At 45.0% G+C, this 71,756-nt stretch overlaps 3 protein-coding genes and 2 pseudogenes across 3 annotated transcripts in view; all 5 read right to left on the bottom strand.

Annotated features, from left to right (window-relative positions):
• Positions 1-20,997: 20,997 nt before the first annotated feature.
• On the bottom strand, positions 20,998-21,965 carry LOC103305008 (retrotransposon Gag-like protein 8). Its single transcript, XM_028139118.2, has one exon. The coding sequence runs from the start codon at positions 21,923-21,925 to the stop codon at positions 21,584-21,586; it is 342 nt and encodes a 113-aa protein (XP_027994919.2). The 5' UTR covers positions 21,926-21,965; the 3' UTR covers positions 20,998-21,583.
• Positions 21,966-41,537: 19,572 nt separating this feature from the next.
• LOC103304522 (small integral membrane protein 10-like protein 2A) lies at positions 41,538-45,109 on the bottom strand. Its single transcript, XM_028138763.2, has 3 exons — positions 44,362-45,109; positions 43,393-43,549; positions 41,538-42,774 (listed from the first exon to the last, which is right to left on the bottom strand). Exon 1 carries the CDS (start codon positions 44,980-44,982, stop codon positions 44,746-44,748), a length of 237 nt encoding a protein of 78 aa, XP_027994564.1. The 5' UTR covers positions 44,983-45,109; the 3' UTR covers positions 41,538-42,774; positions 43,393-43,549; positions 44,362-44,745.
• Positions 45,110-53,471: 8,362 nt separating this feature from the next.
• Positions 53,472-53,897, bottom strand: LOC103304519 (ubiquitin-like protein 5; annotated as a pseudogene).
• Positions 53,898-55,491: 1,594 nt separating this feature from the next.
• On the bottom strand, positions 55,492-55,812 carry LOC103304523 (cAMP-responsive element modulator-like; annotated as a pseudogene).
• Positions 55,813-60,418: 4,606 nt separating this feature from the next.
• Positions 60,419-71,756, bottom strand: part of ZNF449 (zinc finger protein 449) — a 16,052-nt gene continuing 4,714 nt past the window's right edge. Inside the window, exons 3-4 of the mRNA XM_008161391.3 lie at positions 63,681-63,794; positions 60,419-63,489 (exon numbers count right to left, since the gene is read on the bottom strand). Coding sequence (XP_008159613.1) covers positions 62,606-63,489; positions 63,681-63,794 — 998 coding nt within the window. The 3' untranslated portion in view covers positions 60,419-62,605. The remainder of the gene's footprint in view (positions 63,490-63,680; positions 63,795-71,756) is intronic.

The raw sequence follows: 71,756 nt of genomic DNA, 5'->3' as shown, positions 1-71,756 counted from the left end.
TGTGTAGAAAGCAGAGCATTATTCTTCATCTTTGGTCTGATATTCAGTTGGAGATCAGGGGCAAGTGTTCATCTCTGCATCTGGATTTTTCTCAGCACCACCGCCAGACACACACCTTTCATCGGGCCAGTTGGAATAGACACAAAACTCCTGATGGCAATTTTCTGCTGTGGATCAGTCCTTTTTGATATATATATATATATATATATATATATATATATATATATATATATATATAATTGATTTCAGAGAGCAAGGGAGAGAGAGAGGTAAAAACATCAATGATGGGAGAGAACCATTGATCAGCTGCCTCCTGAACGCCCCACACTGGGGATCCAGCCTGCAACCTCCTGTCGCGAAATTGAACCGTGACCTCCTGGTGCATAGATTGATGCTCAACCACTGAGCCATGCCAACCGGGCCTGACATATTTTTGATTCACCGGTGGGCCTCTTCCACAGATGAACTTCTCTCCTGGCCTAACAACGCTTGCCCTACCCCTGTGATATTGGAAGCTCAAAAGGTAGCCCTATCCCCATCTCATTAGTTCCAGAACAAGCCTAGGTCTCAGTTCTTTCCCCACTAGGCTGGATCAGACAGAGAGCTGGGATCTCTAGTGGATGGTAGGGTCATGTAGGACTGGTCTGCCACTCTCCCAGTGCCTGCCTAGTAGGAAACAGGAGTGATAGCACTCTTTAGGAAAAGAACAAAAGAGCTTTTGTGCCCCCCAGCAGGCTTGTTCACACTACCCTTGGGCTTGACTCTGAGCTCTGACCCTGGAGCCTTCTCCTTGGACACGGGATGTCCTGGGCTTCTGGACACATCAGTGCTACCCCTACATAAATGCTTGCTCTGGACCCAACCCTATACCGTCCCACATTCCCAGCAGTCCCAGCAGGCTTCCCCCAGCTCCTCCCAGGAAGAAGATCAGAATGGGCAAGTAGGACCAAGGCAATGGAAAGAGAGCCCTGAGGGGACCAAAGTCACTCCACGGGACATTCCAGCTATTACCTGGATGTAGAGCAGCGATTGAGTCGCTCCAGCAGGGTGATCAGATCCTCAGGAAACACTGGGTCTGGCCTCTACAGCCCAGAGTCCTGCTTAAGTACAGGTTTCACCAACCCAGAGGTTGATGTTTCTGTGATCAGAAGAGGGTGCTACTGGCCTAGCCCTGCCTCCACAGGCCCTACACCTCAGGCCCTTACTTTTGGTTGGCCATGATGCACCAGGTTTTTCCTGGCATCTGGGTGTTTGGCACACAGTCTTAGGACCTCAGCCCTCGGGGCCTGCACCCCCAAAGGATGCCTAGGTGCTGCTCTCCCTGGCTGTCTCCTGGCTCGGCCCACCCTTACAGCAGGATCAAGGTCCGTCTCCTCAGACCTCACCCCAGCATCTGCACCCATCCATCCTTCTATGAGCAGCCCCCAGCCCCAAAAGAGCAGGCTGCCATCTGCTGTCCCTCCCTCAGCCTCATCCTCTGGTCTCAACCTGGCCTCTTCCACTGCCTAACGCCTCCTCCTGCCTCCTGCTCTGCTCCCAAATTTCCACAACCCTGAGCCCAGGGCTCACTCAACATCCCAGCATCTGGACCCAGAGGCAGTCTCTTTCCTCCCGTCTAGTGTTTCCGGTGCCTCTAGGCCTCCTGCTTGGCACCCACATTTGTCCTGGACCTGAGGCTGCTTGCGAGTCTGCGCAATGAACACCACTCAGCTCCCTGTTCCCTGAGACCTCTTCCCCAGCCCACCATGGAGGCCCATTCTGGTCCCTTGGCTGCCCTTCCCACCCACCCAGTCAGAAACAGGATGCCTACACAGTGTCTTCCCATAGAGGCCAGCAGAGCAGGTCCCTCTCTCTCTGGCCAGACAGCTCACGGAGGCCCACGACTGAGTTGTTTAATCTCCCCAAACAGCAGGCCGCCATGGCCCACGGCCTGCCCAAGGCAGTGAGACTACCAGTCAGAAGTCCCCAGGCTTGCTTCCCGCCCCCACCCTCACCCCACACACAGGCATAATGCACCAGATTGGCTGCCTGGCTGACAAGGGCAGATGCCCCTGACCGCACACCAGTCACTGTTGCCATCTCTAGGCTCTGTCCCACCTAGGCCACCTGCACCTGGAACCATGTTGGACCTGGGGCCCTCTCCCACTTCTGCAGAGCAGTCCCCAAGGCCACACCAGTCCCTTTTCCCTTGTCCTGCCACCGCCCTTTCTCAGAAGCCGCCCTCTGTGACCACAAGGACAACCCTCCCTGACTCTGGTCGCCACAGAGTCCAGCTACAACAACCGCTACTGCTCTTCCACCAACAACACTCCCTTCCACAGAAACCAGGAGTCTAGCCCATAAACCCCACCTTCCCCTCCCCCGCTCCCGCTTCCCCATGTACCAATGCATGCCATAGTCCCTCGGTGGCTCATTAAAGTTTAAACGGGATCCATGCTCCCAGGAAAGGCCTTCAGGACACCGTACAAATAGCTCACTGTGACAACCACAGGGCCTCAGTGGAGGCAAAGATCCTTGGCTGTTCACTTGGTAACATACATTTCCTGGACACCTCTCCATGCCCGACCCATGGTGGGCCCTGGGCACAGACCCCCCCCCCCCAACCCCAGTGGACCAGTTAGAGAATCCTACAGAGAATATGTGAGTGCTCAGCAGTTTCGAGGATTGTATGAGGGCTCAGCCAGGAGGAATGTATCCCCCAAACCCAGGAAGTAACCTGGGGTGTGGGTTAACTCAGAACAACCAAACTGCCCAAAATAACACAATCAGAAGTAGACTTTACAGTTCCCAGAGACTGGCACCCAGAGAATCTTTTAAAAATTGTGTTATTAAAAAAAAATAAAGGCAGGGGGTGAGGTTGGGAAATGTGACAAGAATGCCAATGGATGCACCTGACACAATGGGAAGGTAATTCCATTGAAATTCCAAAAGTGCATTCAGTGCAACTTTTCTGGAAGGCCTTTTCTAAATAAAGCACTTCCCAGGTGAAGCCCATAGCCGATCTAAGCGCTTTGTAAAGCACATTTTATTCCAATGTGATGCAAGATCTTGATCCAGAGCCTGTGTGGTGTTTCCATCCTCCACTTCCTACTTCCCTCTATGGCAGGTTCTTTCCCCCAGGAGTGCAGAGGGCAGAGTGCCAGTCTGAGAGTTCCAGCTCCATGGCTCACCGGCTATGGGGACGTGGGCGTGTCACGGCCATCCTCTGCACCTGTTTCCCCATGTGCCCCACAGACACAGTGATGCAGGCCCCAGGGGAGTAACGTCACAGTCGAGGCAATGTTTTGAGAAGAGTAGACTCATTTCTCTTCTATTTCTAGGTTCTCATGTTCTATGACCCCACCATCACAGCAAGTCTCCATATACATGCCACCTGTGAGTTACTGCAGTTCAAACATGTGCTGCTGGGCCAGCTTTTCCCCAATGTCAAATTTAATTTTAAAAAAATCAGACCATATCACCCCGAGAATCAAATGAAATTGCTAAAGCAGAGGCTCTACAACCACACGCTGACTTCACTCCCCCACTCTCTTCCTATGCCCAAGGACCTTCCTTCTCTTTCCTCTCTTCCCTTTACCAACACCTGCTGTGCCCAGGTGACTGGGGCTCTGAACTGTAGCCTTAGCTACACCCACCTGGGCTTTCTGATGTAGTTCAAGGGAACAGCCAGTAAGTGGCGACGCTCCACTGGCTGAAGCCAGACTGGGCCTGTGGGAAGGGGCCTTTCACCCCTCTTAGACAGTCAGCTTCCTGTAAGTGATCGAAGCACGAGAAGGAGAGATACACGTTTTCAAAAGTTATACGTGGTGCGAGCTCTTGAACAAATAAGAACCTCTCACCTGAGTATGTGTTTCTGATTTCTACGCACGTTACAGCAGTGATTTGCGGATACAACCTGGGAGAAGGGCCCCTCCATAAGTCAGGGTCCTTTCAGAACACCAGTAGTACTGGGAGATGGTCAGTCCCATCTTTCAACTTGGAAAGATGCGGTTTCAGCGGACTTGGGAGAGGGAAAGAGCTGTGGTTGAACCCTGGCTCTCCAGGTCATGAGCAGGGTGACTATGGCCAGGTCCCACAGACAGTCTGAGCTTCACTTTCGTCACGTGCAGAATGATTAGTACTTGAGAGGTCCTGTGAGGAATCGGTGAAATAGTGCACATCGCTCAGTGAACACTGAGCTCGGTGCCTGACACGCGGGAGGTGTCAGTGAAGGAGGACTAGTCTTTGTGAGCTATTAGCCTTATTCATCATCGGAGCTGTTCAGTCTCAGGGACATCCAAAGACAGCACTGAGTCCGTGTCAAGGGTCAAGGGCACAAACATCGTCGTTAGACACAGCAGCTCTACCACCTGACAAGGACTGTGGGAGCACCCCTTGGCCTCTCTGAGCCCTAGCTTCCTGGCTGGTAAAATTAGCTTGTGCACCTCAAGGGACATCATGGCAATCAAATGCCACTCTGTGTGTGTGTGGAAGTGCTTGGCACTTGGAAGGGCTCCATAGGTGGCAGCTGCTGAGGCACTCTGCCAAACAGGAACACCAACAGCCCGAGCTCCCCACTCCCACCCACCCCCACCCACCCCGTGGAAACCACTCATTCCTTCCGCCTTCACCTTCTCTGAGCCTTAATAATCTGTTTCTCACAAGCTCTCACCCTCAGTCGCACCCGCAGATATTGGGCGGTGGCTGGGAGGGGGGGGGGAGGCGGGGGGAGGGGGCGGGACAGTGACATAAAACAGGACATTCTATCCGTCAACATTTTTCTCAATTTGGAAAAGACAGTCACTCCATGACTTTGGTGATTGTACTACAGCTTAAATCCACACTGAGCCTCCCCGAAGCTCCCAGCCTTCCTCTGCTGGCCCCCAGCTTTGCTGGAAACACACAGCCTCTTAGTGTGCCTGAACCTTTGGCCTCCCGCAGCCACAGAGCAAGCTTCTTGGTACTGACTCTCCAGGAGGGTGCCTCTGGGAAGAAAAGTGAAGGACAAGAGCCAGGCTACATTCCTGCCCCTCACTCTATAGTGTTTTCTGCCTCCACCCACTTCTCCCTGTGCTTTTCCATCACTTGTGTCTTCCAAGGAGCATAAGGATTTGCTCAGCCTCTCAGGCCACAGAGGGCTTAAACTGCAAAGTCGGCCACATTTTCTCCCCCTCTGGAACCCACACTATTCTGAGTCACCTGGGGCTCCTGAGGTCTTTGTGTCTCCACTACCCTGTTAAAATACACCTATCCTGGGATCCCTTTCCTTTAAGAATACCGTCTGCTTTCTAATTCATATTAGTGGTTTATTTTGACCACTATAGTTCTCAGTCATGAAAGTTGATTGGCACTCTAGTTTGTAGCTCAGTTTCTGGTGAGTTTGCCTCAATTCTTGACTTTTGCAAGAATGAGTTTTTTACCTTGCAAGGCCGAGGTATAGCCCTTCAACATGGTAACCAAGCAGGTTTCCATCATCGATCTAACTGCCTATGGCACTCTCAAATGTTCAAACTTGAAATGTTCCAAGTTGAACTTGCCTTTTTTAAAAACCAAAAAAAAAAAAAAAAATACCCTTCTTTTCTTCCTTGGTTCCCTACCTTGGGTGGAGTCCCCTGCCCTTCCAAAATCAGGCGTCATCTCTGAGACTGCTGTGTCCTTCTCTCCCACGTTGTATCCAGTTAGTAACACTCCACTTCCTGTGGTTTCTGGAATCCATCCCCTGCTTTCCATACCCACCAGCCTTGCCTTGGTTTAAATACAAATGGTTTTGGTGGGGGGCAGGAAGGGTTGGGAGGGGGAGGGGTAAAGGGAGGGGAAATGGGAGATATCTGTAATACTGTCAACAATAAAACATATATTTTAAAATGAAAAAAATATATACAAATGGTTTTCCCCTTGGCTCTTCTCTACAAGATTCCTGTCACTGTCTATCTGTTCCCAGGTTTTCAGCCCCGCCCCCCACCAATGCCAAATTCACCCTCCTCATTGGGATAATGTGATCTATGGAAAACATAGATATGGCCAGAACACTCACCTCCCAAACATCTTCCAACAAATCTCAAAGTTTAGGATTGGGCCACATCTCCAGAGCCTCTGACCCTTTTCCCCTGAACCCAGTTTCCAATGCGCAGTGTGTACTGTGAGGCTTGTGTTTTCCTGCCCTCCAGAGAATCACAAGCTTCATGTTCAGGAGGACCTGAATTTGCGGTTGCTCTCCGAGGCAGATTGCCTTTCACAAACATCATGGAAACATTCAAAAGCATGGAAAGGAATAAGTCATGCAGAGACACTGCATGCCCCATCATGCATCTACATTGAGTATCTACCCATAGTTCAATTGGGCTTGATTTCTGCCCCCTCGTCTTCCCTACGACCACGGGATTATTTTAAAATCAATCCCATACATGCTATATGAGTATGTATAGGACATTGTGTTCAAAAGGAAGACCAGAAAGCCTTACAAATGGCTCTCAGATATGTTGTATTCATCCATTTTGTTGGCTTGTAAAATACTTCAGGCATCCCCAAAGCCAGGACTGGGCTGCTGGGGTGGCTGATGCGGGGATAATTTTTTGAGTTTCTAGGTATGTGAAAGGTATCCAGCCCTATGGGAGAAGAAACCTTTGCAGGTGACTCCAGGTGTGAGGCAAGGAAGTGTACCAGGCAGTGTGATGCCCTGCAGTGCATATCAGGTCACTGTATGCAGCCTATGGCAAGTCACAAGATGAGCCTCTTCCAGATGTATACTAGTGTGCTAGAGGAAGCCCATACTCTCTTCACCTTTTCACCACCTCCCTTGGATATTCAATACTAGGCCCTGCTACTTGGAGACTGGATGCCCCATCATGAGATACCAGGTCCCCCAAGCTGCCCTCCCCAACTGGTGATTCCTGAGGTTTAACCCTTTGTTAAGGAAGGAAAGGGAATCGGTAAATAAATACCTCCCTATGAGAAGTGACACCTTGTGCCACTACATGAAAGCCACAGATACACCTTTGAGGGTTGTAGGTGTGTTCAGGGAAACCTCCTGACCCTGCTAAGGGTAAAGCAGAGGTAGGGTGGCTGGTATGGTCTTACAGAAGACCGCCTGAGTCCAGGACCAGAACTGGAAACAGTGGGCACATGGCTAAATCCTGTTTAAACTGATATCAGAAACTTAGTCCCTTAACTCTTATGTTTCTCATTATATCACAGTGCCTGGTTTTATAAAATCTTTGTAAGGCAGAATCAAAATAGGTACGTCAGCCCTGGCCAGGTGGCTCGGTTGGTTGGAGCATCATCTCATATACCAAAAGTTTGTAGGTTCCATCCCAGGTAGGGCACATACCTAGGTTGCCGGAGCCCATACCAGAGGCAACCAATCCATGTTTCTCTCTCTCTCTCTCTCTCTCTCTCTCTCTCTCTCTCTCTCTCTGCCTCTCTCTCTCTCTCTCTCTCTCTCTCTCTCTCTCTCTCTCTCTCTCTCTCTCCTCCCTCTCTTCCAAACCAATACACATACCATAGGGTGAGGGTAAAAATCAAATAGGTAAGTCACAGGGCTACTTCCGACATGGCAATGAGCAGAGCTTCATAGACCCACTCCTACTCCCGAGTGAAACTGACGAAAATTATCTCGAAATCAGCCATTTAAAATCTCCCTAATGATGCTGAGGGAGCAAATAGAGTGAGCAAAAAAACATTTAGAAAGAAAGCCTACGCTGAAGAGCAATTTTAAAAATCTACCGAAATAAAACTCAGCCTTTGTATGACCCCCCGCCCCCCCCCCCAAAAAAAAAGTCTACTAAAACACAAGTTCTCGATGGATTTGACCTGATTTGCCTTTGGAGGGCTGTGACTTTGGGTTTGTCTTTGCCTTTTGGTTGTTTTCCTTGTTTACAATGTGTGCATTTGTGCTTACACAAAGGTCTTGGAATCTTATATGCGGAAAGATATGAAAACATATATGTCCTGTATTTGTATCCTACAGGGTGAAGGCAGTAGTCACAGGCTGACTGGTTTGTCTAGCAGGCGCCTTTTCTCTGAGAACTTGCCACTGCACTGACACCCTTCTCTTGCTTGTGTGACTGAGTCCCCTGCTTTAGCTACTTGGTTTGATACTTGTGGCTTCACCCTAGTTGAGCCAATATTAGTCTTTGTTCTATTAATTTTTGAGTATTGAACTAGACCCCAAGACTGATTGGTTTCCTGCTAAATCTCTTTAAAGCTATTGCTTTAGGTAATTTTACTTGAGAGACCTGCTGTTGATTTCACCCTTGTTCCTGCCCTGTGACACTTGTTTGTTGCTTTGGTTTCTAGGATTTTGTAAAGTACTAGTGGTCTTGTAATCAAATTTGCTTGTTGGAGAAGCTCCCACTTGCAGATTTTTATTATTTTCCTGTATACAAGTGTAATCAAGGAAGCTGGCGGTTCTGCCATCAAGGGTGTACCAGGGCGGAGCTCTGAACTCTGTAATCTGGGGCATTGATGTCAGGGGCTTGGTGGCAGGTGAGTGATCGCCGGGCCTGGATTGAAGATCTTCCCCTGCTAAGGTAAGAAAAGTAGGAGATAGTCTAATACTTTCCTATGTAAACGATCCTTTTGGCCACTACATGAAGATGACAAATACATACCTGGATATTGTGATGGGGCATCTCCTGTTCCTGCTAGAGTAAGACCAGCATGGTTCTGCAGAACATCTTTCCAGAAGTCATGAGGAGCAAAACTGAAAGCAGTGAGCATGCAGTTAATTCCTAGTCAAGCCTGCATTAGAGTCTTGGTCCCTTAAGTCTGAAGTGTTTCTCATTGTACAACACTTCCTGGTCTTATAAAGCATTAGTAAGGGAAGAATCCAGAAAGGCAGGCCAGTGAACGATTATTTGTCGCATTGTCCCTTAAACGTATCTATACAGTAGGCCTAAAAAACAAAACAAAACAAAAGATTCTATAAAAACAAAATACAGTAGGTCTTATCCACAGGGGATATGTTCCATGACCCTCAGTGGATGCCTAAAATATATATAATCTCCCCACACACATATATGCACTTTATAACTTCTCTTTGGCATATCCGAATTGCCAGCATCTTGCTCTTTGGGGCCATTATTAAGTAAAATTAAGGTTTCTTGAACACAAGCACTGTGATACCCTGATAGTTGGTCTGATAACTGAGAGGGCTACTAAGTGACTAATGGTGTGGGGAAGTGTAGCATTTCCAGTGTAGATAGGCTAGACAAAGGGATGATTCATATCCTGGGAGGGATGGAGTGGGACATGAATTATTTATTTCTGGAATTTAACATGTTTCATTTAACATGTTCAGACCACAGTTGACCGTGGAAAACTGAAATGGCAGAAAGGGAGACCACAAATAAAGGTGGACTACTGTACATTTTCCACTACTTGTATAAAATTTCCAATTAACTAAAATTGTAGACCTCTGTACAGCTTAGCATGGTTTAAACACACATCAAATGAGCTTATCATGGTGGTCATGAAAACCTCCCCCCTGAGAAATGAGAAAAATATTGTGATAGTCTGTCCTGCCTGAAGGTGGGCCACGCTGGGTGGTTGGGCATGCGTCTCTCCCTGGGATTTCATGAAGATCCTGGGCCGCAGGTGTCAGCAACTCCGTTGTTGCCATTCAGTATAGAGGGGCCCAAGTTTAGAGGGTTTCCTCAGCATGCAGAGTTCAAAGCATAGCAGTTGGAACTTTATCTATATCCCTATTATTAAGCTCTGTGTGTTAAGAATTAGTCGCCATTAGGCCACGAGCTACTCCCACCCAGCTATATAGCTCACCCTACCACCCAACCAGTATACTGTCCCCTCAGTGTGTGTCCCTCTCTCCAGTGATTGTCAGAAATGCTGTTCTGGGTGCTGAGCAGTTTGTAAGGGACTGGAGAGTTAGATGAGCAGACGGTCAGTGACATTTAGGGTATTATTACTAACCAGACTGTATTTCAGCACTGGCACAGTCACAGGTGTCAACAGATGGTCTTCCTAAGCTTGTGATTAGAATCCAGTAATGAATCTTTGTCACAACTCAGATGTGACTTGGATGCCTGGCTCCACTGGCTGCCCAGCCAAGTGTATGGTGTCTTCCCTCAGCTGTTGTAGATTCTCTGGGCTGTCACCATCCACAAGCCAGGGGGTACTTAGGGCTGCTTTACCTGCCACCCTAATGCCCCCAGAGAGATTCTGAGTAGCGGCCTGGATAGAGGGTTCTGGGGAAAGAGACATTATGGGGTTGTGTGTATGTGCGTGGGGGTGGGGCGGGGGGGAGGGGTGTTAAACACCCTCAAAGGAAAGGTAGGACCTGCAGGGCAAGAACTGAGAGAAAGCCTTGGGAGACTCAGGGGACTCCCATCTGTTTTCTGATTTGGGATCAGCAAGTACAAACACACCAACACACATATATGAACATACAAACAAGCAAGTAAAACAGGGAGGTTGGATGTTGGCTCGTGACAGTAAGCTGAGACAATCATAGGGGTCACCTCATGTGTGTTTGTTTTCCTTCACTCTTAAGGAACACTACCCTGACTGCTTGGTGTCCAATGTCAGAAAACTGTTGTTTCCATATATGTTGAATGTTTTGTTGAACTTGTGAATAATTCAGGTAGGTGCACAAGAGATATTTTGCACTTGAAAGGTCATGGGGACACCAGGCACTGTTGCAACTCAAGGAAGTGGAGGCAAATTTGCTGTCACCCTATTGGTATGGGGCAGAAGCTGGCTCTGTAGCTCGTCTAACTCTAGCTGAATCTCCTCCATCAGCTTCTCCAACTCAGGAGGAAGCGTGTGCACCCCCTGGGGCAGCGCCTCCATCCATACCTCCTCTATGTACCCACAGAGGGGAAATGAGCATCTTTAAGATGCTGTGCCATCCTATCTCAGACCTGTGTATGCATTTCTGTTTGCGCGAGTCTTCTTTAGCATTGAAAATGTTTTTTTAAGCGGCTTTCACAGTTTTTCAAATATATTCCTATTTCTTTTTACTTGCTTTTCTGAGTTGAGTCATTAACACCATTATCTATTATAACTGGTTATTTTCTGCATATATAAAAGGTTGTGAAGGATTTGTATTAATTTTGTACTCAGCCAACAAATGAATTCAGATATAACCTTTAATAGTTAGATTCCCCTCCTTCAATTGGTCAGTTTCCTAGTCGTTCCTTATTCTTCAATATGGAAATGAATAATGTCATGGTTGGAAAGCATCCAACAGCTCTTACTTTTGACTTTCCGTTTCTATACTGATAATCCTGTCGAGTCCAAGGAAGAAGATACCCACTAAGAAGGGCTCCTGGTGGCTAACTGGGCTCAAATTAAAAACAAAAACAAAAACAGAGACTAGCAGCCATTTCTACACAGGGGCCTGTCAGGAAAACTGCACTTCAGGGAGAAACCTACACTGAACTGCCAGCTTGCACTGTGTTCCTGCCATCTGAGCCAACCCTTATAAAGTAGTTCTGGAATTGTATTTCAACCAATAGGACTGAGACTTTCCCCATCTAATCCGGAGCTGCCGCAGCTATATCCCTCATCAGCATCTTCACCAACCAATCAGTGGTTCCATTAGGACCCATCACGACAGTGCTTTCTGGACCAATCAAACTGGGAGGATTTGGCATCCTCATTTGCCTGAGGACAGACTAATTGGGGACCAGGGGTGGGGACTTCTGTCTATATAAGTCAGTCCCCTCTGTCTGGGAGAGCGAACTTTCCTTTTTGACTGAACATTTGGTGTTTCCCTGGCTGCAGGTGAAACACCAAAGATGAAACACAAAAGACAGAGCAGGGCAGGGCAGGGCAGGGCAGGGCAGGGCAGGGCAGGGCAGAGCAGAGCAGTTTAGCTGGAGAGGGGCTTTGCCCCAGGGCCTCCTCATAGCCCTGCTGTTTCCATAATTGAGCTGTAATACTACTGAGCTACTCCACAGCCCTGGTGTTGTCACGGCCATGTTGTATCACAGTTGAGCTGTTTGCACTGAATAAATTTTCCTTCTTCAGCGCACCCCAGATTGGGGATTCCTGTTGGTGTTGAATTGGTGCCAAGGACCATTGGTTGACAATCCTCTTTTGGCCTCTTAATATAGCACATTAAGAGATTTCTTATGATTTAACCCTCTTTACATTAATTGGTCATGGTGCATTATTGTCATATCCTGCTCTGGATTATGTTGGCCAACATTTGGGGCTTTTCAATTTTGGTGCAAGGCCACCACATCTACAACCAGCAGTGCAATACTTCTCTGGCTGAAAGAGACATCCATAAGCAGGGAAATGTGTTCACAGAGTCCAAGGTCAGCAAAGGATATGCTGGGGCTGAGGGACTGAAGGGGTGAAAAGGCAGGACTCCATCCCTCTCCTCCTCCTCCCCCTGGCCCTGCCCACGCTGCCAGCCCAGTCTCTCAGGCCTCCTTGTAGGCGGAGCCCGCGCATGCGCCTTGTGCGACCCGTGCTCCCGCCCACCGCGGGCCTGGGCCCGCCTCTGCACAGTGGCACTTCCCTGCCCGCCTCCCCGCCCACCTCCGCCCAGCCCCGCCCAGCGCAGACAAGCCAGCAGCGGTGCTGCGATGGACGGCCGAGTGCAGCTGATTAAGGCCCTCCTGGCCCTGCCCATCAGGCCCCAGACGCGTCGGTGGAGGAACCCGATCCCCTTCCCTGAGACGTTTGACGGCGACACCGACCGGCTCCCGGAGTTTATCGTGCAGACGGGCGCCTACATGTTGGTGGACGACACCCTGTTCTCCAGCGATGCCCTGAAGGTGACGTTCCTCATCACCCGCCTCACGGGGCCTGCCCTGCAGTGGGTGATCCCCTACATCAGGAAGGAGAGCCCCCTGCTCAATGATTACCGGGGCTTCCTGGCCGAGATGAAGCGGGTCTTTGGATGGGTGGAGGACGAGGACTTCTAGGCCAGGAGACCCTCGGGCCTGGGGACAGGTGCTCTCGGGGGAGGGTCCCCGCGCCGGTGGCTGCCGCCCAGATCGCCGCAGGCGTCCTCCCACCGCGCCTCCCCATCCCTGTGTTCCAGTGGCGGTGATCTCCCCCGCGCTCCTGTTCCCTCCCGCGTAGTGCTTGCCTTTGTTCCAGGAATAGCGCCCCAGGTTCCTGCTGCAGCTGGGCCTGGCTCTGGAGCGCGCCGCCGCCCTCTCCCGCCAGCCCGGCCCCTCCCATGCGGACTTGGACTCTGTCCTGGGCTCCAGCTGCGAGCTGGGCTCCCGTTACACACTGGACAGACCCCCGCGCAGACCAGCCGTTACCAACCTCTCCCTGCCAGGCTAGCAGGCCTGCATAGATGTGCCCAGAGACCAGCGCTGCGGCTGCCATCACCATCCACCACCTCCCACCGACAGACTGCAGCCTCCAGCGATCTCGTCTCACCCAGGAGGTATCTGAGCTGGCCACAGCCCCTGGACAATGATTCCAACAGCTCGCCAACCCCTTGGAGGGGCCGGCCAGCCTTTCACCTTCAGGGGGCCCATTCCCTCCCTACTCCCAGAGACACCTTCTATTCCTGCCAGGTGGCTGCCAGGTCCCAGGGGTGCCCAGCAGCCAAATCGAGTCACTCGTTTTCTCCTGTGGACCTGTTGGTTTTGCCCAGCACCCAGTTCTCTTCTGAGTTTGCAGCTGTCTCTCTGATGTGTGCCTTTTGTTCAACACAGTGACCCCTGCACTCTGCCCGGCTTTCTACACTACCTAGGCAACAGTCTTTTCCTTATTTTCAATAAATGTCAGATGCTATTAAAAAAAGAAATTGAGTCTCAATTAATGTGGGGCCTCTCCCTCCCTGGTCCAGTACATGGGGTCCATGTCTTGTTCAGCAGGTATGCCCCCTGCCATTCTGTGGCTGACATCGAATCTAGCCTTATAAAATAGCAGTGGTAGTCCTCTGGTGGTCCTGGAGGTGGAGACCCCGCTGCTGATCATGCAATCCCAGATGCTGACTCTTCCAAACCAGTCAGTTCCCTGCCCCTTAGGAAGTGGGCCTTGATCTGATTTTGGCCAAGGTGATGTAAGGAGAAGTCAGCTAGGAGGCTTTTCAGAGAAGGTCTCTTGCCAAAAAGCTGCTTGAAAGCACAACACCTGATTGTTACAAACCATGAGTCCCACACATTTGTTGGTGAACACCCATCAAAGTGTTATTTGACCCATTATTCAGGGAAGCAGTAGAATGACAGAGGTGCTTAGAAAATGCATTGACATTTTTGGAGCCTTGATCTTCTAAGGCTCCAAAAATGTCTGCAGAACTGCCCTTAATTTAGGTACAAACCTGGTTGATGATCTGCAGGACCATAAAATTATAACTTTTTCTAACAGGCGGAAAATTAAAAACAAAAACAAAAAACCACGCATTACCCTCTGCATGCTAACTTCTTATGTCCACAGTGCTTGCTGATAAAAAGCCTCTGCTACCTCATGTGTGGCTGGGAAAACTTGTATCCCAATAGTCAGATAAAGGTGGGCTTGTAAGACAACACTCAATCAACTCTGCCTCATTTCTAATTTAGGTGATTTTTCCGGAACATATGAAAGAATAATCAACCACAGCAGTGATTTTTATTGTCTTTCCTCTCTCCTTATGAACAGGTAAATCGTTGCCCTTCGTGTTTAGTTGTTCATAAGGCTGTACATGGGTCTAGACGTGCATTATGTTTGTTATGTATCTGACAATGCTTTATTCCCAGAAATAGTGGAAACATTAACTTACAATTTGGCATGTAATAGATCAAACTCTTCTTGAAATTAGAGGGAACATTGTGGTTGTTATGGCTCACAGGTTTCTTAAGACAATTGAAAGCAGCTAAGTATATTGTTCTAGGTGGTCCTGGAGGTGCAGACTGCTGGCAGTCTGCCTTCCTGGATGAGGTGGAAGGATGGTCGTGTTAAGCATAATCACTGTTTGGTTTTAAACATAGATTCTGTTAAAGTGGTTTGAAAATTGTTTAGAAGCAGTTTACTTAGTGAGTAGGTCCAGAATATTCCCTATGACCCGTGTCCACCTGGCTCTAGAGGTTGGTAGAATGGGTATCCTTTGAACAATGTCGGTAACACCCTACCTCGCTCAACAAAAATACCCCTGCGAGTTTCTTCCTCCTGCCAGAATGGCTCTCTTAGGGATTGTTCCTTGGACTACACTGATTGTATCATACCAACTCATCTTTCATGCTGAAAATATCTTTGGAGACTTGATCGTGTAAGTAGTGGGGTAAGGAATGCAGAACTTTGGTTAAGTGGGGTACAAACCTGTTTGATGACATGCAGGACCATACAATTATAACTTTCTCAGGCAGAAAAGGAAAAAAAAATCAAGACTCCTTACAGGGACAAAGGAATGACATTTGCTAGTGAGAAGGGAGTTTCTTTCTCACCATTTTGCAAGCTCACCCCTTCCAATTGTCATGTTTGGCTTGTTTCCCTCACCTTATTCTAGCAGTCTACTCAATACCCAATCAAGAAGCCTTAGCTCAGAAGAAGGAAGAAATATAAAGACTGACAAAAAGGAAGATGGATGTGAGAGGGACATAGAAAAATTCAGTTAACCTTCTAAACATAATATGTTGTAGACTTTCAGGTTTTTTCCACTTTTTTTGGTAATTATTCATTGTATGTTATAGATATCCACATACAAGTTTTTGTGAGGATGTATATTTTCAGTTACCTTGAATATATACCTAGGAGTGGAATTACTGGGTGAGTGATATGATAACTCTATACTACAAATGAATATTTTGAGGAACTGCCAGACTGTTTTACACAGTACTTGCACCATTTTACTAGCAATGTATGAGGTCTTTAATGTCTCCACATCCTCACAACAGTTTTTACTTTTTTAATATTGACCTTCTATTCAGTAAAATTGTAAAATTTTATTTAGTATTTCTAATTGCTTTTAGATTTGTTTGGATTTTGTAGGCACACAGTCATATCTTCAAATAATGGCTTTTATTTCTTTTCCAATCTTAATATCCTTCATTTCATTTTATTTGCTAGTTGTGCTGGCTAAGACCTCTACAACATTGTGAATTAAAATGATGATAGTGGCCCTAGCCAGTTTGTCTCAGTGGATAGAGCATCAGCCTGTAGACTGAAGTGTTCAATTCCAGACAAGGGCACATACCTCAGTTGCAGGCTCCTCCCTGGCCCAGGCCCTGGTTAAGGTGCATGCAGGAGACAACCAATTGATGTGTTTCTCTCACATGAATGTTTCTCTCTGTCTTTCCCTCTCTCTTCCATTCTCTCTAAAATCAATGGGAAAATATCCTTGGGTGAGGATTATAAATAAATAAATAAATAAATAAATAAATAAATAAATAAATAAAATGGTGATGGTGGACAATTCTGTCTAGTTCATGACCTCAAAGGAAAGCATTTGATATTTAACCACTAAATATTATCATAGTTGTAGTTTTTTTCTAGAAATACTTTATCATTCTCAAGAGATTACTGTCAAATAATTCATAAAAATTATATTTACATAGTAATATATGTGTGTAAATGTTTATATCTCTATATATAAAAGCCTAAGTGACCAAACAACTGACCAGTGGACCGGTCGCTATGATGCGCACTGACCACCAGGGAGCAGATGCTGAATGCAGGAGCTTCCTCCTGGTGGTCAGTGCACTCCCGCAGCCAACCTCTCGGGCCAGCCAACCTCCCACAATCTCTCCCCCCACACCCACCCCCGCCAGCCAACCTCCCGTGGCCCCGATTGCCCTGATTGCTGGCCAGGCTGAGGGACCCCACCTGTGCATGAATTCATGCACTGGGCCTCTAATGTGTATATAATGATGGATATGACTCAGAAAATATGCCTATGTGTATCTTATCAGTAAATAAATAAGTAGATAGGGAGAGAAATAGCAAATGTGGTAAAGTACGATGGGAGTTGCATGAACTATTTTTGTAACTTTTCTAAAATTTAAAATTATTTTTTACATTTTCAAAGGTGGACAAAAATGCCCTGGCTGGTATGGCTCAATTGGTTGAGCATTGTCCCATACATTGAAAGATCACCAGTTTGATTACATGTCAGGGAGCGTACCCTGGTTTTGGGTTCGGTTCCTCGGTTCCGGGTTGGGGTGCATGGGGAAGGCAAACAATTGATGTCTCTCTCTCTCTCTCTCTCTCTCTCTCTCTCTCTCTCTCTCTCTTTTCTCTCTCTCTTCCTCTCTCAAATCAATTTAAAAAAATAAAAAGAGGACAAAACAAATGTATATACCCATGTGTATGCATTTTTCTACCGATAATACATAGGTTGTTTCCAATTTGCATTTACTACAAACAGGACTGATGCTTATGTTCTAGAATCTAGGTTATTCACTTATGAAGTGGCCCTTTCTAAGCAATTACTCAGGCTACAATCCACCCCACCCAGCCCACCAAGCCAAACAATGGAACTGCATCCACACTTATTAAGGGTTGGTGTTTTTTTTTGTTGTTGTGTTTGTTTGTTTTTTGCATAATAATACTATCTGCTGCCAGGCTATGCACAGATGAAGCTGCTTTCACCACAAGGGTCACCTTTTGTTAATCTAGACAAAGGTGCCATACAGTTCAGAGGTTCTAATCAAAAACACTTTTTTTTAATGCTGTAGTTAACATCCTTATTGAATTTGCTCATTTGTAGGATATGTATGTCTTATTGAGGCATTGTCACATTCATTTTTGTACAATTCCAATTTTGCTGTACACTATCATAAGTAGCATAAGAAAATTCTCATTTCCCCATATCCATTCTACATTTGATATTGTCATTATTTTTACATTTGCCAATCTAATAGTTTTGAAATAGGATCCCATTTTTTGTTGTTCTATTTAAAAATTTCTCTGATTACTAATGTGATTGTGCATCTCTTCAAATTTTCCTCACTTGAAATTGATTGTTCATATTTCTTTTCTATATCTTCCATGCCCTTTTTAACCACTATCCACTCTCTTGCACCCTGATCTGTGCCCAGGAGGCTGACCTTTATGGATTGCATAAATGGTTCCCTTGCTCTCTGGCTTCTGGTTGAGTTTGGCCAACCACATCTACCAGATTGAGAAGTGACTGTGGCTGAGTTCTTCTACCAAAGGTTGCAAATCCTGTCCAGGTTTCTCTTCTATAGTTCTTGTATTCTAGTAACCATTCATTTCCCTTACCACTTAAAGTTGTGGTTGGAGGTAATAGATCCCCACTATTGCCAGCCAAGGATATAACAAAATCCTTTGTTGGTTTCAGTATTAGTCAGCTATCGATACCATAATGCTTCATAAGAAATTTCCCCAAAACTTATAACAGTAATTTTTTCTCCATGCTCACATGCTCTGGGCCATCTGGGGCTATTTTGCTTAAGGATACAGTTAGGGTAGGCTTGTCTCTAGGATACAGATTGTGTTTAAATCTGCTCCAGGTAAGTCACTGGGTACTCTAATATGAAGGATCAACAATTATGTGGGGCATGCTCTTCTCATGACAATCACAGGAGACCAAAAAGACTATCAAAAGCACCCAAGCATATTGACATCTTTCATGCACTTCATGTCTGCTCATATATTCAATTAAACAAAAACAAGTTTATGACCGAGCCTAGATTCAGAGGAACAGGTATGTACACTCCATCCAAAGAGTCAGAGAAAGTGGGGAGTGAATGACCTGCAACTGCTGAAGAATGAAGCAAAAGTGCTATATCTATACAATGGAATACTATTCAACCATAAAAAGTAATGAAGGATTGACACATGCTACCTCATGGATGAACATAGAAAACATAATAGGAAGTGAAAGAAGCCAGGCACAAAGACCATATATTGTATGCTTCTATATGAAGTGTTCAGAATAAGCAAAAATATCGATGCAGAGACTCAATTTGTGGTTGGCGGAGCTTGGGGGAGGGGAGGAAAGGGAGGCACAGGTTTTCCTTTGGGGGGGGTAATGAAAATTTGTGTAATGGTATCTTAATTATAGATTTAAAGTCATTCTGGGTCCCCAGCACCAAAAAAAAAAGGGTTAATTGAATTTTTCTATGTCCCTCTTACATCCATCTTCCTTTTTGTCAGTCTTTATATTTCTTCCTTCTTCTGAGCTAAGGCTTCTTGATTGGGTATTGAGTAGACTGCTAGAATAAGGTGAGGGAAACAAGCCAAACATGACAATTGGAAGGGGTGAGCTTGCAAAATGGTGAGAAAGAAACTCCCTTCTCACTAGCAAATGTCATTCCTTTGTCCCTGTAAGGAGTCTTGATTTTTTTTTCCTTTTCTGCCTGAGAAAGTTATAATTGTATGGTCCTGCATGTCATCAAACAGGTTTGTACCCCACTTAACCAAAGTTCTGCATTCCTTACCCCACTACTTACACGATCAAGTCTCCAAAGATATTTTCAGCATGAAAGATGAGTTGGTATGATACAATCAGTGTAGTCCAAGGAACAATCCCTAAGAGAGCCATTCTGGCAGGAGGAAGAAACTCGCAGGGGTATTTTTGTTGAGCGAGGTAGGGTGTTACCGACATTGTTCAAAGGATACCCATTCTACCAACCTCTAGAGCCAGGTGGACACGGGTCATAGGGAATATTCTGGACCTACTCACTAAGTAAACTGCTTCTAAACAATTTTCAAACCACTTTAACAGAATCTATGTTTAAAACCAAACAGTGATTATGCTTAACACGACCATCCTTCCACCTCATCCAGGAAGGCAGACTGCCAGCAGTCTGCACCTCCAGGACCACCTAGAACAATATACTTAGCTGCTTTCAATTGTCTTAAGAAACCTGTGAGCCATAACAACCACAATGTTCCCTCTAATTTCAAGAAGAGTTTGATCTATTACATGCCAAATTGTAAGTTAATGTTTCCACTATTTCTGGGAATAAAGCATTGTCAGATACATAACAAACATAATGCACGTCTAGACCCATGTACAGCCTTATGAACAACTAAACACGAAGGGCAACGATTTACCTGTTCATAAGGAGAGAGGAAAGACAATAAAAATCACTGCTGTGGTTGATTATTCTTTCATATGTTCCGGAAAAATCACCTAAATTAGAAATGAGGCAGAGTTGATTGAGTGTTGTCTTACAAGCCCACCTTTATCTGACTATTGGGATACAAGTTTTCCCAGCCACACATGAGGTAGCAGAGGCTTTTTATCAGCAAGCACTGTGGACATAAGAAGTTAGCATGCAGAGGGTAATGCGTGGTTTTTTGTTTTTGTTTTTAATTTTCCGCCTGTTAGAAAAAGTTATAATTTTATGGTCCTGCAGATCATCAACCAGGTTTGTACCTAAATTAAGGGCAGTTCTGCAGACATTTTTGGAGCCTTAGAAGATCAAGGCTCCAAAAATGTCAATGCATTTTCTAAGCACCTCTGTCATTCTACTGCTTCCCTGAATAATGGGTCAAATAACACTTTGATGGGTGTTCACCAACAAATGTGTGGGACTCATGGTTTGTAACAATCAGGTGTTGTGCTTTCAAGCAGCTTTTTGGAAAGAGACCTTCTCTGAAAAGCCTCCTAGCTGACTTCTCCTTACATCACCTTGGCCAAAATCAGATCAAGGCCCACTTCCTAAGGGGCAGGGAACTGACTGGTTTGGAAGAGTCAGCATCTGGGATTGCATGATCAGCAGCGGGGTCTCCACCTCCAGGACCACCAGAGGACTACCACTGCTATTTTATAAGGCTAGATTCGATGTCAGCCACAGAATGGCAGGGGGCATACCTGCTGAACAAGACATGGACCCCATGTACTGGACCAGGGAGGGAGAGGCCCCACATTAATTGAGACTCAATTTCTTTTTTTAATAGCATCTGACATTTATTGAAAATAAGGAAAAGACTGTTGCCTAGGTAGTGTAGAAAGCCGGGCAGAGTGCAGGGGTCACTGTGTTGAACAAAAGGCACACATCAGAGAGACAGCTGCAAACTCAGAAGAGAACTGGGTGCTGGGCAAAACCAACAGGTCCACAGGAGAAAACGAGTGACTCGATTTGGCTGCTGGGCACCCCTGGGACCTGGCAGCCACCTGGCAGGAATAGAAGGTGTCTCTGGGAGTAGGGAGGGAATGGGCCCCCTGAAGGTGAAAGGCTGGCCGGCCCCTCCAAGGGGTTGGCGAGCTGTTGGAATCATTGTCCAGGGGCTGTGGCCAGCTCAGATACCTCCTGGGTGAGACGAGATCGCTGGAGGCTGCAGTCTGTCGGTGGGAGGTGGTGGATGGTGATGGCAGCCGCAGCGCTGGTCTCTGGGCACATCTATGCAGGCCTGCTAGCCTGGCAGGGAGAGGTTGGTAACGGCTGGTCTGCGCGGGGGTCTGTCCAGTGTGTAACGGGAGCCCAGCTCGCAGCTGGAGCCCAGGACAGAGTCCAAGTCCGCATGGGAGGGGCCGGGCTGGCGGGAGAGGGCGGCGGCGCGCTCCAGAGCCAGGCCCAGCTGCAGCAGGAACCTGGGGCGCTATTCCTGGAACAAAGGCAAGCACTACGCGGGAGGGAACAGGAGCGCGGGGGAGATCACCGCCACTGGAACACAGGGATGGGGAGGCGCGGTGGGAGGACGCCTGCGGCGATCTGGGCGGCAGCCACCGGCGCGGGGACCCTCCCCCGAGAGCACCTGTCCCCAGGCCCGAGGGTCTCCTGGCCTAGAAGTCCTCGTCCTCCACCCATCCAAAGACCCGCTTCATCTCGGCCAGGAAGCCCCGGTAATCATTGAGCAGGGGGCTCTCCTTCCTGATGTAGGGGATCACCCACTGCAGGGCAGGCCCCGTGAGGCGGGTGATGAGGAACGTCACCTTCAGGGCATCGCTGGAGAACAGGGTGTCGTCCACCAACATGTAGGCGCCCGTCTGCACGATAAACTCCGGGAGCCGGTCGGTGTCGCCGTCAAACGTCTCAGGGAAGGGGATCGGGTTCCTCCACCGACGCGTCTGGGGCCTGATGGGCAGGGCCAGGAGGGCCTTAATCAGCTGCACTCGGCCGTCCATCGCAGCACCGCTGCTGGCTTGTCTGCGCTGGGCGGGGCTGGGCGGAGGTGGGCGGGGAGGCGGGCAGGGAAGTGCCACTGTGCAGAGGCGGGCCCAGGCCCGCGGTGGGCGGGAGCACGGGTCGCACAAGGCGCATGCGCGGGCTCCGCCTACAAGGAGGCCTGAGAGACTGGGCTGGCAGCGTGGGCAGGGCCAGGGGGAGGAGGAGGAGAGGGATGGAGTCCTGCCTTTTCACCCCTTCAGTCCCTCAGCCCCAGCATATCCTTTGCTGACCTTGGACTCTGTGAACACATTTCCCTGCTTATGGATGTCTCTTTCAGCCAGAGAAGTATTGCACTGCTGGTTGTAGATGTGGTGGCCTTGCACCAAAATTGAAAAGCCCCAAATGTTGGCCAACATAATCCAGAGCAGGATATGACAATAATGCACCATGACCAATTAATGTAAAGAGGGTTAAATCATAAGAAATCTCTTAATGTGCTATATTAAGAGGCCAAAAGAGGATTGTCAACCAATGGTCCTTGGCACCAATTCAACACCAACAGGAATCCCCAATCTGGGGTGCGCTGAAGAAGGAAAATTTATTCAGTGCAAACAGCTCAACTGTGATACAACATGGCCGTGACAACACCAGGGCTGTGGAGTAGCTCAGTAGTATTACAGCTCAATTATGGAAACAGCAGGGCTATGAGGAGGCCCTGGGGCAAAGCCCCTCTCCAGCTAAACTGCTCTGCTCTGCCCTGCCCTGCCCTGCCCTGCCCTGCCCTGCCCTGCCCTGCTCTGTCTTTTGTGTTTCATCTTTGGTGTTTCACCTGCAGCCAGGGAAACACCAAATGTTCAGTCAAAAAGGAAAGTTCGCTCTCCCAGACAGAGGGGACTGACTTATATAGACAGAAGTCCCCACCCCTGGTCCCCAATTAGTCTGTCCTCAGGCAAATGAGGATGCCAAATCCTCCCAGTTTGATTGGTCCAGAAAGCACTGTCGTGATGGGTCCTAATGGAACCACTGATTGGTTGGTGAAGATGCTGATGAGGGATATAGCTGCGGCAGCTCCGGATTAGATGGGGAAAGTCTCAGTCCTATTGGTTGAAATACAATTCCAGAACTACTTTATAAGGGTTGGCTCAGATGGCAGGAACACAGTGCAAGCTGGCAGTTCAGTGTAGGTTTCTCCCTGAAGTGCAGTTTTCCTGACAGGCCCCTGTGTAGAAATGGCTGCTAGTCTCTGTTTTTGTTTTTGTTTTTAATTTGAGCCCAGTTAGCCACCAGGAGCCCTTCTTAGTGGGTATCTTCTTCCTTGGACTCGACAGGATTATCAGTATAGAAACGGAAAGTCAAAAGTAAGAGCTGTTGGATGCTTTCCAACCATGACATTATTCATTTCCATATTGAAGAATAAAGGAAAGGAACGACTAGGAAACTGACCAATTGAAGGAGGGGAATCTAACTATTAAAGGTTATATCTGAATTCATTTGTTGGCTGAGTACAAAAGTAATACAAATCCTTCACAACCTTTTATATATGCAGAAAATAACCAGTTATAATAGATAATGGTGTTAATGACTCAACTCAGAAAAGCAAGTAAAAAGAAATAGGAATATATTTGAAAAACTGTGAAAGCCGCTTAAAAAAACATTTTCAATGCTAAAGAAGACTCGCGCAAACAGAAATGCATACACAGGTCTGAGATAGGATGGCACAGCATCTTAAAGATGCTCATTTCCCCTCTGTGGGTACATAGAGGAGGTATGGATGGAGGCGCTACCCCAGGGGGTGCACATGCTTCCTCCTGAGTTGGAGAAGCTGATGGAGGAGATTCAGCTAGAGTTAGACGAGCTACAGAGCCAGCTTCTGCCCCATACCAATAGGGTGACAGCAAATTTGCCTCCACTTCCTTGAGTTGCAACAGTGCCTGGTGTCCCCATGACCTTTCAAGTGCAAAATATCTCTTGTGCACCTACCTGAATTATTCACAAGTTCAACAAAACATTCAACATATATGAAACAACAGTTTTCTGACATTGGACACCAAGCAGTCAGGGTAGTGTTCCTTAAGAGTGAAGGAAAACAAACACACATGAGGTGACCCCTATGATTGTCTCAGCTTACTGTCACGAGCCAACATCCAACCTCCCTGTTTTACTTGCTTGTTTGTATGTTCATATATGTGTGTTGGTGTGTTTGTACCTGCTGATCCCAAATCAGAAAACAGATGGGAGTCCCCTGAGTCTCCCAAGGCTTTCTCTCAGTTCTTGCCCTGCAGGTCCTACCTTTCCTTTGAGGGTGTTTAACACCCCTTCCCCCGCCCCGCCCCCACGCACATACACACAACCCCATAATGTCTCTTTCCCCATAACCCTCTATCCAGGCCGCTACTCAAAATCTCTCTGGGGGCATTAGGGTGGCAGGTAAAGCAGCCCTAAGTACCCCCTGGCTTGTGGATGGTGACAGCCCAGAGAATCTACAACAGCTGAGGGAAGACACCATACACTTGGCTGGGCAGCCAGTGGAGCCAGGCATCCAAGTCACATCTGAGTTGTGACAAAGATTCATTACTGGATTCTAATCACAAACTTAGGAAGACCATCTGTTGACACCTGTGTCTGTGCCAGTGCTGAAATACAGTCTGGTTAGTAATAATACCCTAAATGTCACTGACCGTCTGCTCTTCTAACTCTCCAGTCCCTTACAAACTGCTCAGCACCCAGAACAGCACTTCTGACAATCACTGGAGAGAGGGACACACACTGAGGGGACAGTGTACTGGTTGGGTGGTAGGGTGAGCTATATAGCTGGGTGGGAGTAGCTCGTGGCCTAATGGCGACTAATTCTTAACACACAGAGCTTAATAATAGGGATATAGATAAAGTTCCAACTGCTATGGGGGAACCATAGGAGGTTCTTTGAACTCTGCATACTGAGGAAACCCTCTAAACTTGGGCCCCTCTAAACTGAATGGCAACAACAGAGTTGCTGACACCTGCGGCCCAGGATCTTCATGAAATCCCAGGGAGAGACGCATGCCCAACCACCCAGCGTGGCCCACCTTCAGGCAGGACAGACTATCACAATATTTTTCTCATTTCTCGGGGGGGAGATTTTCATGACCACCATGATAAGCTCATTTGATGTGTGTTTAAACCATGCTAAGCTGTACAGAGGTCTACAATTTTAGTTAATTGGAAATTTTATACAAGTAGTGGAAAATGTACAGTAGTCCACCTTTATTTGTGGTCTCCCTTTCTGCCATTTCAGTTTTCCACGGTCAACTGTGGTCTGAACATGTTAAATGAAACATGTTAAATTCCAGAAATAAATAATTCATGTCCCACTCCATCCCTCCCAGGATATGAATCATCCCTTTGTCTAGCCTATCTACGCTGGAAATGCTACACTTCCCCACACCATTAGTCACTTAGTAGCCCTCTCAGTTATCAGACCAACTATCAGGGTATCACAGTGCTTGTGTTCAAGAAACCTTAATTTTACTTAATAATGGCCCCAAAGAGCAAGATGCTGGCAATTCGGATATGCCAAAGAGAAGTAATAAAGTGCATATATGTGTATGGGGAGATTATATATATTTTAGGCATCCACTGAGCGTCTTGGAACATATCCCCTGTGGATAAGACCTACTGTATTTTGTTTTTATAGAATCTTTTGTTTTGTTTTGATTTTTAGGCCTACTGTATAGATACGTTTAAGGGACAATGCGACAAATAATCGTTCACTGGCCTGCCTTTCTGGATTCTTCCCTTACTAATGCTTTATAAGACCAGGAAGTGTTGTACAATGAGAAACACTTCAGACTTAAGGGACCAAGACTCTAATGCAGGCTTGACTAGGAATTAACTGCATGCTCACTGCTTTCAGTTTTGCTCCTCATGACTTCTGGAAAGATGTTCTGCAGAACCATGCTGGTCTGACTCTAGCAGGAACAGGAGATGCCCCATCACAATATCCAGGTATGTATTTGTCATCTTCATGTAGTGGCCAAAAGGATCGTTTACATAGGAAAGTATTAGACTATCTCCTACCTTTCTTACCTTAGCAGGGGAAGATCTTCAATCCAGGCCCGGCGATCACTCACCTGCCACCAAGCCCCTGACATCAATGCCCCAGATTACAGAGTTCAGAGCTCCGCCCTGGTACACCCTTGATGGCAGAACCGCCAGCTTCCTTGATTACACTTGTATACAGGCAAATAATAAAAATCTGCAAGTGGGAGCTTCTCCAACAAGCAAATTTGATTACAAGACCACTAGTACTTTACAAAATCCTAGAAACCAAAGCAACAAACAAGTGTCACAGGGCAGGAACAAGGGTGAAATCAACAGCAGGTCTCTCAAGTAAAATTACCTAAAGCAATAGCTTTAAAGAGATTTAGCAGGAAACCAATCAGTCTTGGGGTCTAGTTCAATACTCAAAAATTAATAGAACAAAGACTAATATTGGCTCAACTAGGGTTAAGCCACAAGTATCAAACCAAGTAGCTAAAGCAGAGGACTCAGTCACACAAGCAAGAGAAGGGTGTCAGTGCAGTGGCAAGTTCTCAGAGAAAAGGCGCCTGCTAGACAAACCAGTCAGCCTGTGACTACTGCCTTCACCCTGTAGGATACAAATACAGGACATATATGTTTTCATATCTTTCCGCACATAAGATTCCAAGACCTTTGTGTAAGCACAAATGCACACATTGTAAACAAGGAAAACAACCAAAAGGCAAAGACAAACCCAAAGTCACAGCCCTCCAAAGGCAAATCAGGTCAAATCCATCGAGAACTGGTGTTTTAGTAGACTTTTTTTTGGGGGGGGGGGCCGGGGGGTCATACAAAGGCTGAGTTTTATTTCGGTAGATTTTTAAAATTGCTCTTCAGCGTAGGCTTTCTTAAATAAATGTTTTTTTGCTCACTCTATTTGCTCCCTCAGCATCATTAGGGAGATTTTAAATGGCTGATTTCGAGATAATTTTCGTCAGTTTCACTCGGGAGTAGGAGTGGGTCTATGAAGCTCTGCTCATTGCCATGTCGGAAGTAGCCCTGTGACTTACCTATTTGATTTTTACCCTCACCTTATGGTATGTGTATTGGTTTGGAAGAGAGGGAGGGAGAGAGAGAGAGAGAGAGAGAGAGAGAGAGAGAGAGAGAGAGAGAGAGAGGCAGAGAGAGGCAGAGAGAGAGAGAGAGAGAGAGAGAGGCAGAGAGAAACATGGATTGGTTGCCTCTGGTATGGGCTCCGGCAACCTAGGTATGTGCCCTACCTGGGATGGAACCTACAAACTTTTGGTATATGAGATGATGCTCCAACCAACCGAGCCACCTGGCCAGGGCTGACGTACCTATTTTGATTCTGCCTTACAAAGATTTTATAAAACCAGGCACTGTGATATAATGAGAAACATAAGAGTTAAGGGACTAAGTTTCTGATATCAGTTTAAACAGGATTTAGCCATGTGCCCACTGTTTCCAGTTCTGGTCCTGGACTTAGGCGGTCTTCTGTAAGACCATACCAGCCACCCTACCTCTGCTTTACCCTTAGCAGGGTCAGGAGGTTTCCCTGAACACACCTACAACCCTCAAAGGTGTATCTGTGGCTTTCATGTAGTGGCACAAGGTGTCACTTCTCATAGGGAGGTATTTATTTACCGATTCCCTTTCCTTCCTTAACAAAGGGTTAAACCTCAGGAATCACCAGTTGGGGAGGGCAGCTTGGGGGACCTGGTATCTCATGATGGGGCATCCAGTCTCCAAGTAGCAGGGCCTAGTATTGAATATCCAAGGGAGGTGGTGAAAAGGTGAAGAGAGTATGGGCTTCCTCTAGCACACTAGTATACATCTGGAAGAGGCTCATCTTGTGACTTGCCATAGGCTGCATACAGTGACCTGATATGCACTGCAGGGCATCACACTGCCTGGTACACTTCCTTGCCTCACACCTGGAGTCACCTGCAAAGGTTTCTTCTCCCATAGGGCTGGATACCTTTCACATACCTAGAAACTCAAAAAATTATCCCCGCATCAGCCACCCCAGCAGCCCAGTCCTGGCTTTGGGGATGCCTGAAGTATTTTACAAGCCAACAAAATGGATGAATACAACATATCTGAGAGCCATTTGTAAGGCTTTCTGGTCTTCCTTTTGAACACAATGTCCTATACATACTCATATAGCATGTATGGGATTGATTTTAAAATAATCCCGTGGTCGTAGGGAAGACGAGGGGGCAGAAATCAAGCCCAATTGAACTATGGGTAGATACTCAATGTAGATGCATGATGGGGCATGCAGTGTCTCTGCATGACTTATTCGTTTCCATGCTTTTGAATGTTTCCATGATGTTTGTGAAAGGCAATCTGCCTCGGAGAGCAACCGCAAATTCAGGTCCTCCTGAACATGAAGCTTGTGATTCTCTGGAGGGCAGGAAAACACAAGCCTCACAGTACACACTGCGCATTGGAAACTGGGTTCAGGGGAAAAGGGTCAGAGGCTCTGGAGATGTGGCCCAATCCTAAACTTTGAGATTTGTTGGAAGATGTTTGGGAGGTGAGTGTTCTGGCCATATCTATGTTTTCCATAGATCACATTATCCCAATGAGGAGGGTGAATTTGGCATTGGTGGGGGGCGGGGCTGAAAACCTGGGAACAGATAGACAGTGACAGGAATCTTGTAGAGAAGAGCCAAGGGGAAACCCATTTGTATATATTTTTTTCATTTTAAAATATATGTTTTATTGTTGACAGTATTACAGATATCTCCCATTTCCCCTCCCTTTACCCCTCCCCCTCCCAACCCTTCCTGCCCCCCACCAAAACCATTTGTATTTAAACCAAGGCAAGGCTGGTGGGTATGGAAAGCAGGGGATGGATTCCAGAAACCACAGGAAGTGGAGTGTTACTAACTGGATACAACGTGGGAGAGAAGGACACAGCAGTCTCAGAGATGACGCCTGATTTTGGAAGGGCAGGGGACTCCACCCAAGGTAGGGAACCAAGGAAGAAAAGAAGGGTATTTTTTTTTTTTTTTTTTGGTTTTTAAAAAAGGCAAGTTCAACTTGGAACATTTCAAGTTTGAACATTTGAGAGTGCCATAGGCAGTTAGATCGATGATCAAAACCTGCTTTGTTACCATGTTGAAGGGCTAGACCTCGGCCTTGCAAGGTAAAAAACTCATTCTTGCAAAAGTCAAGAATTGAGGCAAACTCACCAGAAACTGAGCTACAAACTAGAGTGCCAATCAACTTTCATGACTGAGAACTATAGTGGTCAAAATAAACCACTAATATGAATTAGAAAGCAGACGGTATTCTTAAAGGAAAGGGATCCCAGGATAGGTGTATTTTAACAGGGTAGTGGAGACACAAAGACCTCAGGAGCCCCAGGTGACTCAGAATAGTGTGGGTTCCAGAGGGGGAGAAAATGTGGCCGACTTTGCAGTTTAAGCCCTCTGTGGCCTGAGAGGCTGAGCAAATCCTTATGCTTCTTGGAAGACACAAGTGATGGAAAAGCACAGGGAGAAGTGGGTGGAGGCAGAAAACACTATAGAGTGAGGGGCAGGAATGTAGCCCGGTTCTTGTCCTTCACTTTTCTTCCCAGAGGCACCCTCCTGGAGAGTCAGTACCAAGAAGCTTGCTCTGTGGCTGCGGGAGGCCAAAGGTTCAGGCACACTAGGAGGCTGTGTGTTTCCAGCAAAGCTGGGGGCCAGCAGAGGAAGGCTGGGAGCTTCGGGGAGGCTCAGTGTGGATTTAAGCTGTAGTACAATCACCAAAGTCATGGAGTGACTGTCTTTTCCAAATTGAGAAAAATGTTGACGGATAGAATGTCCTGGTTTATGTCACTGTCCCGCCCCCTCCCCCCGCCTCCCCCCCCTCCCAGCCACTGCCCTATATCTGCTACCTGATGGGTGCAACTGAGGGTGAGAGCTTGTGAGAAACGGATTATTAAGGCTCAGAGAAGGTGAAGGCGGAAGGAATGAGTGGTTTCCACGGGGTGGGTGGGGGTGGGTGGGAGTGGGGAGCTCGGGCTGTTGGTGTTCCTGTTTGGCAGAGCGCCTCAGCAGCTGCCACCTATGGAGCCCTTCCAAGTGCCAAGCACTTCCACACACACACAGAGTGGCATTTGATTGCCATGATGTCCCTTGAGGTGCACAAGCTAATTTTACCAGCCAGGAAGCTAGGGCTCAGAGAGGCCAAGGGGTGCTCCCACAGTCCTTGTCAGGTGGTAGAGCTGCTGTGTCTAACGACGATGTTTGTGCCCTTGACCCTTGACACGGACTCAGTGCTGTCTTTGGATGTCCCTGAGACTGAACAGCTCCGATGATGAATAAGGCTAATAGCTCACAAAGACTAGTCCTCCTTCACTGACACCTCCCGCGTGTCAGGCACCGAGCTCAGTGTTCACTGAGCGATGTGCACTATTTCACCGATTCCTCACAGGACCTCTCAAGTACTAATCATTCTGCACGTGAAGAAAGTGAAGCTCAGACTGTCTGTGGGACCTGGCCATACTCACCCTGCTCATGACCTGGAAAGCCAGGGTTCAACCACAGCTCTTTCCCTCTTCCAAGCCCGCTGAAACCGCATCTTTCCAAGTTGAAAGATGGGACTGACCATCTCCCAGTATTACTGGTGTTCTGAAAGGACCCTGACTTATGGAGGGGCCCTTCTCCCAGGTCGTATCTGCAAATCACTGCTGTAACGTGCGTAGAAATCAGAAACACATACTCAGGTGAGAGGTTCTTATTTGTTCAAGAGCTCGCACCACGTATAACTTTTGAAAACGTGTATCTCTCCTTCTCGTGCTTCGATCACTTACAGGAAGCTGACTGTCTAAGAGGGGTGAAAGGTCCCTTCCCACAGGCCCAGTCTGGCCTCAGCCAGTGGAGCGTCGCCACTTACTGGCTGTTCCCTTGAACTACATCAGAAAGCCCAGGTGGGTGTTGCTAAGGCTACAGTTCAGAGCCCCAGTCACCTGGGCACAGCAGGTGTTGGTAAAGGGAAGAGAAGAAAGAGAAGGAAGGTCCTTGGGCATAGGAAGAGAGTGGGGGAGTGAAGTCAGCGTGTGGTTGTAGAGCCTCTGCTTTAGCAATTTCATTTGATTCTTGGGGTGATATGGTCTGATTTTTTTAAAATTAAATTTGACATTGGGGAAAAGCTGGCCCAGCAGCACATGTTTGAACTGCAGGAACTCACAGGTGGCATGTAAATGGAGACTTGCTATGATGGTGAGGTCATAGAACATGAGAACCTAGAAACAGAAGAGAAATGAGTCTACTCTTCTCAAAACATTGCCTCGACTGTGATGTTACTCCCCTGGGGCCTGCATCACTGTGTCTGTGGGGCACATGGGGAAACAGGTGCAGAGGATGGCCGTGACACGCCCACGTCCCCATAGCAGGTGAGCCATGGAGCTGGATCTCTCAGACTGGCACTCTGCCCTCTGCACTCCTGGGGGAAAGAACCTGCCATAGAGGGAAGTAGGAAGTGGAGGATGGAAACACCACACAGGCTCTGGATCAAGATCTTGCATCACATTGGAATAAAATGTGCTTTACAAAACGCTCAGATCTGCTATGGGCTTCACCTGGGAAGTGCTTTATTTAGAAAAGGCCTTCCAGAAAAGTTGCACTGAATGCACTTTTGGAACTTCAATGGAATTACCTTCCCATTGTGTCAGGTGCATCCATTGGCATTCTTGTCACATTTCCCACCCTCACCCCCTGCCTTTATTATTTTTTAATAACACAATTTTTAAAAGATTCTCTGGGTGCCAGTCTCTGGGAACTGTAAAGTCTACTTCTGATTGTGTTATTTTGGGCAGTTTGGTTGTTCTGAGTTAACCCACACCCCAGGTTACTTCCTGGGTTTGGGGGATACATTCCTCCTGGCTGAGCCCTCATACAATCCTCGAAACTGCTGAGCACTCACATATTCTCTGTAGGATTCTCTAACTGGTCCACTGGGGTTGGGGGGGGGGGGGGGTCTGTGCCCAGGGCCCACCATGGGTCGGGCATGGAGAGGTGTCCAGGAAATGTATGTTACCAAGTGAACAGCCAAGGATCTTTGCCTCCACTGAGGCCCTGTGGTTGTCACAGTGAGCTATTTGTACGGTGTCCTGAAGGCCTTTCCTGGGAGCATGGATCCCGTTTAAACTTTAATGAGCCACCGAGGGACTATGGCATGCATTGGTACATGGGGAAGCGGGAGCGGGGGAGGGGAAGGTGGGGTTTATGGGCTAGACTCCTGGTTTCTGTGGAAGGGAGTGTTGTTGGTGGAAGAGCAGTAGCGGTTGTTGTAGCTGGACTCTGTGGCGACCAGAGTCAGGGAGGGTTGTCCTTGTGGTCACAGAGGGCGGCTTCTGAGAAAGGGCGGTGGCAGGACAAGGGAAAAGGGACTGGTGTGGCCTTGGGGACTGCTCTGCAGAAGTGGGAGAGGGCCCCAGGTCCAACATGGTTCCAGGTGCAGGTGGCCTAGGTGGGACAGAGCCTAGAGACGGCAACAGTGACTGGTGTGCGGTCAGGGGCATCTGCCCTTGTCAGCCAGGCAGCCAATCTGGTGCATTATGCCTGTGTGGGGGGTGAGGGTGGGGGCGGGAAGCAAGCCTGGGGACTTCTGACTGGTAGTCTCACTGCCTTGGGCAGGCCGTGGGCCATGGCGGCCTGCTGTTTGGGGAGATTAAACAACTCAGTCGTGGGCCTCCGTGAGCTGTCTGGCCAGAGAGAGAGGGACCTGCTCTGCTGGCCTCTATGGGAAGACACTGTGTAGGCATCCTGTTTCTGACTGGGTGGGTGGGAAGGGCAGCCAAGGGACCAGAATGGGCCTCCATGGTGGGCTGGGGAAGAGGTCTCAGGGAACAGGGAGCTGAGTGGTGTTCAGTGCGCAGACTCGCAAGCAGCCTCAGGTCCAGGACAAATGTGGGTGCCAAGCAGGAGGCCTAGAGGCACCGGAAACACTAGACGGGAGGAAAGAGACTGCCTCTGGGTCCAGATGCTGGGATGTTGAGTGAGCCCTGGGCTCAGGGTTGTGGAAATTTGGGAGCAGAGCAGGAGGCAGGAGGAGGCGTTAGGCAGTGGAAGAGGCCAGGTTGAGACCAGAGGATGAGGCTGAGGGAGGGACAGCAGATGGCAGCCTGCTCTTTTGGGGCTGGGGGCTGCTCATAGAAGGATGGATGGGTGCAGATGCTGGGGTGAGGTCTGAGGAGACGGACCTTGATCCTGCTGTAAGGGTGGGCCGAGCCAGGAGACAGCCAGGGAGAGCAGCACCTAGGCATCCTTTGGGGGTGCAGGCCCCGAGGGCTGAGGTCCTAAGACTGTGTGCCAAACACCCAGATGCCAGGAAAAACCTGGTGCGTCACGGCCAACCAAAAGTAAGGGCCTCTTGAGGTGTAGGGCCTGTGGAGGCAGGGCTAGGCCAGTAGCACCCTCTTCTGCTCACAGAAACATCAGCCTCTGGGTTGGTGAAACCTGTACTTAAGCAGGACTCTGGGCTGTAGAGGCCAGACCCATTGTTTCCTGAGGGTCTGATCGCCCTGCTGGAGCGACTCAATCGCTGCTCTACATCCAGGTAATAGCTGGAATGTCCCGTGGAGTGACTTTGGTCCCCTCAGGGCTCTCTTTCCATTGCCTTGGTCCTACTTGCCCATTCTGATCTTCTTCCTGGGAGGAGCTGGGGGAAGCCTGCTGGGACTGCTGGGAATGTGGGACGGTATAGGGTTGGGTCCAGAGCAAGCATTTATGTAGGGGTAGCACTGATGTGTCCAGAAGCCCAGGACATCCCGTGTCCAAGGAGAAGGCTCCAGGGTCAGAGCTCAGAGTCAAGCCCAAGGGTAGTGTGAACAAGCCTGCTGGGGGGCACAAAAGCTCTTTTGTTCTTTTCCTAAAGAGTGCTATCACTCCTGTTTCCTACTAGGCAGGCACTGGGAGAGTGGCAGACCAGTCCTACATGACCCTACCATCCACTAGAGATCCCAGCTCTCTGTCTGATCCAGCCTAGTGGGGAAAGAACTGAGACCTAGGCTTGTTCTGGAACTAATGGGATGGGGGTAGGGCTACCTTTTGAGCTTCCAATATCACAGGGGTAGGGCAAGCGTTGTTAGGCCAGGAGAGAAGTTCATCTGCGGAAGAGGCCCACCGGTGAATCAAAAATATAAGTCAGGCCCGGTTGGCATGGCTCAGTGGTTGAGCATCAATCTATGCACCAGGAGGTCACGGTTCAATTTCGCGACAGGAGGTTGCAGGCTGGATCCCCAGTGTGGGGCGTTCAGGAGGCAGCCGATCAATGGTTCTCTCCCATCATTGATGTTTCTACTTCTCTCTCTCCCTTGCTCTCTGAAATCAATTATATATATATATATATATATATATATATATATATATATATATATAATCAAAAAGGCCTGATCCACAGCAGAAAATTGCCATCAGGAGTTTTGTGTCTATTCCAACTGGCCCGATGAAAGGTGTGTGTCTGGCGGTGGTGCTGAGAAAAATCCAGATGCAGAGATGAACACTTGCCCCTGATCTCCAACTGAATATCAGATCAAAGATGAAGAATAATGCTCTGCTTTCTACACATCCTATTAATCTCTGTTACAGCGGTACCCTCAAAGGATGGAAACACAGCTGGAATCTTCTATTTCATGCTGCTGATCTTCTCTCTGAGCTGGAACGGACTGCTGCCCATTCTGCTCTCTTCTTCTTCTTTTTTTTTTTAAATATATTTTATTGATTTTTTACAGAGAGGAAGGGAGAGGGATAGAGAGGTAGAAACATCGATGAGAGAGAAACATCGACCAGCTGCCTCCTGCTCACCCCCTACTGGGGATGTGCCCGCAACCAAGGTACATGCCCTTGACCGAATCGAACCTGGGACCTTTCAGTCCACAGACCGACGCTCTATCCACTGAGCCAAACCGGTTTCGGCTCTGCTCTCTTCTTGACGATATGGAGCAGTGCCTTATACTCTTCTCCTGACTCGATATTCGAAACCTCCCCTCTACTCTGTTCATGAATATTCACTTGGCTGCCCTGCTGCCATCACAGTTTTGGGGCCACATGTTTTGTCATGGATACTCCTCCCCTGGCTTTATGTGTTCAGTCCCTCTCGTGTCCAGGGGGCGTCCTTAGCTCTGCTCTTACAAGAGCTGTGTGGGTCCTGCTGGGGCCTCTGAGGGGCTCAACACACTAGAGAGAGAAAATCTGCTCTCTCCTGTGTATGGTGCTGCAGTGGGATGGGGGGCCTGGGCAGTCATTGTGTATTCTTTTTTTTTTTTTTACTTGGGTTTGGCAATTTGTGTTTTTTTTAATTTCTTTATTGATTAAGGTGTCACATATTTGTCCTCATCCCCCCATTCTCATTGTGTATTCTTGCATCAGTTACCCTGCCCCCTCCGCACTGAGCGGAGGCCCACTTGCTCCACTGTCACAGGTACCTCTGGGAGACATAACTTCTGTCCCCTGAGCTTATGTATGCTCTTCTAAAAGGCTGGCCCTGGCTCTTCCAGTTTATGATCTGTTTGCTGCTTTTCCGTCCTCTGGTTGCTGGGATGGCCTCATCTTTCCTTTTGCTAATGCCTAAAACTAGATAGGTGGGTCAATGAATATAGAGCTGCTGTGGGCACAATGCTTTTCTCTCCTCCCCCCCTCCCCCTACTCTTTGGGGAGCTCTCTCCAGCCCAGGACACTTGCTTCTCCACACAGACACAGGGCACTTATGCTGTTGAGATTGGTCTGCTTTCCCAACAGGGGACTGTGTGGGCAAGCTGGGGACACGAAGTGCCTCCTCCTCCTCCTGCAGTGTTTCTGATATTGGGGTGGACACAGGCTGCTTTCCAAGGGAGATATAACTGAGTATGAGCAGACACTGAGAGGCTGTATCCACCCTTCACTGCATACATCACAAAAGAAGTTTGTCATTTCTTGGCAATTTCTCCATATAGGATCATGTCATCTGTGAATAAAGATAGTTTTAGGTCTTTCTTTCCAATCAGGATGGTTTCATTTTGTTGCGATGGGGTGGTCTTGGTGGGGGGTTGTCCCACTGGCTAGACACTCCAGTACAATTTTGAAATGAATAGGCAAAAGTTGACATCTTGCATTATTGCCAATATTAAGGAAAACATTCCTTTTCACCAGTAAGTATTATGTGCAATACTAGATAGGTGGGTCAATGAATATAGAGCTGCTGTGGGCACAATGCTTTTAAGTTTATGGAGACACTATCGGGTTTAGGAAATTCCCTTCTGTTCTAAATGTGTTGGAAATTGTTATCATGGATGGGTGTTGGATTTGGTCAGGTTTTTGCCAGATACAGAAATAAGATCTTGGCTCTAAACAGGATGTTCTCCAATAAGAAGGACCAGGATGCCTTGGAGAAATGGTTGAGTAAATAGCATTTTCATTTTCCAACAAAACAAATCAAAGAATCATGCATTAAGCATGTCCATGAGGGGCTGTTTATACTGATAAAATATATCTATTAGAAAGATATATAGTCAAAATTTTATGCATCCCCCAACCTCATGGAATATGGAGGACAAGGGGAGAGTGAATAGAGACAGACCAGTCAGATTGGTGGGGGACAGGTTAAATAAGCTAGGGAACTAACATTTGAGGCTTGTTGAGTGATTGCGAGAATCTTAAAGTTTGCATAGATTCCCTAACTTGTTCAGTCACTCTATTGTCCAGATCGTCTCAACACCTTACTCTCTCAAGGCTCTGTCTTCGAAACAGCTCTGCCTATGGGAATGGTGGGCAGAATGTACAATCCAAGGACAAGGGTGAGGGTAAAGGGCCCAATTTTCCAGGTCCAGCTCAAGAGTCAACTGGTGGTCACATCCTCCCAATGACCTCCTCCATCAGATGGATGTGGAATTATAATAAAACTAGAGACCTGGTCATGCACCGGTGGGGTCGCTCGGCCTGGCCTGTGGGGATCAGTGGACCTCCAGGATGCCACAGCCTGGCCTTACCCACTCATCAGGTTCCAGCCCACTGTCCGCATTGATCTCACACAGCGTGAAGTAGTGCATGAAGTGGTAGGTGGCCTGGGAAGAGCCCAAGCCCGGGCTGGGTGCCCTACTGCTCCTGCTCATCCTAGCCCTGCCACACCTGCCACCGCAATTCGGGCACACACGCGAGTGTCCCTGGGACAGGCTCACCAGCAGTCAGCCCTTTGTCTGGCATCTGTCTGTCAGCTGAGCGGCGCTCCCACTGTGGTAGTCCACTGACCACCAGGGGTCATCTCTTGCATTGAGTGTCTGCCCCCTGGTGGTCAGTACGCATCATAGCTACTGGCCAGTTATCCGGTCACTTAGGCTTTTATATATATAGACTAGAAGCCTAGTGCATGAAATTCATGCACTCGGGGGCGGGGATCCTTCAGCCTGGACTCCACCCTCTCACAGTCCAGGAGCCCTTGGGGGATGTCCAACTGATGACTTAGGCCCACTCCCAAGGGGGCCAGCCTAAGCCAGCAGTTGGATATCCTTAGTGCTGCTGTGGAGGTGGGAAAGGCTCCCACCACTGCCACTGTGCTTGCCAGCTGTGAGCCCAGCTTCTGGCTGAGCAGCGCTCCCCCTGTGGGAGTGCACTGATCACCAAGGGGGCAGCTCCTGCATTGAGCATCTGCCCCCTGGTGGTCTGTGTGCTTCATAGTGATCAGTCGTTCCACCATTCGGTCGATTTGCATATTAGCCTTTTATTATATAGGACTAGAGTCCCGGTGCACGAAATTCGTGCACTGGGGAGGGTGTCCCTCAGCCCAGTTTGCACCCTCTCTAATATGGGACCCCTTGGGGGATGTCCAACTGCAGGTTTAGGCCTGATCCCTGTGGAATCAGGCCTAAACCTGCAGTTGGACATCCCTCTCACAATCCGGGACCGCTGGCTCCTAACCGCTCACCTACCTGCCTGATTGCCCCCTAACTGCTCCCTTGCTGGCCTGATTGCCCCCTAACTGCTCCTCTGCAGGCCTGATTGCCCCCAAATACCCTCCCCTGCTGGCCTGATGACCCCCAAGGCTTTTATTAGTATAGATATGACCCTGCACAGAAAATTTTACTAACCCTGCTTTACAATAAGGGCTTGACGATTGAGTCATTAGGACCAGACACCAAGATTTCCTTTCTTTGAATAGTGGAGGGAATACTTATCTTGTCTTTAAGTTGCCCGGAAATTAAAATGAGATAATGGGAATGGTGGGCAGAATGTACAATCCAAGGACAAGGGTGAGTCAACATTTGGCCTCAGGCCTTATAGGTGTGCCTAGCTGGTTTATACTTTTAATACAGTGTGCCTAGCTGGTTTATACTTTTCTATTACACTTATAGAAAAGTATAAAAGCACCATATAAAGACAACTGTCTTTTTAATGAAGTGGCAAAATGAAAAACACTTTTTATTCTCCCCTTCCTTCCTTTACAGCTTTTTTTTTTTAAATATATTTTATTGATTTTTTACAGAGAGGAAGGGAGAGGGATAGAGAGTTAGAAATGTCGATGAGAGAGAAACATCGACCAGCTGCCTCCTGCACATCCCCCACTGGGGACATGCCCGCAACCAATGTACATGCCCTTGACCAGAATCGAACCTGGGACCTTTCAGTCCGCGGACCGACGCTCTATCCACTGAGCCAAACCAGTTTTGGCCCTTTACAGCTTTTATTTAAACTTTGAAATTTATAAAAATTTCACTCCAATTTTCATTTCTTTACATTCAACATTATTTTGTATTGGTTTCAGGTTTTATATTAGTTACAGAATAGTGGTTAGACAAGCATATACTTTACAAAGTGTTCCCCGATATTTCTAGTACCCACCTGGCATCATACCATCATTACAACAATAGTGACTATATTCCCTATTTAAGTGACAATGGGTTTACAGGTTCCTTTCAGTCTTTCTTTTGTGTTGCTTGTCCTTCCTTTTCTTTCTCACTTCTTCCCTCATTTTCTTTATATAGTATCTCAATTGGCCATCAAAGCTCAGTGAAGGCACTGGGACACGCTTCATCCATTTTACAGACCAGGAAACTGAGGCCAATTCCAGTTGGCTGTGGAACTTCACTCAGCACACAGGAAGCCCTCAGAGCCATGCTCTTTGCGCTTCCTAAGGGGCAGCCGCCCAGCAAACAGAACAAACCTTCCAGTCAGGCTTCCGAGCCTCTTTCTCAAGCACCTCTTCATTGAGGATGCTCCACATTCTTTCCTCTCCCCCCATTCTTTACTGCCCCCCCTTCTCTGAAGCAGGTGGAAGGCTTCCCACTCACTGCCTAGGCATGCTCTGCTATGGGGCAGGGTGTAGCGAGCTTGCTTTGGGGTCAAGGCAGGAGCAGGAGTCACTGCCTCTGAAGTGTGAAGGCCGCCTGAGCTAGGCCCATTAGCACTGGGAGCTTCTCTGAATCACATCAGTCAGTCCAGTACCCTGCAGTGCAGCACCCCTCCACTGAGGTGGCACCACCCCTCAACCCCCGCCTCAGGGGTGAGGGTCCTTGCCCCTCTGCCAGGAGTCCTTCCATGCCCCTTGATCCCTGGCTGGGCCCACCCACGTCTTGGGGGCACTGCAGAACCTCTGTCTCTCTGCAGATGAGGCAGATCCCTGCCCTAGGTCTCCGCAAAGCTTGAATCTGTGGCCAGATGCTTGGTCTGGGTCTCAGCAACCACATGCCTGCAATGTTCCCAGGGACCCTGGGAGCAGCTGAGCGAGTCCCGCCTCACCTCCTCGGGGTGCCGATCTCCCCAGGGACCCTTGGGAGAGGCTGGATGGGCCCGGTCACGCCCCTGCAGGTTGCTTATATCCCCAGGGACACCCGGGAACGGCTGGATGGGCCGGCTAGGCCCCCCGGGTTGCCGATCTCCCGGCCACGCCCCCCTAGGTTGCTGATCTCCCCAGGGACCCCCCCCCCAGAGGCTGGATGGGCCCGGCCACGCCCCAGGGACCCCCGGGAGCAGCTGGATGGGCCCGGCCACGCCCCCTGGGGTACCAATCGCCCCAGGGACCCCCGGGAGTGGCTGCATGGGCCCGGCCATGACTCCCCCAGGTTGCTGATCTCCCCAGGGACCCCTGGAACTAAGAGGACTGGGCGCCGCCATCTTGATCTTCTCAACGGCCGGATAGGCCACCCGGAGTCCCGCCCCCCAGCCTCCTGCTGGCCCAATCGTGGGCGTAGCAGAGGTTCGGTCAATTTGCATGTTTCTCTATTATAAGGTAGGATGATGGCAGCAAACCACCCATCACAGTGCCAGGGGTTCAGTAGGTTCTCATTACACGCCAGTTCCCTTCATCTGTTTTTCTCTCCTCATGGTGATAAGGCCTGAGGCCAAATGTTGACAGGACAACATCCCCTTGAATGCCTACACAGGAGGAGCTGGGCTCAGAGCACAGGTCTTTTTAAAAAAATATATATTTATATCAATTTCAGAGAGGGAGAGGGAGAGAGAAATAGTAACATCAATGATGAAAGAGAATCATTGATTGGCTGTGTCCTGCACATCCCCCACTGGGGATTGAGCCTGCAACCTGGGCATGTGCCCTGACTGAGAATCAAACTGTGATCTCCTGGTTCATAGGTAGCCATGCCAGCTGGGCCAGGGCACAGGTCTTAACCAGAACAGGTGTGCCTAGCTGGGAATGGTGGTCCTCCCTCTTCAGAGGGCCTTGGAGCTCTGTTCTGATCGTCTCCCATCTTGGTGTGCCAAGTCCACATGATCCCTGGAGTGGGCGTGAGACCACCAGGGACTGAACTGGACCATCTGGACAAAGGGTGGGAAGCTCAGGGCACTTGGGTCCTTCCTTCCTGTGGTGGCAGATGCTGAAAGGGTCTGTTCTATCAGGATGCTTTGGCCCCTGGGGAGATCTTGGTGACAGATGAGGGGTGCACCCAGGGCCCTTCCCCAGGCTGGGCTCCTCCTTGTCACCACAATCCTGTGTCCTCAAGACGCCTTCCTTCAGCAGCCTGTGGACTTGCTTTTCTCTCTCCTGGCTGCTGTGTTCCTCCCCAGGCCTCCTGCACTCAGCCCTCTGCCCACCTGCCACCCTCTCCCCTGCAGCAGCCTCAGAAGGCAGCACCCCTGGCCTGGCTTCTCTGGGGAGGCACTGGGAGTGGAGCTCCGATGGGAGTTGGGATCTAAGGTGGGGGGAAGGGAAGCTTCTTTTTCTGTGATTTATCTCCACCAAAACTCTGCACCCATGTGGCCGGCAGGGAGGCGATGGGGACCTTGCCACCTGCTGCTGCAGAGGGGCTTCTGGTGAAACACAATGATCAGCAGACAGACAATTTCACCTCACTTCCCTCTTCCCACCCTTGGGGTTCAATTTAATTAAGCACCTTGTTACACCAGGCTCTAAAATGAAGCTGAGACTTAGGTATTAGTCTCTTCAAACAAGGTTGTGAGTGGGACAATTGCCACCCGCGGGGCCAGGCCTATGCTGCTGCCTTCCCCTCATGGGGGCAATGGTCCAGGGCCAGTGGGGTCTCCAGCGTCTCTTGAGGAGGCCCTACCCACCTGTAGCCCTCTGAGGAGGCCCTACCCACCTGCAGCTCCCTTCCCCAGCTCCTGGGCATCAGTGGTGATCTCACCACTGGCCCCTCCGTCCTCCAAGGCTATTGCACCACACCAGAAACAGGAGTCCTCCAGTTTTATTTACTTTATTGAACTTAAGAACTTTTTAATAACTTAGACAACAAGTTTTAACAACACCAGAAACAAGAACATTTCTGACCAGTACAGAGTGAACACACACAGAAAATTGAGTCATCTTATTCAAGTTGGTGTCTGATTCTGTAGAATTGCCGCCTGGAAAACAGACGGCTAATAAGTAAAGTGCACTGAGAGCCAGTCAAGCAGCCAGGACCCAGTGGGGTTGGAGGAGGTGGAAAAGCAGAAGCAGCTCACACTACTCAAGGCCAAAATGGTAAGAAAAGCGGCGCAGGAACAGGCTAAGGACTGGTGGCTGGCCCCTTCCCCAGCCATTCCCTTTGAGCAAAGACAGCCACAGCCAGAGCCACAGAGGACTCCCGTGTCCCCCTGGATGGGAAGAGCTTCCTGGCAGGGGAGCAGGTCTATGAGGCCAGGGCACCCTGAGGTTCAGAGACATATTTCTCCCTGTGGGACACCAGCACGCATTCAGTGAGGAGCCTCCCTCATGCCATTCTCAGGTCTTCTTCCTCCCTGGCCAGCCCAGGAAGAGGCTGGAGCTGAGGATCGAGTCACCCAGAGGTGAGACCTGGGCTTGAAAGGGGCACATCTGTGTATCATCCCCAAGGAGGCCCCTGGTCCTCCTCCCATCTTATACAGCCCGTGTTGCTCTCCTTTTTCTGAGGCTGTCCCCAGAGATCGACGGGTGGAGTTGGCAGGCAGGCTGGAAGGCTCCCAGAAGTGGTCCTGGTTGGACAGGGCTGGGGTGGAGGGGCCACCAGGACCAGGGGCTCCCAGGTGATTTGGCATAAGGAAGGAAGCCATCAGGCCCTGTTAGTGGGAAACTGCAGGGGGCACGTGGGAGCCTTGATCCCCAATCTTATGGTGAAGCAGGAGGAGTACTTCACCCAGGCCCCAGGCTCCATCTGGGCAGCTGAGAAGGGCAGATGTGGTGAGACTGGGCCACTCCGTCCCTGGGGCTGACCACACTACTGTGGTTTTCAGTCTCAGGAACTCTTGAGTACTTGGGCTGACAGCAACCAGTGTCAGCAGATGTGGGACCGGGGGTGGGTGGTGAGGGCCAGGGCCTCTCCTGGCTCCCCTCTGGGCTGTTCCTGGCCATGCTGGTACACCAGTCAGCAGCACGCCCGGGCCTCCAGGACCAATCCAAGCCCATCTGGAGGAGAGTCTCCTGTGTGATCCTGGGTGTGGGGGATCCGAGCCTGGGACAGAGAGATGGGTCGTGCATGGTTCCCTGTCTCCACCCACCCCCAGTTCATCCTTTTACCCTCTGGTCACATCATGTCCCCAGGAGCTACCCCCACCTCCCCCACCCAAACTGAGAGGCTTGTGCCCAACTGTCGAGGAGCCCTTGGTTAAGCCTGGGGTGTGTGTGTGGGGGAAGACCTGGCTCTGTGGGTGAGGGCCTTAGCTGCCCAGGGGATCCTTGGACTCATCTCTCTAGTGCCCATCTCAGCTCAGACTGTCCTCCTGGTGTTTCCTGTGACTGCCCATACCACTCCAAGGAAAGCTAGTTCCCCCATTCCCCACCCGGAACCTCTCTCTCCCTAGCTCCCCTGGGAGCCTTGTGATCCCCTGCCCCATCCCACTGGGCCAGGTCTTCCAGAAGACTGGGGTGCAGGTGGGGAAGTGCAGGCCTTAGGGAAGATTTAGCTCCACCACTTCTTATCTGTGTGACAAGGGCAAATGTGAGCCCCCTCCCAGAACCCCAGTTTCCCATGTCAGCAGGTAGAGAGAATAGAACACCCTCTTGGTGTGCTAGGAGTGACATCGTCCTGTCCTTCCCCATGCCAGAACCAGACCTCTGGGCTGCCCCATACCTCGGGCCTCTGCCTGGCAGGCCCTTCATCTCCTCCTCAGCCAGGCCCTTCACTCAGCTGCTACCAGGAAGCTCTAGGGACAGGGGGTCCTTGGGCACAGATTTGACTCTTGATGAGGCTGTAGAAGGGGCGAGTCACTGGCTACAAACACTGGTTCCTGAAACAAAGAAATGGAGACTTGAGAGTTGCCTCCCTACCCAGAGAGGGCCCCAGTTCTCCAAGTGTTGCCTTCTCTACAAGCCCCTTCTCCATCTGCTCTCCCCACCCCAGCCTGAAACCTGCCTCTGCTCAAGGAAATCCACATTTTCCCAGGTGCTGTGGGTTCACAGGGCACTCCTGGACGTTGTCGGGGCCAAAGGAGGGCATTCTGTGGCAAGGGGAGGGCTGGAGATGGCAGAAGAGCAAAAATGGGGGACTGCTAGGGAGGAAGGCATCTTTCCACTCTTCCTCAAAGAGGAAGGAGGGGAGCAAAAGGGAGAGCAGGGGCAGGATTCAGGGGGCTGCAGAGAGCCCCGGGGCCTGAGTGCTGAGAAGGGGGCAGACCTGGGGTTCCAGGCTACCTATCCAGGAGGGCGAAGTGTGGTACCATGGGCCACCCCAGACCGTTCCCCTCCATTGCCTCTTGCTCAGGTGACACCTCCTGGGCCTCCGGGAATAGAGGTGGGGGAGGGGCTGGCTGTGGGCGGGAGGGGACACCCAGGTCTCCATGGGTGGTGGGCCGAATCGCTGAGATGCAAGATGCCTAAGCTACAGCCACCCCTCACCCCCAAGTTGGAATCATGGCAAGGGACTCCAAGAGCCTGTGACTCTGCCTCCGCTCCGCAGCTTTCTGGGCTGGCTTCCTTGGGTCCTTCCATAGGCCCCCCCCCCCCCCCCCCCCCCCGCACAACCCCAGGGGCCTAGACGTTTAGATGCCATGGCAACCGCCTCCCTCCAGCCCGCAGGTGCAACCTCTCTCTGGCAGCCTACCTTTTTGGTTGAGACCAGTCAAAGCAAGTCCCTGCAGCCGCATTTCTTTCTGGTTTCCCACTTTGGCCAATGTGAGGCAACAGGTCGGCTGCAGTCAGAACATTTTCTGGAGCCCTACGGAAAGGGCCCGTTTTGTCCGTTTCCGTGCAATGCTGCACTGGCCGCAACTTGCGCGTGTGCGCAGGTCACGCCTGGGTCCGGGGTTCGGTGGCCCTGGCGGCTCGGTGGCCAGCGTCCTCTCGTGGAGCTCTAGGGTCCAGGGGCCCGGGCCACCCCTCCTCCTTTCCGCGCCGCGTCCCGGCGACCTGGGCGGCCCGGCTGTCCTCCATGTGGGCGGGCGGTGGGAGCGGCCCCCTCCTGCGGGGCCGCCGGGGCCACAGGCGCTCACTCGATCCGCACCTGCAGGCGGACGTTGAACATCACGGAGGCCACGATGTAGAAGTAGGGGAAGTTCACGCGCAGCCGCCAGGCCAGGTCGAAGAAGGTGAGCAGCGTGCGCGTGAGCCCCTTGCAGAAGGCGCCGTAGGAGCCGCGGGCCGCGGCCAAGCGCGAAAGTCGCACCGCCACACCGGACAGGGCCGCAGCCGCCGCCGCCACCGACAGAGCCGCGGATGCCGCCATGGGCCGGGCAGGCTCAGGCCCCGCGGACCCGCAGGAGCAGGAGCCAAGGGCAGGTGTTCAGGAGGCCTGGAGCCACCCGCCAGCCCTGGAAGCCCTCCTGCCCGGCTCCGCACTCAGCCTCCTCCCTAGCAGCTCTCTGGAGGACGCTGCAGCAGCTCCTGCCCCTCCTCTGAGACCCACAGACAGCCCCGCCCCTTTGCCGGCTCCCCGGGGTGTGGCCTCCAGCATAGCCCCGCCCTCCATTTTTATCAGCCTTTCTTGCCTGCAGCCACAGAGCCTTTGCAGGGAATATAGTCCCACCAATGGCACCAGCCCTGTTGGCAAGGCCTCCCCAGGACACGGCCCAGTTGGCAAGCCCATGCTTTTAAGAGCAGAGCCTGAGGGCTTGAGCTAATTAGAAAGGGGTGCTCCCCAGGGATTCCTTTTGTGGAAAGCCCTAGAGCAGAGTGGAGGGCAGAAGTTCTGGACTGGTATACAGAGTCCTTATGGAAGGCCCACCATTCACTGTCTCCACAGAAAATCTGGCCACCCAACCCGTCGTACTTTTGTTTAATTCCTATTTCTCTAGTACCAATGCACTATGGCGTTCCAACAAACCCACAAAATATCATTTCTGGTACATTTGCTGGGTCATGTGTGTTTTTCTTTATTCATGAACTGCGCTGATGCTCTTACCTTTCACTTCATAGTGATTTCTAAGGATTCCGCTTAGTCTATCTTTGCCCTGGATATTGCAGGTCTTCTCAGATTTTCATTTGCCCTTTTCATGACTTTTTCTTGCTGGTGGGCTTAAAAGCCCTTTCATGGTTTCATCTCATTTTTATTCTAAACCAAATCCAACCCAAACTTGACCATGTTTTCATGACTATTGAAATGCTCACACTTCATTATAGTTATAACTTTTAAAATTCTATCTTTAAGAAGTGGATTTAGGAAGAACTCATCCAAGTTTTCAAGAGGAGGGCTGGCCTGAGTATTAAGGGCCTCTCAAAATGTCTGTTCACTGTCACAAGTGAACATCACTATGGCATCTGTGTAACTATTTACAGAACTCAGCAGATTCATGTACACTGATTGAGCCATTGTCATACCTACATGGTCAAGGAAAAACAAGTTTCAGAGACACTAGATTATTGTGTAGCATCATGATTTTATCAATGACATAATATGCATGGGTATGAATGCATAAAAAATACAAGGGCAGATATATCGAATTAGTCAACATTGTTTAACTCTGGTTAAGGCAGTAGGAAGGATAGCATAACACTTTAACACTTTTTACTGTGTATATGTATGCATATCTACATGTATATAAGTATTACTTGTGTAATTCAATGAAAATACTACTTACTTGAAAAAAGGGGCCACAGAAATATAGACTTGAGCCACATATAAACCCTTTGTTCTAGACTGGATTCAGCTTAATTCATTTGCAGTGCTTGTTTTCTCCAATCATTTCTGAAACCTCTCCTTAGCCTCATCTCATTTATTTTTAACATTTGATTTTGAAACAATTAGGGACAGGAAGTTGCAAAAATAATACAAATAAGACCTTGTGCCTTTCACCTAGCTTCCCCAATGGTAACATTTTCCATAGATGCAGTATAGTATCAAAACTTGGAAATTGACTTTGGTACATTACTGTTAACTAGACCACAGCCTAATTCAGCATTCATCATTTTTCTAGCCTGCATTAATTTGTGTGTGTGCATATGTATTACTCTAGTGATTTTTCTCATGTCAGGATTTGTATAATCACCACTACAATCAAAATACAAAAATATTTCATCACCACATAAGAACTCCTTTGGGCTCTTTGTTCTCACTCAGTCACCCTGTGCATATTTTGTTAGAGTTATATCTATTTCATTTTCTTTGGAGTGGCTGCACAAGATAGTATGTGTATAATTTTGGTTTTCACATGTCCATTGTTAGTATGTAGAACTGCAATTGATTTTTCAAAATATATTTTATTGATTTCAGAGAGGAAAGGAGACAGAGAGAGAGAGACAGAAACATCAATGATGATAGAGATTCATTGAGCGGCTGCCTCCTGCATGCCCCACACTGGGGATCAAGCCTACAACCCAGGCATAGGCCCTGACTGGGAATCGAACCATGGCCTCCTGGTTCATAGGTCAGTGCTCAACCACTGAACCACACTGTCTGGGCTGCAATTGATTTTTTAATTAAACTTTTTATTTTGAGATAATTGTAGGTTTACATGTGATTGTAAGAAAAAATACAGAGAGATCCCATGTATTTTTTATCCAGTTATCCACAGTGGTAGCATCTTTCAAAACTACAGTACAGTATCAAAATCAGAATATTGACACAACCAATCCATCTTGTCCAGATTTCCCCAATTTACTTTTTTTCATGTGTGTGTATTTAGCTCTATGGAATTTTATCACATGTGTAGGTTCATGCATCTGCCGCCACAGTCAAGATACAGAATAGTTCCATCACCATAAGTATCCCTCATGTTGCCTTTTTTGAACACACCCATTTCCATCTTATTCTCCTTTCTTAATGCCTGGCGACCACTACTATGTTGTATATTACTATAACTATGTCTTTTCAAGATGTTATAGAAATGTAATCATACACTGTATATCCTTTTGGGATTGGCTTTTTTCATTGAGCATCATTCTCTGGAGAATCATCCAAGTTTTGGGGAATGTCCAATACTAATAGTTAATTTCTTTTAATTGTCATATTCCTTGATATGGTTGTTCCATAGTTTTTGTACTATTCATCCATGAAGGACATCAGGATTGTTTCCAGCTTGAGGCTCTTAGGGATAAAACTACTGTGAATATTGGTTTACAGGTTGTTGTATAAACAAAAATTTCCATTTATCTGGGATAAATGCCCAAAAGTATGATTGCTGGATTGTATGGTTTGTTTTTTAAGACTCTCATAAAGCCCTAGCTGGTTTGGCTCAGTGGATAGAACATCAGCCTGCGGACTGAAGGGTCACAGGTTCAATTCTGGTAAAGGGCACATACCTAGGTTTCGGGCTTGATCCCCAGTATGGGACGTGCAGAAGGCAGCCAATCAATGATTCTCTCTCATCATTGATGTTCCTATCTCTCTTTCCCTCTCCCTTCCTCTCTGAAATCAATAAAAATATATTTTTTAAAAAAAGACTCTCATAAACTGTTTTCCAGAGTGGCTGTAACATTTACATTCCCATCAGCAATTTGTGAATATATCCAGTTTCTCTGCATCCTCCTTAGTATTTGGTGTTTTTAAATTGATTTTAGCCATCTGACAGATATATAGTGATATTAACTTGTTTTAATTTGTATTTCCCTAATGGTACTGATGGTGAAAATCTTTTTATGTGCTTATTTTCTATCTCTATATCCTCTTCAGTGAAATGTCTTTTCTCATTTTTAATTGAACTGTTTTGATTAAGCTTTGTTAATTCTTTATATATTCTAGATATGAGTCCTTTGTCAGATATGTGACTTGCAAATCATTTCCTCCTAGTTTGTAGCTTGTCTTTTCATTCTGTTGACAAGGGCTTTCTCAGGACAAAAGTTTTTAATTGTGATGAAGTCCAATTTATTTATGGATTGTGGTTTTGGCATCATATGTAAGAACTTTTTATGAACCCTTAGATTTTCTCCTATGTTCTCTTTTAAAAGTTTTGAAGATCAATTTCACATTTAAGTCTGTGGTCCATTTTGAGTTAATTTTTGGTAAGTTTCAGAGGTTAAAGTCCAGGTTCAAATTTTGACTATGAATGTCCAATTGCTAGATCACAATTTGTTATAAAGGCTAGCCTTCCTCCTTTGAATTTATTTTTTATATTTGTCATATTTGAGAATATTGGTGTCCTCTATTATGTTGCATTGACTTAGATATCTATCCTTTCTCCAATACCACACTGTCTTGATTACTGTAGTTATATAGTATATATAAATATTGAGTAGAATGATTCCTCACATTTGTTTGTTTGTTTGTTTTTCAGCATTTCTTTAGCTATCCCAGGACTTGTGTTTGTCTGCTTAATTTTGGAATAAGTTTGTCTATAGGTACAAAATTCTTGCTTAAAATAGTATTAAACTTACAGACCAATTTGGGGGAGAATTGACATCATTTTTATGTTTAGTCTTCCAATGCATGAACATACTATGTGTCTTTATTTAGATCTTTGATTTCTTTCGTCAAAATTTGTTTAATTTTCTGCATTCAAATCCTGTACATGTTTAATAAATATATTCCTAAGTACTCATTTTCTTTAAAGCAATTATAAATGATATTGTATTTTCAGTTTGAGTTTCCACATGCTTGTTATTATTATGTAGAAATTCTATAAATTAATTAAAATTGTGTTGCTTATTTCTCACATGTTTGGAGATTTTTCAATCCTCACCCAAGAACATGCTTAAGAGAGAGGAAGGGAGGGGGGGCAAGAAATATCGATCAGTTGCCTTCCATATGTGTGCCCAGACCAGGTATAGAACGTGCAACCCAGGTATGTGCCCTGACAGGGAATCGAACCGGCAACCTTTTGGTACACAGGATGATACTCTGCCGAGACACTCTGGATGTCTGGAGATTTTTCTTATCTTTCTACTAGAGGCCCAGTGCATAAAATTCATGCACTTGGGGGGTCCCCTCAGCCCCCTTCACCCTCTCACAGTCCAGGAGTCCTCGGGGGATGTCCAACTGACAGCTTAGGCGGGGAACGGGCCTAAGCCGTCAGTCTGACATCTTTAGCACTGCTGTGGAGGTGGGAGAGGCTCCTGCCACTGCCACTGTGCTCGCCAGCCATGAGCCAGGCTTCTGGCTGAGCAGTGCTCCCCCTGTGGGAGTGCACTGACCACCAGGGGGCAGCTCCTGCATTGAGGGTCTGCCCCCTGGTGGTCAGTGCGCATCATAGCAACTGGTCGTTCCGCCGTTCAGTTGATTTGTATATTAGCCTTTTATTATATAGGGTTATTAATTTATAGTTTGATCCCATTGTGTTCAGAAATCAAACTCCATATGCTTTCTTTTTAAAATTTTTATATTTTTATTGATTTCAGAGAGGAAGAGTGAAGGAGAGAGAGATAGAAACATCAGTGATGAGAGAGAATCATTGACCTGCTGCTTCCTGCACGCCCCACACTAGGGATGGAGCCTGCAACCTGGGCATCAGGAATCAAACCATGACCTTCTGTTTCATAGGTTGATGCTCAACCATTAAGCCACGCCAGCTGGGCGGTATGCTTCCCATTCTTTTAGATACTTTTAGATTTGTTTTATGGCTTTACACATATGTAATACCTTAATCAATAAAGAAAAAACTCAATATAAAATTGCATGTTAAAAAATCTTTACCAATTGACTTCTATCATGTCACAAAACAAAACAAAAACAAAAAAAGAGCATTCCTCTGGAGTGATTCCAGAGGAAAGGAATGTGGGTGATGAAAGAACTGGATCCATGCCTTGTGATGAATGTTTGAAATGTTTGTAGTTTAGAGAACAAAAACATAAAAGAGATAGGAGATTTCCTTCAAGTACTTGAAGGCCTACTATGCTGGAGAGGGATTAAACTACCACAGTACCATTCTGTGGTTTAGAATTTAGACCAGTCGGCTGAAACTGTCTTTGGCCAATTTAAGGAATGGACAACCTTGAGAAGCAATAAGGCTCCTGTCATTTGCAGTATCTTAGCACCACTTGGAAATTATTGGTTAGGGATATTGTTAAATTAAGTTTTCCATGATGGGGTCATTAAACTAGATGGCTTGAAAGAACCTTTACAATTCCAGGCTCTTTTGCTTCCAAGTTCACTAATATTTGTGTTCATTATAAAATTATTTTATTTTGTAATATATTTGGAAAAATGTGTTTTACTTTATTTAATTATTGTTTAAAGTATTACAAATAGTAGTACATATGTCTCCTTTTCCCCCATTGACCTCCCCCCCCCCCCGGAAAAATGTGGTGTTGTTTTTTTTAATAAGAAGCATAAAACTATGCTTAAAATGACACCCTGGCCAGTGTGGCTCAGTTGATTTCAGCATTGCCTCATGCACCAAAAAGTTGTGGGGTCGATTCCTGGTCAGGGCACATACCTAGGTTGCGGGTTCCATCCGTGGTCGCTACTTAATGTTTCTCACATCGATGTTTCTCTCTCTCTCTCTCTCTCTCTCTCTCTCTCTCTCTCTCTCTCTCTCTCTCTCTCTCTCTCTCTCTCTCTTCTCTCTCTCTCTCTCTCTCTCCTCTCTCTCTCTCTCTCTCTCTCTCTCTCTCCTTTCTTCTCTCTCTACAATCAGTAAAAATATATCCTCCAGTGAGGATAAAAAAGAAAAAAAAACTATGTTTAAAATAAATAAATCTTTAAAATCACATTAAAGGAGTCAGGAGGAACCAAGATGGCGGCATAGTTAAACAACTAATCTGCGGCCTCACACAACAATTTCAAAAACACAACTAAAAGACAAAAACGTCTACCACCCAGAACCACGGGAAAGCTGGCTGAGTGGAAGACTGACAACTAAGAACAGAAAGGAGCACAATCGCTGAAAAGCTGAGGTACGGAGGCACGCGAATCGGGCTGGCGGCGGGCGGCTGGGTGCGCGGCTTTTCTTCAACCCGCAGGGAGACAAGCTCCCGATCACTCTGAAATCCAGTTTCTGGGGACACTCGGGGGACCCAGACACCTACGGGGAGAAGCTGGACTCTCGGCCATCGGGTCGGAAAGTGAGAGTGACTTTTTTGCGGTGGTGCGCCCAGCAATCATTGTTTACTGCGCTGGACCGTGGGGCGCAGGGACTTGGAAACGGGAAAGGCAGAGACGGCTGACGGCAGCCATCGCCGTTGGCCACGCCCCAGCCTAGTGACGCCCTGAGACCCCGCCCAGCCCTGAGGCCCCGCCCTGAGGCCCCGCCCCGCACATTCTACAAACCCGCCCAGGCTCCACACAGCGGCTTTTGCATATAAATGGCCTGTTCTGTGGCAGCTTAACAAACTGCAGCTCCAGTCAGACTGCTCCAAAACCGCCCAAGCAAAGGAGGAGAAAACTAGCCCTTGCTGTAGCTCCTGCTGGGGAACACACAGTACACAAGGGTACACCAAGAGTGTCCACCTCAAGTAACTGGGAGGCTGACTCGTTGAACCAATGGGACACCTAGTACACAAAACTACCCTACCAACTCAGGGAAGCAGAGAATATGAGAAGGCAAGGAAACGGATCACAAACCAAAGAAATGGAGGAAAACAAGCGATTGGACATAGAGTTCAAAACCACGGTTATAAGGTTTTTCAAGAATTTCATGGAAAAGGCCGATAAATTCCATGAGGACCAACTAGAAATTAAACATACACTGACTGAGATAAAAAATATTATACAGAGACCCAAAAGCAGACCAGAGGATTGCAAGAATCAACTCAAAGATTTGGAATACAAAGAGGCCAATGACACTCCTCCAGAGAAGCATGAAGAGAAGAGAATTCAGAAAGTTGAAGATAGTGTAAGAAGCCTCTGGGACAACTTCAAGCGAACCAACATCAGAATTATGGGGGTACCAGAAGAAGAGAGAGAGCAAGACACTGAAAACCTATTTGAAGAAATAATGAACGAAAACTTCCCCCACCTGAGGAAAGAAATAGACTTACAAGTCCAGGAAGCGCACAGAACCCCAAACAAAAGGAATCCAAAGAGGACCACACCAAGACACATCATAATTAAAATGCCAAGAGCAAAAGACAAAGAGAGAATCTTACAAGCAGCAAGAGAAAAACAGTTAGTTACCTACAAGGGAGCTCCCATACGATTATCAGCTAATTTCTCAACAGAAACCATGCAGGCCAGACGGGAGTGGCAAGAAATATTCAAAGTGATGAATAGCAGGAACCTACAACCAAGACTACTCTACCCAGCAAAGTTATCATTCAGAATTGAAGGGCAGATAAAGACCTTCACAGATAAGAAAAAGCTAAAGGAGTTCATCACCACCAAACCAGCATTATATGAAATGCTGAAAGGTATTCCTTAAAAAGAGGAAAAAGAAGAAGAAAGATAAAAATTATGAACAACAAATACATATCTATCAACAAGTGAATCTAAAAGTCAAGTGAATTAAAAATCTGAGGAACAGAATAAACTGATAAACTTATTAGAATCAGAGACATAGAATGGGAGTGGATTGATAATTCTCAGGGGGAAAGGGGTGTCTGTGTGGGGAGTATGGGAAGAGACTGGACAAAAATCATACACCTATGGATAAGGACAGCGGGGGGGGGAGGTAAGGGAAGAGGGGGGGGTAGGAACTGGGTGGTGGGGAGATATGTGGGGAAAAAGGAGAAACAATTGTAATCTGAACAATAAAGATTCATTTAAAAAAAATAAAATAAAAAAAATAAAATCACATTAAAATTTGAAGTGAGGTTCTTGTAGGCAGCATAGATATGTTTTTTTAAAAAAATCTACTCTGCCAATTTCTGTTCTGTTATTATTATTATTTATTTATTTATTTATTTTTTTGCTGTTCTAAGTTTTTATTAACAGGACTTTAAAAACAAGCATCCATTCCAGTGCTGGGGCTGAGAGCAGGAGAAAAGGGGAGGGGGGACAGGGGACTAGGAAGGAAATCCGCTTTATTGGTAATACAGCTCCAGGTTCATCCCATCATGGATTTCATAGTCGCCCAGAGAAACGTGGTCCTTAAAAATCGTGTACCACTTCTTCAACACGAACGATCTTGTTCCAACGGGTCCCCGTTTGGGCTGCGATCAGCTTCTTGAGGTCCCCAATGGTGTCATCGGTGTTGCACTTGACGCGGACCTTCTTCCCCAGACGGTCGTTGCAAACAACCTAGATCATCCTGGAATCGCCTGGAACCTGCCGAAGCCACAACCTCTTCGCTCCACAGCAAAGCGGGGACTGGAAGTTGCACTGGGAACAGGAAGCGGAAGTACGCAGCCTAAACCCCGCCCCTTCCTCGGAGCCTGGTAACAGGGCCGGCCCTACAGTGCGGCCCTCAGGCCTGTTATTATTATTATTAGTTAATCCTCATCTGAGGATATTTTTCCATTTTTTTTAAGAGAGAGTGGGAGGGGGAGAGACAGAGAGAGAAACATCGATGTGATAAAGCTTGCAACTGAGTTACACACCCTTGACTGGAATTAAACACGGGACCTTTCAGTCCACAGGCCGGTGCTCTAACCACTGAGCAAAACAGGCTAGGGTGATTTTCTTTCTTCTTGTTGCATACCAAACCTAACCTCATTCAGCAGTCAGTTTGATACTTTTTTGTTTCACACTGATAAATAAATTCACTCTGGCATTCATCGTATGCTTGTTGTGTTAAACTGAAGCATAATCTTATTTGAGCAGCCATCTAATTGCTTGTGTTGTCCAGTGAAACTTAACCTCATTCCAACAGTCATATTCAGGATTGTTTCTCACACTGAGAATAGCCTTATTCCAGCAGTCTTCATGCATGGTGTCTCACACTGAACCATAACCTTTCCCAGTGAAAATTTCCTGTTTTTGTCTCACACGAACAAGTGGCTGTCTTTGTGTTTGTGGTTTCAAAATGAATCTAAACTTTGATCCAGTGCGTTGTTTCATGCTTGAATCAAAAATTATCCCATAGTCAGATCTACCTGCTTGTTATCAAACATTGAACCCTAACTTTATTTTAAGTGTCATCCATGCTTGTAATCTCACTCTGAACCTTAATATAATTCATGTAAGTCATTTAAGAAAGTAAATGTGATGACTGCCTTTGTTTAGTGACTAATAATTTAAATAAATTGACCTGTCTGATTGGTATGGTAAAAAAATCTTTTTCCCATTTTTTAGGGAAAAACTGCAACACAAATGAACTTAGTAGAGAGTAGTGAAATTACATTTAAAACATAATTTAGAAAACAAATGTACTTCCTTTAGATTAGTAACTATGATATATAATTTTTGGTACCAAAAGCCAACAAGAATCAAATACAGACATTTGTGTCTTATCATGTTTGAATGCATTATAAAGACAACAAAAATAAGTTTTAAACTTTTACAAAACATAAATATGAACATAGAAATAGAAAAAAACTGTTCCTTGTTTAGTTTAACCCCAAATTGTCTTCTATATTCAGTAACAAAATATTTACTTTTCAAAAGTATATGACAGCTATCACTAAAAATTTCACTTTAATAAAAAAATCAATTTTCATTTTATAATACACAAGTTAGGTATTAATGATACATTTTTAAATGGATCAATTTAATGCAAAACCTGCGTTGCTTTACTATAAATAGAGAAGACAAAGCTACTACTGTATCATATCTTACTGCAGCATATATACCATATTGCCCTGTGCTAGTCTGATGTACCATATACTAATCGGTATTGCCATGGTAACAATGTTAGATGGCATTTCTCATTCCTCTGATTTTTCTTCTTCAATCTTGAAAACACCAGTCACATCAGCAGAGGGAAGTTCATTCAGTACTTTTTAATAAAGTGTCTTCATAAAATGATTTCTCTACAATTATGAGATTTGATTACACCTTCTGATTCTGCAGATTCATCTCTCTCTCCAATTGCTGCTACCTGAACAATTTGTATTTGTGGCAACTGAATAACCAATGTTTGTGGTGTCTCAATTACTCCTTGGACACTAGTGTTTGGCCTGAGGGCAATTACACTAGAGTTACAGCTGGGGAGCTGCTTCTGCTACCGGATCTAGCTATAGAAACCTGAGCTAAATCAGAGATTGAATTTTGACCAGTCTAAGTTTGCATATGTGCAGATTTGCTCTCTGTCACAGAATGTTACATAGAATCTGTTCCACCCTGCTGGGATTCAATTGTTTGCATGGTCATTTTACTTAATATATTTTTCCTGCCATATTTGCTCATTATTAAGACATTTGTAGTCAATGCTTTGCTCCTTCCCCTTTTCCTCCTTCATATAACCCTCCGTGATGTCATTTCTGTAATGGACCACCCTACTGATTATAGACGGGAAGGGCTGGAGATGATGAGCCCACCACCCAGCATCCTACTGCAATTGGCCCTGCATGGCCCCCAGTCACCTCTGTTGTGCATCTGTCTTCTCTGCCTAGACGGGACCTGTAGCAGTCATTTTTTATGCCACACACTTGGCACTAACATTATTTGTGATTTTTTAAAAAATCTTTATTGTTGAAGCACTAACATTATTTGAGTCTTCATCGTAATACTTCTTGTCTCCTTTAAGAAAGGACAACAAACTTAAGGTTGGTTCTTACTAAATGCTACTCTTGCTAAAATGTAATAATTTTTCAGATGCAGCTGAAACCAATGTGCTTGACTAGGATTGCAACTGGATAAGTTTAGCTAACTTGCAAAGAAGAAATCAACATGTAATTAACCAAATAGTGTATATAAGCAATGACTAAGCATCCCTTCAGGGAGACAGAGCTTTGGATGTGAATCCTCTGTCTTCTTTACCTATTATAAGTAAATAAAACTACCTAACGATAGCCATATCTGGTTCTTGAAAAGACCACCCCAAGTGTCAAACCCCTTGAAATCAGTAACATCCTGACCAATAATAATTCCAGGTATTATCATTCTTGTTGTCTCACAATAGACCTTAAAGTTACTCCACTGAACATCAGTACTTTTAAAGAGGTAAATCAGAATATAGTGCTGTGAGAAAATTAAGATAATGCCCTCTAAGGGGAAACCAGGCTCCAAAGCTTGGAGATTCTATTGTTCAGAACTCAGTGTGTCAAGGAGGAGGTCTACATGGACCTGAAGATCGTTGAGCTAAATAGAGAGAGCATCTGGGTTTGAATTCATCACTTTCATGCAAGATGTTGTAGGCACAACAAAGAGATTTTTTTTCAACTTCCATAGTTCTTCAGCAGCTGGAGCAGTTGAAGGATAAAGCCAAAGATACATTCAGAAGGGTGGTTTGCTTTCTTTATTTCATGCTTTTCAATTCTCTAGAAGCATGGAATCTGGGTCAGTTTATGCAGGAGTCCGACTGAGCAGGGGCTTTGATACGGCTGAAGAGTAAAGGTATTTTGTTTTGAAAGACAGTGTTACAGGATTCCGGGGCAGAAGGAATAGGGAAACTGAGACAGGAAAGTTAAAACAAGGCCAAACAGTGTGGACAATTTGCAGCCAGTTTGCAACTAAGAAGCCATTATCTTCCCCAGCCAAGGACACTTGACAGCAAATGGTTAACAACCTCCCTAATGAGAGAATACAGAAAGGGAGGGGGGAAGGGGGAAAGGAAAAAGTGGAGTTTTACTCCCTAAGCAGAGAAGCCAGCAGTCTCAAGGCTTGGCAAGATAAAGTTGCCAGGTGCTTCTCATGAATTCTGGGAAGGCCACAACAAAGTAAAAAGGGACCCTGAGAATTAATCTGTACCAAAATATTCAGCAGAAGAATTCTGAAACTTATAGACAGGAGTGTATATAATGCCTTGGACCCCCACCCAACGCACTCTTAAGATCCGCTGAGAGCCTGTCTGCACTTCATAAGCCAGATGTATGTGTTTGTTTGCTTTGCTTTTTCAGTAAAGGTGCATGCTTTAATTACTTTAATAAATTGGCTTTTCACAACACAGTTAAGGTCTCATATAAATTTGTTTATATGAGAAGACAAGGATCAAGGTTGGGAATGGCCCTCTCCCACTGACTCAGGGGGCTGTTTGGTAATACCTCCCTGGTATCTGTGAGAGGTGCCTCCAACAGGAGTATGAAGAAGCAAGTAGTTTAAGAAATGTGAGTCTGACATTCTCCCCCTTAGAATATAGCACTTCAAAATGCAGGCCATATTGAAAGGTAAAGATGGTGGCAGGAGTGTCCAGGAGGGAAGATCATGGATGGAATATGTCATTGCTCTGTTGAAAGAAAATTCTGAATGCAGCAGTAAGAGGCAAGGCGGAGTCAAAACGGACTACTGATATTGCTTATTTCAAATAAAAATCTGAAGAAATTCTTCAGTGACTCAGTAGTTATATATCTTTTGAATGTAAACTGGTTCTCTAATATAGGAATCAAGTTTCTAGGTAATCCCTTGGTGATAAAACTTTGTTTTTGAAAAATCATGTCTGTTGGGGATTGAGATGGGTTTCACTCATTCAGAAGGAAGATATACAGATTTTAATATCTTTGGATTCTTAAAAATGTGAACTTAGGCCTTGCTAGATGTCTGAGATGTCCTTTCTGACAATGCAAGCTGGAAAAGGCTAGATAAAGAATAACCTATACATAATTCTGGTGGGAAAAGGATCTACCACCACACCCAACCCCAATAGTTAAAATTCCAGTATCGGGGGCTGAGTAAACAGATTACTAATACTGAGAAAAGACTAAGAGATGAGCTGCCTTTCCATCTGTTCTATATTTGTAAAATAGGACTAGAGAAGCAGGGGCTGCTCAAGTTTTAAGTGTGAGCTTTGGTTCTTTAAAAGAATGTTTAGCCCATATGACTAGGCTAGAAATGAGAGAGGGTATCAGGAACAAAGATCATGTAGCTTCTTGGAGGTGCCCAGAATGTTTCTCTTCAGAATGTCATGATGACTGCAGATGCAAGAGGGCAGAGTATAATGTCTTTGCTCCCAACCTGATGGTGAGCCACTTGGGGGCTGATTCACCTGTATGTTCCCTGATTACCTTGACTTTAGCCTAGACAACCTCCTCAGCACACTGTGAAACAATCCCTGCTGATTCAGGAGGACCACTGCTGCAGAGTTGCACTCTCTCTGCTTTCAGGACAAATCACTGTGGAATCTCAAGGGAGAGATTCCTCATCCTGGTATGGAGAGGCTAGGTCTCTCCTAGGTCCTTTAGCTTCCAGCTTTAACTGCCAGCTTTGATAGCTGGGAAGCTATTAGTAATTGCTATAAGACATCCATAAATGGGTCAAAAATATAAAACTCTTAAGAGGGGAATGGAGAATACCAGGATTCTGGTTTTCAGAATGGGGAGTAATCTATTCTGTGTCACTGTCCCTTCATAAGCACCAAGGACACTCCTAAAGACATTAACTTAATTGAGAGGTCCAATACTGTATTCTGAACCTGTGCCTTTACAGAGAGAATCCTTATTTTCTAGGGTCTTTAGGATACTTACCAAATTTTATCAAATATGTCTTTAAAAAAACTAAATGAACTTTAAAAGCAGAAATAGAATGAACCATATTTTCTAATCACAATATAGCAAAACCAAAAATTAAGTGGAAAATGGCAATATTGTATAGCTCTTGGGTCAGAGGGAATATTAATGAATACAGTAATATCAAGTTTTAAATTATCAATAATAACACCGTGATGAATAATCCTATATACCAACTTGACTGGGCTAAGAGAAGCCCAGAGAGCTGGTAAAATATTTCTGGGTGTGTCTGGGAGGGTGCTCCTCAAAGAGATTAACGTTTGATTGAGTAGAGTGAGTACAGAGATCTGCCCTCACCAATGTGGGGGTGGGGTATCATCCAATCCATTGAGAACCAGAATAGAACAAAAAGACAAAGAAGGGTGAATTCCATCACTTCTTATGCTGGGACCTACATCTTTTGTTGCCCTCAGATATCAGATCTCCTGGTTCTTTGGCTTTCAGATTTCATGATTTACATCCCCCTGCCCAGGTCTCAGTACTTTGGCTTAGTTACACCATCGGATCCCCTGGTTCTCAGGTCTTCAGCCTTTGGACTGAAGGACACCATTACCTTTCCTTTTTCTTCAGCTTGCAGATGGTAGATTATGGGACTTCTCAATCTTCATAACAACATGAGTCAATTCCTATAACAAACCTCTTTATATATATATATATATTGGCTTCTGTTTCTCTGGAGAATCCTGATTAATACAAACATTATATATAAAAACTATGGAATGTGACCAAAGCCATATTTATAGGAAAGTCCATAGCCTTAAATGCTTTTATCATTAAACAACAAAAAATAAAACACAATATGCTGGATATTCATTGAAAGCTTACACTGTGTAGGGCCTGAACAAAATATATTTCATTTAATCTTCATAGTACTTATAAGGTGAGTACTGTTTTTGCTCCTCATACTGATTACAAGATAGGTAGGTACTGTATTTTTTGTACTGTATTTTGCCCTTACTTTTGTGAAGTAAAATTAGGGACACTCATACAATGTTCTATGATCTCTTTTTCCAATAACTATTTCACGTATTTCTTGATTCAGTGCCTCAAAATAAATAATGGATGTTCTCTACCCTGTAAAATCCAGTTAGGTGTGTTTATGATATAGCTGAGGAGGAGGATGTAGCTCACATTATGACTACAACTAACCTTACTAGCTAAAATTGACTGTATTAAATGCAGAGAGTAAAGTGATTCCAGCTTAGGGGCAGGAGTCAATTGTGGTGCCTGTTGCCACTGCTCATGGAAGCAGCTCTAAGTTGTGCAAACAATTAGTTAATGTGATTGAAGCAGAAAGAGCATATATATATTTCCACTTTATTAAAATATTGCATAGATACAGAGCAGTTGGGCACATTCATTCTAAGGCACTATTCTGGTTGGAATGCAATTCCACAAGAGAGAAAAGAGAAGCCATTACATTCAGTGTTTTTCATCTCTACATTCAGACTCCTCCCATGTTACATTTTATTGCTACTAGGATCTCAATTTTTAATCCCACATTTATAGCAGCGTCATACAGGGACTGGGGTGACAATAAAGACACATCCTAGCTTTAGCACTTGATATGATTTGGCACTTAATACAAACTCTCTTGCATTGTTCTCCATTTGTTTCCCAACTCTTGTTTAATTAAAGATATTATACTCTTTATGAACCTGATCCATGAATTAATTTGTTTCCTAGTTTCCATTAAGCCTAGAACAGGACTAGTTAGGCACAAAGTAGATACCCCCAAAATACTTAAATATAACTTCTAAGACGTTCAGTGGAATAGAAAAAAATATACTTTCCCTAATTCTAGTTTAAGGAAAGGATGACTGGTATCTTCATAAAGGGAAAAATACTTGAATGTCCTATTTTTTGTATTTTATAACAAGGAACTAGGCTGAATATTTTCATGTATTAACAGCTTTAACTGACAAAGAATTCTTCCCTTGCTATAGGAGTTTGAGTCATTACTATGATTATATGAGAACATTTATATAAGTAGCAATGTGTGTATGATTATATGTAAAATTCAAAGAGGTTGAGAATCACTGAGCAACTTACAAAGTATCTGAGTGAGCCTCACCTCCTTAAAATATGTGTGTATGTTTATGTGTGTATTACATAAAAACATATGTGTAAAGAATTTTTCATAACACCCTTCAAATGACTGGAGATAACTAGGCTTGGGAGTAATAAGACTATATTGATAACTATAGAAATATATGTTAAAGGCATGTGTTCCAAGAGATATTTGCAGAATACTAGTTCTGTGGGTTATTGCTTGGGTGTACATGAAAAAGGGTTCTATGGTCAAAACATTGAGCCAACAGAGTTGCTTTTTCTGCCTTTACTGAAGGACCTGTCAGAGATTCTCATATGCTGATGTGCACTATGAATCTAGAAAAGGGAAACAGCAGGGATTCCCAACCTTATTTGCAAAATATCTTACAGAACTAAGTGTTCTATGACACACACTTAGGGAGACATTGAATTAAAGAATGAGTAATGTTTGAATACCAAAGGATAGTAAAACGCAATGGACACTGCCTGGCTAGGAAGCTCAGTGACTGAGCGTAGACCTATGAATCAGGAGGTCATGGTTCAATTCCTGGTCAGGGCACATGCCTGGGTTGCAGGCTCAATCCTCCAGTGTGGGGTGTGCAGGAGGCAGCCGATCAATGAGTCTTTCTCATCATTGATGTTTCTATCTCTCTCTCCCTCTCCCTTCCTCTCTGAAATCAATATATATATATTAAAAAGCAATGGACACTGGCTCCTCAGTCAATCTAATTTGAATCAGGTTTTAATTGTATGACTTCAACTGTCGAATGGATTCTTCCATCTAGAGTTTACTCATTCTCTGAACAAAATAAACCATTAAATTAACAGCTCTAAGTGCATTACCTCAAACAGCCAAATAAGCAGATTAGCAAATTTTGCAAAATTCAAAAAGGTTAAAATCTTAATTTCTTAAACATAAAAAAATTCTATGGAAATAACCCAGTTCTTATGAGGCAAATGAAATCCTCTTTATCCATATGTTCCTGACACATTTTTATTCTTTGAACAAAATACACTGTCTCCTTTCTTGCCACTTGGAACACAAATAAAGCTTTAAACTAATATAACCACCTTTAATAATGACAGAAGAATAATTATGATGCTGCTATATATCAGATAGACATGGTTATCCATTATATTGACCCTACCCTATATGTTTTATGCTTTCATCTATGATACGGTTGGCTTGGGACACAAACATTTTCATTAAAAAGTAAGAGTTGTAAAGATAGAATACATCAAATCTAGTAAAGTTGTAAGAGTTGCAAGAGTAGGTGGATACTCTAGAATTCACATGCCATGGAAGATAGGTTTTTTAATAGTAAAAGAAAGAAAATCTGTTCTTATAAGCTCAAACAAAAAAGATTCTTCCAAGACAAACAGACTGCTTCAAGTTAAGATTTTTTTGAGTTAGTGCCAATTTTTGCATGACCTGTTTCCTTTCATAATTATTAAAGAAGTCCTCTAAAGTGAGTGACTTGGTGCATAATAAGGCCTGCTCTCTGTCTGAAACTTTTAGAACAATGACTACATTTGTATGGCTTCTCCCCTGTATGAATTCTTAAATGAATAACAAGGCTTGGTCTCTGTCTAAAGCTTTTCCCACAATAATTACATTTAAAAGGTCTCTCTTCTGTATGAGTTCTCTGGTGCAAAGTAAGAGCTGTCAGTCTACTAAAACTTTTCCCACAATTGTGACATCTATGAGGTTTTTCACCCGAATGAGTTTTCAGATGTCTTTTAAGACTTGATCCATGACAAAAGCTTTTCCCACACTCAAGGCATTTATAAGTCTCTTCTTCAGAATGGGTTCTCTGGTGCCCTATAAGGTGTGAGCGCCGAGTGAATCGCTTTTTACACACAGTACATTCATAGGGTCTCTCCCCTGTATGAAGTCGTTGGTGTCTATAAAGGTCTGAACTACGAAGGAATCTCTTTCCACATTCAGGGCATTTATGAGGTTCCTCTCCTGAATGAATTCTCTGGTGCCCTGTAAGTTGTGACTTCCGGGCAAAACATTTTCCACACTGAGAACATTTGTGAGGTTTGTCTCCTGGACTCTTTTTCTTATGGGTTCTAGGGTTGAGAGGTTCTTCCAAGCTAGAGCTCTCAGGCTTCTCTCCTATAGAGGGATTCTGATGATCTACAAGTTTTGTCAAATCTGTCTGTAAATCCTCTGGGGGTTTTTCCCATTGATTTTCTAACTGTACATAATCTTTTTGCAAAATGGGACCATGATTAGCATTCTCCTCTAAAGTAACAAGAAATGGGTACATATTTTCCAGTTTTTTCTGCTTTGAAGTATCTTCTTCATTATCTATCCCGATCTCAAAACCTAGGAGAAGGAAACAGAAACTGCAGATGTCACTGTGTCCCACTGAGAAAAGAACATGAAGAAAATGAAGAGTTATAGTAAACCATCAGTAGGGATATAGAAATTACTAAATGGAAGCCAAAACTCTTTACCCTGATTAAGGATGAATTTTTCTTTTCTTTCTTCTCTAGTATCAATGAACAATTACTTACCTATCTTGGATTCAAGTAATTGTTTAATTTCTTTGGAATCTTGTAGCTCCTTCACCCATGCTTCTTCTCTATGCTCCAATGGAAAGCTCACATCAAGCTTTGGTATTGAGTATCCTGGCCATTAGAAAGGTAAAAAGCATAATTGTTTGTGTTATTAATGGTTTTTCCAGAGTTCAGGCTGATATCTTGGACATATAGCCACTTAATATCTACTTCTACCTTAATTACTATTATTTCACTGGAATCTTGTGAAAGAGTCTTTTAAAAGAAGAAAACAGAAAGGAGATAACATCCTTTTTGCTCAATTCAAAACTATTCTCCTCTAGTCTATGGAAGGAGAGGGAATCGATTCTATGCTGAAATCAGTGTCCTAAATTACTTCTGAATCTATTTTGATATAGATTTAATTAGGTTAGAGCCAAAATATGAAGTAAATCTTCATAAAGTTTTGGCATATTAAAACAGAAATGCTACTACTGAGTACCAAGTGAAGAGAGGTAAAAGTAGGAGTTATAAAACTGTTTACTGAAATAATTTCAGTTGAGATTTTCAAATTAAAATGGAAATTGAGCCCTAGCCGGTTTGGCTCAGTGGATAGAGTGTTGGCCTATGGACTGAATGGTCCCGGGTTCGATTCCAGTCAAGGGCACACACCTTGGTTGCAGGCTCCTCCCTGGCCTGAGGCCCTGGTCAGGGCTCGTGCAGGAGGCAACAGATGATATTTCTCTCTGTCTTTCCCTCTCTCTTCCATGCTCTTAAAATCAACGGAAAAATATCCTTGGGTAAGGATTTTTTTTAAAAGGAAATTGAGTAGGTTGACAACCAGCAAAAGCAGTTTTTGTTTGCCCTGGCCGGTTTGGCTCAGTGGATAGAGCGTCGGCCTGCGGACTGGGGGGTCCCGGGTTCGATCTCGGTCAAGGGCATGTACCCCAGTGGGGTGTGTGCAGGAGGTGGCTGATTGATGTTTCTAGCTCTCTATGCCTCTCCCTTCCTCTCTGTAGAAACTCAATAATATATATATATATATATTTAAAAAAGCAGTTTTTGTTTGTTTCAACTGAAGTCTAGAAGTGGATTCTCTTGAAATTAACCCAAATATCCATCAAATAGTGTTTCTCACTGTAAATCGAAGAACAGGAGATGTTTCTATTATTGTTGTTCCCCTTACATCCTACCACCCTTCTCCTCATTGAGAGCCCCTGTAGCTCAAATCCTCTTTTCTACACCCCTTCTTTGCCTTCCTCAGCTCTGTCAAAGAATATTGATGTGCAGTAACATGGTGTGCAGTAACATGTGGGTTGGAAACTGATGATTTGATATCTAAATGCAGAATGATCTTTACATATTAGCATTATTAAAATAACATTAGTAAGCTAGTTTGATGGAGATTTAAATTTTAGAACATTATATCAAAACAAGATTAAATGTTGTTTAATAATCCATATTAAACAACTCAATCAAAAGGCAGGGATTTAAAAATCCAACTATATGCTGTCTACAGGAGACACACGTTAGATTCAAAGATACAAATAGAATGAAAGTAAAGAGATGGACCAGCAATTCCTCTTCTGGGTACTTATCTGAAGATTATGAAAACACTAATTTGGAAATATATAGGCACCCCTTACATTCAGTACAGCATTATTTACAATAGCCAAGATATGGAAAAAACTTAAGTGTCCATTGACAGATGAATGGATAAAGAAGTGTGTGTGTGTGTGTGTGTGTGTGTGTGTGTGTGTATTTCCATTTCATATATACCAACATCTTTACTTTTTGCTTATAGAGAGTATATTCCAAACTTTAATATAAAATCATTTGACTTATTTCCATTAGTTTAAAATTTATTCTTCCACTCTGCCAGCAAGCTGTTCTTTCCACTCAGCCTAAAATAGGATGTGCTTCATGTCATATATCCATTATGTTTTCACTTTTATTAAAAAAGCAGTAAAAGTAGAATTAATGTTTAAATTATGGAATAGTAAGTGCTACATCATTTTGAAAAGCATAATATATCACTTTAAGAGTGATGAGAAAGAGGTAGTTTCCTCTACTCCTAATTGGTATATTTTACTTTTTAGTTTTTAAAATATTTTTATTTATTTCAGAGAGGAAGGGAGAGGAAGAGAGAGATAGAAACATCAATGATGAGAAGGAATCATTGATTGGCTGCCTCCTGCACGTTGGACCGAGCCCGCAACCTAGGCATGTGCCCTTGACCAGAATTGAACCTAGGACCCTTGGGTCCGCAGGCCGACGCTCTCTCCACTGAGCCAAACCAGCTAGGGCAATATTTTACTTTTTAAATTCATTCTATCTTTCACATGTTAAATATACTAGACTTTCCTGTGCTTTGGAAAGTATTAAAATCAAGAGCAGTAGTATTTCTCAGCATTACATGTGATCTTCCTACCTAGCACTGTTGCTAAGCGAATTAACATGGGGAATGGAAATGCATATGCAGAAAGATTTATAATTAGATATAATATTACTAGCTAATATTTGAAGATATAATGGCTGAAAAGTTCCCAGATTTGAAGAAAGACATGAATACAAACATTTAATTAGTTCAACAGACTCCAAGTAAGATGAACTTAGAGACTCACACACCAAGGTATGTTATAATCAAACTCTGAAAAGTCAAAGACAGAGAGAATCTTGAAAGCAGCTGAGAGAAGAAACTCATTACATACAATGGAGCCTTAATAAGAAAATATGTAGATTTCTCATCAGAAACTTTGGAGGTCAGAAAGCAGTGGGCTGACATATTCAAAGTACTAAAATAAATTAACTGTCAACCAAGAATCGTATCCTATATCTAGCATAACTGTCCTTCAAAAGTGAAGGAGAAATTAAGGCATTCCCAGATAAACAAAAGCTGAGGATGTTCATTACCTCTAGACCTGATGTGAAAAAATGCTCAAGTGAGTCCTGCAGGATGAAATAAAAAGGACACTAGACAGTAACTTGAAGCCACATGAAGAAATAAATATCTCAATTAAGGTAAATAGGTAGACAATTATAAAATCTAGTATTATTGTAACAATGATTTATAATTCCACTTTTTGTTTTCTACATGATTTAAATGACTAATATATTTTTAAAAACACAATTAATAGTCTAAGTGTAGTATTATGGTAACTTATTTGTAACTCACCATTTTCCTTTCTATATAATTTAAGAGAATAATGCATTTAAAATAATTATTTGTTTGTTTTGGGGCACATATTCTATAAAAATGTAATTTTGTGACATCAACAACTGAGTAGGGATGGAGCTGTAAAAAAGTGGAGTTGTTGGATGTTATTGTAATTAAGATGTTATAAATTCAAATTAGAACATAACTTTAGGATGTTAAGTGTAATCTCCATGGAAACCACTTTGATTACAGATTAAAAGAAAACAGCGATACAATAAATGCAAAAATAAATGATAAAGAAATTTAAGCATTTTGATATAAAACAATCAACTAAACCCAAAAGAAGTAATGTAGAAAGTAAGGAACAAAAAAGCTATAAGACATATAGAAAAAAAATAGCAAAATGATAGAGGTTCCTCCCCATTGGTAATATACAGCATATCCCAAAAAATGTACACACACTTTTACAGCTGACAGTTCAATTTAAAAAATAAAATGTATTTTAATTAACACTGCCTTTATAATTATTCAAAGTGTGTATATACATTTTTGGGGATACCCTATATATCTAGGATATCACTGAGTGGCCAGATTATTATGATCTCTGAATGCATAATAATCTGGCCACTCAATGTATATCCTATATAATAAAAGGTTAATATGCAAATTATCCCCTCGACCAGGAGTTCGACCAGCAGGCAGGCCAGCCAACCGCCCATGTCCCCTCCCCCTGGCCAGGCTGCCGGACCCCAACCATGCACAAATTCATGCACCGGGCCTCTAATATATATATATATATATATACTGAGTGGCCAGATTATTATGCGTTCAGAGATCATAATAATCTGGCCACTCAGTGTAGACCATATGTTAGAGCACAAATAACTCTCAATTGATTTCAAAAGAGATATACCACAACAGGATGAAGTTAGAAAACAATAACAGAAAGAAAATGGGGAAATTGACAAATATGTGAAAAATAAATAACATAGTTTTAAACTACCCATGGGTCAAAGAAGGAATCACAAGGGAAATTAGAAAATACTTAGAGATAAATGAAAATGAAAACACAACATATCCAAACTTATGGGGCACAATGAATGCAGTGCTAAGGGGGAAATTTTTTTTTTAAAATATATTTTATTGATTTTTTACAGAGAGGAAGGGAGAGGGATAGAGAGCTAGAAACATCGATGAGAGAGAAACATCGATCAGCTGCCTCCTGCACACCCCCTACCGGGGATATGCCCGCAACCATTGTACATGCCCTTGCCCGGAATCGAACCTGGGACCTTTCAGTCCGCAGGCCGACGCTCTATCCACTGAGCCAAACCGGTTTCGGCCTAAGGGGGAAATTTATAGCTATACAGGATGGAGCAAAAACAGGTTTATAGTTCATATGGAAAATACTTCAAAAATTAATAAATACTAATACAAGAATAAACTGTTTCATGAACTCACAACTATAAACCTACTTTTGCCCCACCCTGTATATAAATACTTATATTAATAAATAAGAAAGACCCCAAAACAACATAATTTCACAATTTATGGAACGAAGAAAAGAAAAAAAAGAACTAATCCCAAAGCTGGCAGAAAGAAGGAAACATTAATGATTGAGTAGAGATAAATAAAATAGAGACTAGAAAAAAAAATCAATGAAACCAAAAGCTGGTTTTTTAAAAAAAATCAACAAAGTTGACAAACCTTTAGCTAAATGGACTAAGAAAAAAGAGAGAAGGCTCAAATCACTAAAATAAACGTGAAAGTAGGGGCATTACCAATGATTTTACATAACTAAAAAGAATTATAAGAGAGTACTATGAAAAATAGTATGTCAGCAAGTTTGATAACCAAATGAAATGGACAATTATAAACACAAAACCTACCAAGACTAAATCATAAAGAAGCAAAAATCTCAATATACCTAGAATTAGCAAGGAGATTTTTAATCCGTAATGAAAATGGACCTAATGACTTCTCTGATGGATTCCATTAAATATTTAGAGAAGAACTAATACCAATGCTTCTGAAATTAAAAAAAAAATCAGAGGCAGAAACACTTCCTAACTCATTCTGTGAGGCCAGCATTACCATGGTATCAAAGCTTGAAAAAGATACTATAGTGAGAGAGACACATCAATTGGTTGTCTCCTGCACATGACCTTTAAATCTGTAGTTATCACATTATAAATGAAGGATACACTACCTGAAATGAAGAATAATTTACAGGGAGTCAACAGTAGACGAAGCCAAGAATCAAATCAGTGATTTGGAATTATAAGGAAGCAAAAAAACACCCAATCAGAACAGCAAGAAAAGAAAACAAGAATCCAAAAAATGAAGATAGTGTAAAGAGACTCTGGGACAATTTCAAGGTATCAACATTTGCATCATGGGGGTGCCAGAAGAAGAGAGACAGCAAGAAATTGAAAGCCTATTTGAAAGAATAATGACAGAAAACTTTCCTAACCTGGTGAAGGAAATAGATATACAAGTCCAGTAAGCACAGAGAGTCAGAAACAAGATGAACCCAAATAGGCCCACACCAAGACACATCATACTTAAAATGCAAAAGGTTAAAGACAAAGAGAGAATCTTAAAAGCAGCAAGGTAAAAGCAGTTAGTTACCTACAAGGGAGCTCCCATAAAACTGTCAGCTGATTTATCAACAGAAACTTTGCAAGGCTAGAAGGGATTGGCAATAAATATTCAGTGATGAAAAGCAAAGACCTACAACCAAGATTAGTCTACCTGGAAAGCTATCATTTAGAATCAAAGGACATATATAGAGCTTTCTAGACAAGAAAAAGCTAAAGGAGTTCATCACCACCAAACCAGTATTACATGAAATGTTAAAGGGTCTTCTTTAAAAAGAAGAATTTTTTAAAAGATCAAAATATGAACAATAAAATAGCAATAAACACATATCTATCAAAAACTGAATGTAAAAAATAAAAGAAATGAATAAACAGAACAGAAATAGACTCATAGACACAGAGAACATTTTGATGGTTGCCAGATGGGAGGGAGGCTGGGAAGATGGGTGAAAAAGGTGAAGGGATTAAGAAGTACAAATTGGTTGTTACAGAATAGTCACTGTGATGTAAAGTACAGCATAGGGAATATAGTCAATATTCTAATAATATTATGTCAGATAGGTATGATATTTATCAGGATGAACACTTGCTAAGTTATATAATGTCTTGAAACTAATATAATATTGTATGTCAACTGTAATTGAAAATAAGAAATGATCATACACCATAAACAAGTTGCATTTGTTCCTGCAATATAAAGATGTTTCAACATATGAAAATCAATCCGTGTAATGCACACATTAACATAATGAAAAAAACCCACATGATCATCTCTATTGATGCAGAAAAAGCATTAAACAAAATTCAACATCCTTTAATGATAAAAAACGTTCAACAAAATAGGAACAGAAGGACATTACCTCCACATAATAAAAGGCATATATGAAAAAAACACAGGGAACATCATACTCAATTGTGAAAGACTGAAAGCTTTTTCTTTAAAGTTAGGTAGAAGGTAAGGATGCCCACTTTGGCCACTTCTATTAAACTCAGTACTGGAAGTTGTAGGCAGAGCAATTAGGCAAGAAAAAGAAGTAAAAGGCACTCAAAATGTAAAGGGAGAAGTAAAATAATCTCTATTAGTAGATTATATGATCTAATGGAAATCCTAAAGATTCTATTTAAAAACTGTTCTAATGAATTCAGCAACATAATAGGATACAAAATGAACATGCAAAAATTAGTTGCATTGCTATACACTAACAATGAACAATTCTGGAAATTAAGAAAACAATTCAATTTATAACAGCATCAAAAAGAATAAAACACTTAGGAACTAATTTAAACAAGTAGATGAAAAATGTACAATGAAAATTATAAAACATTGGTAAGAGAAATTAAAGAATACATACATGGAAATACATTCCACATTCATGGATTAGAAGATTTAATATTGTTAAGATGTTAACACTATCCAAAATGGTCTATAGGGTCAATGTAATCTATCAAAATCCAAATGACATTTTTTGCAGAATAAGAAAAGCCCCTTTTAAAATTCATATGGAACCTCCGGGGACCTCAAATAGACAAAACAATATTGAAAAGAAAGAACAAAGTTAGAGGACTCACATTTTCTGATTTCAAAAATTTACTACAAAGTTACAGTAATCTAAATAGTTTGGTACTGACATAAAGACAGACATACAGACAAATGTATTAGAATAGAGAGCCCAGAAGGAAACCATCAAATATATGGTCAAATGACTTTTAACAAAGATACCAAGATCATCATATGGAGAAAAGACAACCTTTCCAAGAAATGATGCTGGAAAAACTGAATATGCACGCACACACAAAAATAAATAAACAAAGTTGTACCTTTACCTAACACCATATGCAAAAATTAGCTCAATATGGATCAAAGACCTAAAAGTAAGACCTTAGAAGAACATAAGGCAAAAGTTTAATGGCATTTCATTTGGCAATGTTTTCTTGGATATGACAAGAAAAGCACAGGCAATAAAAGGAAAAGTAGACACAGTACTTCATGAAAAATTTAAACATTTGTTCATCTAAAGACAGTGTCAACAGAGTAAAAAAGACCACAGAATGCAAAAAGTATTTACAAATCATATCCTATCTAATAAAAGAATAATATGCAAATTGACTGTATCTCCACTATACCCACAAGCCACGCCCACCAGCTAATCAGGAACAAGTATGCAAATTAACCCAACCAAGATGGCTGTGGCCACAGAGCAAGCAGGAGGCTTGGGTTTCCCTGGCAATGGAGGAAGCCAAGCTTCCTGCACACCCTGGCCAGCCCAGGCCTCTGCTGAAGGCTACAAAGTTTCAATTATGGAAGATAAATAAATCCCAGATACCAGAGCCTCCGCT

The sequence above is a fragment of the Eptesicus fuscus genome, chromosome 1, assembly GCF_027574615.1.
Source record: "Eptesicus fuscus isolate TK198812 chromosome 1, DD_ASM_mEF_20220401, whole genome shotgun sequence".
In the NCBI taxonomy this organism is placed as follows: Eukaryota; Metazoa; Chordata; class Mammalia; order Chiroptera; family Vespertilionidae; genus Eptesicus; species Eptesicus fuscus.
Note: the sequence above shows the minus strand (reverse complement) of the source record. Positions and strands in the feature narration are given on the sequence as shown.

What these genes read in the sequence shown, in the direction of transcription:
- LOC103304522 (XM_028138763.2), bottom strand. Translation starts at nt 44,982, where the DNA reads ATGGCGGCATCCGCGGCTCTGTCGGTGGCGGCGGCGGCTGCGGCCCTG.
- LOC103305008 (XM_028139118.2), bottom strand. Translation starts at nt 21,925, where the DNA reads ATGGACGGCCGAGTGCAGCTGATTAAGGCCCTCCTGGCCCTGCCCATC.